This window comes from Peromyscus leucopus, chromosome 17, assembly GCF_004664715.2.
Source record: "Peromyscus leucopus breed LL Stock chromosome 17, UCI_PerLeu_2.1, whole genome shotgun sequence".
Taxonomy (NCBI): Eukaryota; Metazoa; Chordata; class Mammalia; order Rodentia; family Cricetidae; genus Peromyscus; species Peromyscus leucopus.
This window is the reverse complement of record NC_051077.1, coordinates 40,811,199-40,883,287: the sequence shown is the minus strand read 5'-3', so window position 1 is coordinate 40,883,287 and position 72,089 is coordinate 40,811,199. Positions and strand designations below refer to the sequence as shown.

The window sequence follows — 72,089 nt, the reverse complement described above, 5'->3', positions numbered from 1 at the left end:
GTTCACGCTAAACCTGTGTTTTACCAATGAGCTGCATCTTTAGTCCTAAACCTTTCCTTCATTTTTTTTTTTTAAAACTATCTCAAAAGACTGGATTCTAAGGAACTCTTGGCCAGTACTTTTCAAATGGTAGAAATACAGGCTCTCTGGAAATATTTGTTGAATGAAGGGATTTCTGGCTTATCACAGTTTTTGCCAAGTTTCTAAAAACCTGACACTCAGGAGCCAGTGGATTTCCTTAGGATTGCTTACAGGATCATGAGTGCGGGTTTGTGTGCTGGCACATGAATGTTTTACCAGCGGCTACGTCACTGAAGAAGAAAGCTCTCTTCTCCCCAGCAATCATGTACTGAGAGTAGAACCTCGAGAAGCAGTGGGTCTATGAGCCTCTCCCTGGTTCAAGACAGGCTGTGAATGGGTCTGACCTCTTGCAGGTACTCAGATTGACTGAGGACCCTCCACTAAGTTTGGTAGGCCCATCCTCAGAAGGAAATGATGAGTAGCACTTCACTTATAAATTAGGCGAAATCTGCATTTTTTCTAAATTAACTAGCCTTAGATGAGTTTCAGGCTTTTCCCACCCCACCCCCGACCCAGTTCCACATTGCCCGATGTGAACACAATGTGCAATGTGATCAGCAACCTCATGTAGGTCTTTATGTTGTTGCCTGTATTTTTGCACTGGCGTCTACTCATCTCTTCCTCTGTTTGGTGCAGGTGGTGTCTGTGTCTGAAGGTACCTATCTTGTTCTAATTGATAGTCTTGGTTCACTAGGAGTTCTTGGTCAAATCGGTGCTGTTGGGCTCTGTTTCTCCAGGAGCAGCTTAGTCCAATCAGTGTTAGTGGGTTCTGTCTCAGGGAGCAGTTGTTCCCAATTGGTGCAGGGTGTGCTTATGGCTCCAGTGGTTGTTGGGTTCATAGGGTTGTTTTTTGTTTGTTTGTTTGTTTGTTTTTGTTGGAGAGCAGGGAAAAGTAGCTGTCTGGTCCCTGGGGCTCCGATGGGTGGGGCCTAGGAGCTAGAGACCTGATCTGCCGGTCTGGAGATGGGGGCTTACCAATTCCAGTTGGTGTGGGGAAGGCTTATGATTCTGATGATCTGGTTCGGTGGCTGGGTGGCGCCTTCTTTTGTCTTCTCAGGTCACATTTTGCTCATTCGTCAACTCCTCAGCTGATCTTGTTTCCTCAGACTGCCGACTGTAGGATTCTGAATCCTCTCCCGAATGGATCTCAAACTGAGCAGGTTGTTCAGTAGGGCAATCTCACCAAGACCTCCAAGTTGTTGGGTTTCGCAAGATTGGCAGGCAGAGTGTTCGGATTCGTTCTGGTCATGTCCCACGGAGGTGGCTCCTTCCCCGAGTGCTGGGATTAAAGGCATTCCTGTTCCAAGCTCTTAATCTCCACCTTTTCACCAACTCCTCAGCAGATAAAAGCTCAGTTTCTGGTTTTTATTACTACCACGCCTCTGCCGCCGCTCTGCCTCTGCCCGTGATCAGCAACCTCTGTGGCTGCATACACTTTTATAAATCAATGGAATAGATTTCTATTAGTCAATCAATCCATACAAATTTTACCTAGTTTACTTCTATTATCTAACTAAACTATGTATCATGGATCTGTTTATACTGCAATCTGTCTTGTAAAAGCAAAATGCTCATTAAGTCACCCTAATATTTTCTAAATCACTACTGAAGTTTTAGAATGTCTTGGTGTGATCTTATGTCTGATAAGTGTCCATTAGCTTGGAAACTGAAGAGCAGACTTTTGCTCCTGGGGGCTGACAGGAATGCTGTCCATATGGCTGAGCATCAGAAGCAGCCTTTGAACGGGGCTAGAGCAAGAAAACTAAAAAAGCTCACCAATGAGCATGGTCTGCACCCAGGGTTGAGACTCTAGTTCAGGAGTTTTCTTTTGGGTCCTAACCTAATGAAGCACTCAGTCTCCATCTTTCTGTGACACTGTCCAATCTGTACAAAGGCCCAAAGGGCTTCAGTCTCAGGAAACTGACACGCAGCTTAAATGTTGGCTCTGGGACCCCTGACACTTTGTACTCCTACAGACATGCATACACAATTAATTTCCTTGAGGGTGACTCCACACTTTGCGTCTCAGAAAAGAAGGCCTGACATCACAAGGCAACCACTTTTAGTTGCTCCATTTCCTGAGCCTACAGCTGGCAGAATGCCTAGGACAAGATGTATTCAATTCCAGTCTAGAGCAACCCTGTTCAGAGAAGCAGATGGCCCACCTAAGGTGGGAAAATTACTTGCTTGTGGGGAGAGGCGGGGTGTTTGTTCACTTCTTCTCTTGGAAGGTGGGAAACTGGGAAGCCAAATAAATAAAACACATCACTAATGCATCCCACAGATGAACAGAATAACCGTTGCTGAACAAGGCCATGGGAGGCATCCTCCTGCCTCCAGGCGTGCTGGAGGCGTTTGTCACATACATTTTACAGTGCTCCAAGACTGTGAAGACCATGCCATCAGAACAGCTAGCAAGAACTGACAGGTAACTAAAGAGACCAACCCTCGGTGATTCTCGCCGAATGGAAACAGAGCGGTGAGAAGCCTGTGGTGGTTGACGTGAGTGTAAAGTTTCAGGAAAAGGACCTATCTGGTGGTGAAGCAAGAGGTTACTCCAGCTGCCGAGGTGGCCCTAGCAGGGGTGGAGGAGCAGGAGTTAGCCATCTGCTCCTACTCAGGAGAGGGGAAACTAGGCAGCAGCGATTTGATTTGGGGTCTTTTTCCCCGTGCCCCACTCATATGGTGCTATCTGTTGACCCCAGGGCTTCATGAACAATGGGCAAGCACCCTACTCACTTACTTGCACCTCCAGCCTGGCAGCAAGGGGTTTCTTGCTGATTTTCTAATACTTTCCAGATTCGGAGGAAACTCTTAGCGTTACTTGTGTCTAGGTCACCCAGGAAGCACATTTCATCAGAAAGCTGTTCAGCCATGGATGGGACGCACCCCAAAACTATCTAATTCTTTTGCTCTGAATCTTCATTCATGAGCTATCCTTATTTATGAATTTATGAATTGCATGTACCTTGCTGGTGGGTGGGATACATCTTTGCTTAAGGAAAGAAGTTCAGAGGTCACTAGCAAAGTTTATTGTATATATGCTACAGACAAATGAACCTAAATTTTTCAATGTTTTGATTAATTAACACATTTATTATTATTTATTATTTGCACGTGTGCCTCAGTTCAAGTATGGATATCTGAGGGACGACTCGTGGTACTCAATTCTCTCTTCCTATCATATGGGTCCTGGAGAGTGAACTCAGGTCATCAGGCTTGGCAGCAAGCATTCCTACCCACTGAACCATCTTACCAGCTTAAATAAATCAGTTTACATCTTATTTAATACACCAGTTTCTTTAGAGTTGGCTAGTGCAGGTTAGACCTGCGGCCTAATCACCTAGCAGTGCAGATAATACCTTCTCCAACACTGATCATTTTTTTTTCATCTTGCTATCACATGAATATCCATCCCAGAATCCCAGACCTTCTTCCCTGGCCCTTGTTTCTCTCTTTAGACACAACCCAAATCATCCCAGAAAGTGATCCTCCTACTGGCTTCTTTAAAACCAGCAGAAAACCATCCTGAATTATCTTTGTGACTCATTGTGGTGTCTCATCTCCCTGGACCTTCAGAAACAGTTACATTTTGTAGACTCTGATCATGTACAGTTTCACCACATAGCATCCCCACAGCTCTTGGCAGTGGTCACTACTGTCCTCTCGACCTTGAGAGGGCAAGGTGTGGGCAGCCTACCTAAGTATGCATAAGGCATCCATAAACGAAGAATAGGATGGGAAGGGTCATGCTCCTGGCTACAGCGCCTACCCAGAATCCCTCATCGCCTTGCTCATGCAACTCAGAAAGGGAATCGCTAGGATTATATGAAGGGTGGAGCGCTCACATCCCCCAGAGCAGAACTACAGCCGCATCTATTCTGCCGCCGGCTGTGTTTGCTGCGGTTGTGGGTGGGTGTTCCGGTGTGCTTGTCTTTCCATCGTCAGAGAGAACGTCCTCGGGTGCCTTGCCCTGGTGTTTCATCCCTGAGCCTTCCAAAGCCAGAGCAGCCACACTTTAGGTCCTCTCCCTTGGTTGTTATGCTCCTTGGGAGTAAATGGGGACGTTACACTACTCTGTAGGTATTGCACACTTGTTCATTATAATCATCTCCCCACTGGCTTTTTGGTGACTGTACTGGCTAGTTTTTTTTTTTTTTTTTTTTTTTTTTTGTCAACTTGACAAGCTCAGGCCATCTGGAAAGAACGACTATTAACTGAGAGAAAGCTTCCATAAGGTTGGCCAATAGGCAAGCCTGTTGGGCATGTTGTCGATGGATGATTTTTGATATGGGTGGACCCAGCCCGTTTTGGGTGGTGCCAGTGCTACCCCTAGGCAGGCGGTCCTGGGTTGCATAAGAAATCAAACTGAGCACGCCATGGAAAGCGAGCCGGAAGCAGCATTCCTCCATGGTCTCTGTTTCAGTTCCAGCTTCCTGTCCTGACTTCCCACAATGATGGTCTGTGACATGCAAGCATGGAAACAAACCAATAAAGCAAATCAACCCTTTCCTTCCCAGGTTGCTTTTGGCCATGGGGTTTAGCACAGCAATATGAAAGCAAACTAGGACAGTGACCAATAATACATTTTGACTGTTTAAAGAAACAGACGGAAGTAATAGGGACCCAAGTATAGCCTTACATCCCGGACATTGTCCTGTATCCCTTGAAAGGAGCAGATGATCTCCATTTGCATGCAAAATAAAAACATCAGAATCACAAGTTAACATCCCCTTCTCCGAGTTTGGAGACTTGACAGAAGTACTAATGGTGACTGTAAATATCTTCTCAAAATCCTTCATAAACAAACTAAAATTGTTCTCTACAGCCGAGATTTATGAAAAGTGAGGTGGGCAAGATGAGGTTTGCAATTCAGGATGTTTATCGCTCTTGGGGCTGTGGCTAACCCTTGTGAAGCAAGGTTTCGGTTGGGTAGAGATGGGGCAACCGGAACAGAGACACATTGTGTAATTGTTCTTCTCCTTTCTTCCTGCCTTCCTGTCTCAAGCTGTACACCGGCTTAACAGATTTAATTTTGAGCGTCTCATACCATGAGGGTTCACCATTTCTTACAAAGCGTGGTCACAGATCACCAAAGGCATTGTACTTGAAATGCATACGATAAAGACATCTTACTAGCCTTTTCTTTAAAGACAAAGATGTGGAATTTTTTTCTTTTTGATGAACTGTGATCATTGTGTGTGTGTGTGTGTGTGTGTGTGCATGTTTCTGTGTGCGAGTGCGGGCATGCATGTACCACAGCGCATCTATGGAGGTCAGAAGACAGCCTCGGGTGTCATTTCTCACCTTCTACCTTGCTTGAGAACATAATTTCATGTTGTTCACCATGTACATGGGGCTAGCTGGCCCCAGGTTATTCTCCTGACTCTACCTCCTGTCACATCATCGGACTGCTGAGATTACAAGTGTCTGCTTGTCTTCACCCCTATTCTGTTTCTCTGAAGAGACACCCTGACCAAGGGGATTCTTATGAAAGAAAGTATTTAAATGGGAACTTGCTTATTGCATTATCAGAGGCTTGCTCCGTTATCATTGTGACGGGGAGCATGGTGGGACACGGGCAGACATGGAGAAATAGCTGAGAATTCTACATCCTGATCTGCAGGCAACAGGGAGGGAGGAAACGCGCCTGGCACAGGCTTTTGAAACCTCAAAGCCCACCCTCAGCCAGCGACACACTTCCTTCAACAAGGCCACACCTCCTAATCCGTCTAATCAACGGTTCTCAGCCTGTGGGTCATGACCCCTTTGGGGGTGGCATATCAGATATTCTGCATATCGGATGTTTACATTGTGATTCATAACAGTAGCAAAATTACAGTTATAAAGTAGCAATGAACTCATTTATGGTTGGGGGGTCACCCCAACATGAGGAACTGTATTAAAGATCACAGCATTAGGAAGGCTGAGAACACTGATCTAATCCTTTCAAACAGTTCCACTGCCTGGTGAGAAATATTTAAATACACGAGCCTATAGGGGTCATTCTTTTTTTTTTCTTAAAATTAATTAATTAATTTTTTTATGTGCATTGGTATGAGGGTGCCAGATTTCCTGGAACTGAGTTACAGACAGATGTGAGCTGCCTTGTGAGTGCTGGGAATTGAACCCGGGTCCTCTGGAAGGGCAGCCAGTGCTGGTAACCACGGAGCCATCTCTTACTCAAAACACCACAGCTGCCGTGTCTGGCTTTACGTGGATTCCGTGGATCTGAACGCAGATCGTTGCCCTTGTCGGCAAGCATCCACTGAGCCATTTCCCATTTCCCCAGCCAGTCCCTTCGGATGGCATTTATTGGTGATGCAGCCCCTCCACCTTCGTGTCTCATCGCAAGTTTGGGATAGTTGTTATTTCTCCTAGGTTGTGGGTAGGATGGAGGAGGTTCCGGGAAATCAAGTTACTTGTTGGAGGTGAAAGTGAACACGAAACGTTTAAAGCAAAGGGATTCTCTAGTCTGGTCAGTTTCAGAGAGAAACACAGCGACCACACTGAAAAGCTAAATCTTAATGTGTCTCCCCAGCTGAGGGTCCTTCCTTTGTGCCATACCGCGGCACCAACACACTACAGGAGGGCCGAGAGCTGCCACGGGACTTCAAAAATATCACCAACAAGACGGTACAGGAGACACATTTTCTTGAGAAAATTCAGCTTAGCTGAGCCCACGAGTCCCAGCTGACCTACATTCAACAAGCGCATTCATGGAAGATGAGTAAGAATAACGTTTGTCTCTTCCGCCAGGGAGCCAAGGCTGACGACGGCAGTTAGTCATGGTTAGTCATTTGGATCGCCCCTAGGTTCTCCACAGCAGCCTACGAGACTTTTTTTTAGGTTCGTGTCTGAGCATCAGAGGGCGGTCTCCGTGCCAAACAGGCAGGCGGCGCGCGCTTGGTGTCTTCTCAGCGCAAAGGAGACGCGCAGGAGCAACAGCAGACGCACCGCCACCCGACCGGCGTCTCTGCGTTCTGTTTATTTATCTTTATTTAGAAGTGTGCCAAATCATCGCTTCAACTGCTCGCCACCGTCATCCCTACGCCCAGGGTGTGAGAGTTCGGAGCCAGCCACCCTTGCTCCCATGTCATAGCAGGTGGATGTGCCACCCAACCCCGCGGCTCTTACTGCTTCACGCCCCTGTCTCCAAAAGAAAGCGATTTCCGAGTTTCAAAGACAAACTTTAGAAATCCCCGTCAGTAAAAGGCGAAAGATTTATACGATCTGAAGAGAAACCAGAGTATGGCTACCAAGTGAGCTCCAGGAAAGGCGCAAAGCTACGCAGAGAAACCCTGTCTCGAAAAAACAAAAAAACAAAAAAACAAAAAAAAAAAAAAAAAAAGAAAGAAAAGAAATCCCCGTCAGTGTGGGCTGGAGAGATGGCTCAGCGGTTCAGAGCACCTGGCTGCTCTTCCAGAGGTCCTGAGTTTAATTCCCGGTAACCACATGGTGGCTCACAACCATCTGTAACGAGATCTGGTGCCCTCTTCTGGCCTGCAGGCATACATGCAGACAGAACACTATATGCATAATAAACTAAATCTTTCTTTTCTTTTCTTTTTTTTTTTTTTTTTTAAATTTTTTTATTTGTTTTCTAATATCTGAATGCTTGAATCAAGAGATCTGCTCAGAGTCTAGAAAAAAATGAAAAAAAAAAAAAGAAAGAAAGAAAGAAGAAAAGAAAGAAATTCCCATCAGTCACCAGGCTTCTTGGGCTTCTTGGACCCTCTCTTCTGGTGCAAGGCCATAGACTCATAGACTCAAGGTTGCTTCTCAGCCTTCCTGTGATCTTTAATACAGTAGTCCCTCATGTTGTGGTGGCCCCCGACCATAAATGAGTTCATTGCTCCTTCGTAACTATAATTTTGCTACTGTTATGAATCACAATGTAAGCATCCGATATGCAGAATATCTGATATGCCACCCCCCCAAAGGGGTCATGACCCACAGGCTGAGAACCGCTGGATTAGAAGGATTAGGAGGTGTGGCCTTGTTGAAGGAAGTGTGTCGCTGGCTGAGGGTAGGCTTTGAGGTTTCAAAAGCCTGTGCCAGGCCCGGTTCCTCCCTCCCTGTTGCCTGCAGATCAGGATGTAGAATTCTCAGCATACTCCGGCACCACGTCTGCCTGGGTCCCACCGTGCTCCCTGTTCCCGCTTGTTTATTATTTCATTTTATTTTTTGTTATGTTTACTGAAAGTGGATTCTTAGGAACTGTCACACATAGTAGTCCTGCTTTGTATACATACAGGAAGAAAGTGAAAACAGCCTTAGCACTCCAGACTTTGGTGAGTAAATAGCCCCGGTCTTTTACGTTGTTGTCGAGCGCCACCTGCTGTTTATATTGAACAGCGGCTCTGGGGGGAAAGTGCCTGTAATAAATTAATCCACTGTTTCACCTCGGGCCATTGTTCAGACATCTGTCTGATTTTATACGGGACTTAGAACAGTACCTGAGCCTATATTACTTAATTCCCAGGTTCCTCCATCTTCCAACATGTCCTCACTGTCTCTTAAGCCTACAAAGGAATTGAGTCAAAGTGATGGCATCCCTGAAGAATACCTTTGTCCTTAAGACTGCTTTACAGCTGGACTAGTAACTCATCGTGGGCCTCCAACTGTTTTTTGTCTGTGTCTACACAAGATCTGTTCACTCTGTGTGTCTCTTGACCAGTGTGAGCTGCCATATAAACAATTTGCTGGTGACAATTGACACAGGTAATGAAAATTACAAGGCAGTGAGCAGCTAATTCAATTTGTATTGAATTATTTGTTCTAAATTATTCATTCCCCTCTTGCCTTTGCTTCACTTGCCTGTGTATGCAAAAGGCAGAGTATGCCTCTTGGCCCGCGATGGCTTTGTAATCGGCCAGCTGGGCTTTCTTTGCTCAACAGAGTGTGTCTGAAATGAATATGTGCATGTGTGTGCTTGATTAGGCCTGGTTTACCCTTGACCGTCTCCCCAAGAACAATACACCTCAGAGGGTGACTACTCCTTCAGTCCTGGTTCCTGGAAGATGATGTGGGTCACTGAGCTAAATAAACCCTAACAGCTGAGTTGAGCCCATCAGTCACAGCAGACCTAGAGTCAACAAGCGACCTCATGAAATGAATAAATGTTTTTGTGGTTGTTACATTTTTCATTTGAGTTTTTTTTTTTTTTTAATTTTATGTGTATGGGTGTTTTGCCTACATGTGTGTCTGGGCATCACCTGCATGTAGTACCTGAGGAGGCCAAAAGAGGAGTCAGATCCCCTGGAAGTGGAGTTACAGATGGTTGTTGGTTGCTGAAGCGGGTGGGGGAGCCACTTGGGAACTGAACCCAGATTCTCTGTAAGAGTAGCCCGTGAGCCACCTCTCCAGTCCCTGAGTGTTTTTAAGATTTCCCAGCTACTTCTAGTTCTCTAATATTTAGAAGACTTTAAGCGAGGTAGAAATATACACATAAAATCCATGGTCTATTCTTCTGTCTTATATCAATCGTTAGGTCTATCATTTAAGTGTACAGCTCAGAGCGCACTTATCTTGTGCAACCGTCACTGTCCACTCCCTTATCACTTCGCCTGGTGAAACTGAAATTCTGTATGCCTTAAACAGTAACTCCGTTTCTCCTCACCTCTCGCACCTGCAAGGTTCCGTCTTTATGACCACCTCTATCAATGCAGCTGTTCCCACACTCTGTACAATGTTTTGCAGCATTTCTCTTCTTGTGGTTGATTTAGTTACTACAATGTCCCCTAGGTGCATCCATGTTGCAGTATATTTGGTGAGGATGTTCTGTTCTAGGTATAGACTGAATTCCATTTATGCCTTCGTCCACGGATGGATATGGAGGCTGTCTCTTCCTCTCAGCAACTATGAGTAATATTGCCGTGACCGTAACTGCGCAGAACTCACTTCAAGTTCCCAAATTCAGTTCTTTGGCACAGTCATCCAGTGATGGAGTTGACAGGTCATATGGTGAGTCCATTCTTAATGTTTGGAGGAACAGTCTGTGCTTTCTATGACTCTACCCTTTTCCATTCCCACAGATAATGCTTTGCCGCATCCCCGCCAACCTGTTATCTGTTTCTCTTATGAGTCATCCTGACGTGCGTGAGGTGTTACCTCATGGTGGTTTTGTACAAATATTTGCTTTTTAAAAAAATCTTAAGATTTGTGGACTTTATTAATTATTAAGAAATTTTTATTATTAAGAAATTTTCTATTCATTTTACATACCAACCACAGATCCCCCTCTCCTCTCTCCTCCTGCCCCCAGCTTTCCCCCTCAACACCCCCACCCCGTTCCCACCTCCTCCAAGGCAAGGTCTCCCATGAGGAGTCAGCAGAGCCTGGTACATTCAGTTGAGGCAGGTCCAAGCCCCTCCCCCTGCACCAAGCCTGCGCAAGGTGTCCCACCTTAGGCACTGGGCTCCAAAAAGCCCAGTCATGCACCAGGGATGGATCCCAATCCCACTGCCTGCCCCCCCCACTTGCTTTTTAAAACTGCCGAGGACCTTTTTATTTTATTTTATTATTTTTCCGCTGTGACAAAGGCTGACAGAGTTTGAACACAAGTCTGGCTGATTCCAAAACCTGTAGAAAAAGAATGCAGCCCCCAGGATGGTGTACTGTTTAATTGACTTGAGAATGAACCCTGGATGAGAGCTTATGTTATTAAGATTCTCACCTCATCTTTCCCTTTACGCAGACCTCCTTTTTCTCATTGTAAAAATACTTACTAAGTCAGATGTAGGGGTGCATGCCTGCAATCCCAGCCCTTGGGAGGGCCAGGTGGGAGAATCAGATGTTCAGGGCCAGCCTGGGTAACATGAAATCCTGTCTCAACGAAACCAAGACTAAAATTTATAAACCACTTACTACCCTCTAATATGCTAGGCAATGGGCTTATTTCTAATGTTCACAGTATAAATGTCTCTCCTAAAAATTGAAGACAGAAAACATCTTGTCTACTATAATTCCTATTTATTATGATAAATAATGCTTGGGAGATAAAAAAGCATTTGAGTGAATGCATGAGGGGACATTATCTGGGGGAAAATAAGGAAACCAGAGAGGGAAAAGGAATGTGGAGGCGGGGGAATAACTGAGAACAAAGTACAATGAAATGTATGTTTTAAAATATCACAATGGGCCGATAACTCTGTACGCTAACCTAAAATGAATAGGTACTAAACATTTTCAAATTAAAAATGAATGAAATATTAAGAGCATTTCTGGAGGCTTGCTGCTGTATTTTAGCAGCGTGGCCAGTAGAGGTCAGAGATGAGTTTTTAAATATCGTGGATGGCAAATAATTTCATATCTGTGTTTACATAAGAATCTGTTCATTCTAGTTGTCTCTTGATCTGTATGGATCCGGCAGTCACATTTGGTGTGGATCACGAAAAGCATTTACATGTGAACCAATGCCTCAGATTGACTTCCACTTTGTATGTGACCTGGTCTTGGAACTGAAGCAGGGAAAAAGGAAAGAAGGAAGGAAGGAAGGAAGAAAAGAAGAAAGGATGAATTTTATTTCTTTAGATTGGACCAGAAAGTTGACTTTAAGGCTATCCACAGTTGTATAAATTATTGCTCAACAATGAAAGTTACATTCACTAATAAAACCAGAGAAGGCAATAAATAATTGCAAAGCTAAGAACCTACATTAACAACATCTCTCCAAGTTTGTGTGTGGGTCTCTCTCTGTGTGCAGATATAGCAGACTGGGTGGTTAATATTGATAGCTAACTTGCCCAGATCTGGCGCTATCTAGGAGACACACCTTTGAACATAGCTGTGAGTGTGTTACAGAGGGGTTTAACTGAGATAGGATGATCCACTCACAATGTGGGGACCCCAGTCCGTAGACTGACGTCTAGGGACTGAATAGAAATGACGAAGTGAGCAGAGCTTTGCTTCCCACTATGACGCGATGTGACCAGCTGTTTCAGGCTCCTGCCGCCATGCCTACCTGCCATGCCTACCTCCCATGATGGACTATAGCCTTGAGCCATAGGAAACCAGTCCTTCCCCATGTGGTTTTTTTTGGTCAGGTGTTGTTCTGGCAATGGCCAAAGTAGTAAACACACCTGTTAATACTCAGATACTTTAGTAACTTACAATTTCCCCTGCCTTTTTATAGCAATAAAACAAACGGTGAGCTGAGGGGCCACAGCCATGTTCTGCTTCTTCCTTCTGGCTTGGCAGCGTGTGCCCGGATGTCCCCAGACATCACCACATACAGGGAGGGCCTTAGGGAATAACGGCCACGGATCAGAAATAGGGTCATTTTCCTTCGATTGCATGTTGGTTTCGGTCCATCGACTAGTTCAAGGGTAAATATTTGAGAAGCAAGAGGACATTTATTTGTCTTCGTGGCTTCCCGTGTGTGAGGCGTCGTGAAATGCGCTTTTACACGCAGTCTCCCTCCTCGAAGCGGAACGATGTCAAGACAGCAACTAGGAGCTCATGGAATCTGACTATTGAATGCATGCCTGAGCAAGTCAGGAGTTGTTGGAAGAGGGTTTGGTTTTGGTTCTGTTTTGAAGAGGCTGATGCATTGTGGGGTTTTTGTTGTTGTTTTGTTTGTGACAGGGTTTTTCTGTGTAGCTTTGGAGACTTTCCTGGAACTCACTATGTAGACCAGGCTGGCCTCGAACTCACTGAGATATGCCTGGCTCTGCCTCCCAAGTGCTGGGATTAAAGGCGTGCCGCGGCCCCCCCCCCCCCAGCCACATTGTGTTTTCTTGACAGAACTAAACGCAGTTTAACTTCAGGATTTGGGTAAGTTTACATTCAGCAATTTTTTGGTTTTTACGCATCAGGTGTCCTTTTGCAGAGACACTGAAATGTCTTCCCTATTGAGGAATGCTGAAATGGGAGATGGAGAACCAAATCAAGGAGGGGGTTAATTCTGTACCTCTGGGAAGTAGCTTTTCCCTTTGGCTCGACACAACAACAGTCAGAGAATTCCTCCGTTTCCCAATTCACATGTCAGGAAGTTAACATAGGAGTCTATTTTTGAGTTAATTGGGGAAGAACTGTCTATGGTGTCCATTGTGGAGGGAGTGTGGGGGAGGGATGCTCCACTGAGTATCATGACTTCCGGTGACTGGCTTTGTCCGAAAGAGTGAGTAAACAAAGCGGACCGACAATCTCAATATAGTGCACGCTTACTGCTGTTCTACCGCAGCGGATGAAGTGGGCCTCTGGATTGGAGAACTCTGTTCTGCTGGAACATGGGAGATGTTGGCTTGAGCTTAGTGTTGCTCAAGAGCCAGAGAGCGTAGATTTCGCTCAAGCAATGAGGCAGTTGCCAGGAAAATATAAGGGTAGATTCCCTTGTGAGATGGTGGGGGAGAAAAATGCAAATTGCCCGTCCATGTTTTCAGTGTGGGGTTGACAGTGGAACAGGATGGGAACATCACCAGTGTTCACGGAGTAAATCACCACTGTACCAACTCCCTGGAAGTGCTCACGGAGCAAATCACCACTGTACCAGCTCCCTGGGAGTGCTCACGGAGCAAATCACCACTGTACCAGCTCCCTGGAAGTGCTCATGGAGCAAATCACCACTGTACCAGCTCCCTGGAAGTGCTCACAGAGCAAATCACCACTGTACCAGCTCCCTGGAAGTGCTCATGGAGCAAATCACCACTGTACCAGCTCCCTGGAAGTGCTCATGGAGCAAATCACCACTGTACCAGCTCCCTGGAAGTGCTCATGGAGCAAATCACCACTGTACCAGCTCCCTGGAAGTGCTCACGGAGCAAATCACCACTGTACCAGCTCCCTGGAAGTGCTCACGGAGTAAATCACCACTGTACCAGCTCCCTGGGAGTGCTCACGGAGAGTCAGTCCTCAGAAGCAGCAGAACAGGATTGCTTCCTCTCTCTCTTCGACTCCTGCTCAGCGCTTTAATCTGCTGTCCGACACATAATATCTAAATTGCAGTCATCACCCAGAATGAAAAGATGCCAAGCATTCACGAGCACATTAGAGGTTCTTAGTCAAATCCAACAAATATATACTCGATAATGGCTTTGGCTAAAATCTATTTTTTATATGTATTTTTAAATATGTTCACATTTGCCTGTGGTTAGTGAGGATTAAGCTTGCCAAACTTTAATGTGGTACAAATGCCATGTTCAAGGCGAAGTAAGTTGACTATTAGAGGGTCTGGCAAATCAAAAGCAGTATCAACAGCTGTGGCTTTCAAACACTTCTGAGACTAAAATAATACCACCATGCAGGGTTGATGTGGGCACTGATTCTCCCATTTATTATTTTTTTTAAATAGAAGGTGATCATTGGTAATTTCACCTGGTGTTATAATCGGGATTTGATTAGATACGATAGAGGCCAGAAGGCAAAAGTGGATTGAGAACCCAATTAATTATTAATTAACTAAGGATTTATTGAGGAACTACTGTGCTCAAAGTCATATGCTTAATGAACACTACAGACAATCCCTTCATGTACCTCCCCACAGTGAAAGGGTTAATTTGCATATTCTGTCCCCCGTGTCACTACTAGTAGACATATTTTTTTAAAGAGGAATGGTCAAAATAAAGGCGAACTTACAGAAATAATGAAGAATGACAGTGACTCCATATTGTTAAATAACTGGCCTCTGAACGGTGGAATTCAACATTACGGTTCTGACCACTTGACATCAAAACACATTTGAAAAAACGACAGAAGATCCACAGTTTATCTGATAACTTGAAGTAATACAGTTTTATCATCACTATGACCATGTGTGGTATCCACTGTATTTTTAATATCTGAGCTTTCTATTCTGTGCGTGTAGTGTATGTGTGTACGGGTGGGCACGGGTGCCTGTGTGTGTACACGAAGAGGCCAGAAGTTGACATCAGACATCTGTCTCTATTGTCCTTCACTGGGGCTTTCACTGAACCTGGAGCTCACCATTTTGGTTACACTTGCTGGGTGGCAAGCCCCTGGATCTGCTGTCTTGGAGGCAAATGCTGCGCCCAGCTTCTACGCAGGTGAATACTTTACCCACTGATCCATATCCCCAGCCGTCCTGGATTTCCATTTTACATCTTAAAGGTCAAAAGCATGTACCATAGTTACCATCCTAAATGATTTAAAATTGCCTCCTCAATACATTTCAGAATAAGGAGAGGGGTGGGGAGATGCTTACGCACAGTTTTCTAAAGTCCGGTGTTTTGTGTAGGTAAGAATTGATTCAGTTTTGGCTGGATGTGAGGGCGCACGCCTTTAATCCCAGTACGTGGGAAGCAGAGGCAGGTAGATGATCTCTGTGAGTTCCAGACCAGGACAACCAGAGGTGTGTGTAGACAGCTTGTCTCAAAAAAAAAAAAAAGTGTTTTTATTTATTTATTTATTTATTTATTTATTTATTTATTTATTTATTACTAATTTGTATAAAAAAATCTGAGTCTGACATTTTATGTTGGTGTTGGTTCCCATTGCTCTCAAGGATGCAGAGATTCACGTTTCACTGACTTTCACTGGAGAGAAATACTGGAGAGAACCTGCATTGATCCCCACACACTGAATTAGTTGAAAAGATAAAAACCTAAATTATGATTGTAGTAATTATAATTAAAAACTGAAAACATTCATATATTCATACAAGTAACATTTTATAGATTGAGCAGGTTGTACTTACATACATAGTTATATATATATATGTATGTATATATGTTCATATATACATATGAGTTCATTTAATAGAACTGAAATGATGTTCCGAAGAAGAGGTACTTAACCTTTTGAGTATTTTAACAAGTCTTCATATATAAGTTTAATGTGTAAATTTGTTTATTTTTAAAACAGGGTCTTGCTCTTAACCCAGGCAGGCCTGTAACTTACTTCATTACAGGCCAGGCCAGCTGGAACTCACAGTGTGTGTGTGTGTGTGTGTGTGTGTGTGTGTGTGTGTGTGTGTGTGTGTGCATATATGCAACAATAGATAATAAAAAGAGAGGCCATGAATTTGAAAAAGAGCAAAAAGGTATATGGAAAGTATTAGAGAAAGAAAGGAGAAGGGAGAAATGATACAATTATATTATAATCTCAAAGAAATAAAAAAAATTAAAAAATGACTTCATTAGTTTCAAATATTTTCACAAAGTACATGATAAAGTTGGCTCCTTACCAACACTCTTGTCTAGTAAAAATCCTTTACTGATGTTTCTTAAGGCAGAGATGAGATTCAATGCAAGATTTAAGTTTCTACTAGATTCGAAAATTACTTTTCTCCTAAAAGCTAATCATGTAATTGACCCCATGGATGCTTTGTGCCCAATCCACGTGCTCATTTATTGATTATATTGTTTGCTGTTCGGTGCTTATGTTTTAATTTTTATGTAGTCTAGATGTTATAATTTCTAGACATTAATCTCCTGACAGATGACTGACTGGGAAAGATTTTGTCCTGTTTTCTAGGCTGTCTCTTCACTCTGACAATCAGTTCCTTTGCTGTGAGTCTTTTGGATTTGATTCAACCCCATTTATCAATTCCCCACTATTATTTCCTCAGCCATTAGAGTCCTGTCCAGGAAGTTATTACCTAAACTCGCATCTTGAAGTGTTTCCCTTACATTTTCCTCCAGTAGTTTCAAAGCTTCAGGTTTAACATAAAGGTCTTTCATCCATTTTGAACTAGTTTTTATGTGGGATGAGAGATAAAAATCTAGTTTCTTTCGTTCATTTACATGTTTCCCCAGCACCAACTGCTAAAGAAGCTGTCTGTTCTTGACATCTTTGTAGGGCATCCTATGGGTTTACCTCTGTCTGGGTCTGCTGCTCCAAACAATGGGGTTGTGTGCCTGTTGCTGTTGTTGTTACTATGGCTCGGTGATGTTACTTGGAATCAGGCACTCTGATACCTCCAGCATTTCTCTCTCTCTCTCTCTCTCTCTCTCTCTCTCTCTCTCTCTCTCTCTCTCTCTCTCTCTCTCTCTCTCTCTCTCTCTTGGTTTTTCGAGACAGGGGTTCTCTGTAGCTTTGGAGCTTGTCCTGGACCTTGCTCTGCGGACCAGGCTAGCCTTGAACTCAGAGATCTGCCTGTCTCTGCCTCCCTAATGTTGAGATTAAAGGTGTGTGCCCACCTTCTTTTTGCTCAGGGTGGCTTTGGCTATTTTGAGTCTTTAATGCTTCCATATAAACTTTAGGGTTTTTTCCTCCCCTTCAATTTATGTAAAAAAAAAAAAGTCATGATTTTTAACAGAAATGAAACCACTTTCCAAAGAAGATATACTTAACTTCCTGAGTACTTTAACTAGTACTCAGATATGAAGATATGTGAGTTTAGCATGTAAATTTGTTTGTTTTAAAATAGGATCTCATTCTTAACTCAGGTCAGGCCTGTAATTCAATATGTAAGCAAGGCCAGCCTAGAACTTACAGCAATCCTCCTGCCTTGGTCTGCTTCTCTTGCCTCAGTTTACCAAGTGCTGAGATAACAGGTAAGTGTTACCTACCCTCAACCCTGACCTCGCTCTCTCATGCTAATTTGTATGGTGGATAAAAAAAAAAAGTTTGCAAATAATGTGACATGCTAGGTAATCTTGGAAAATTAGCCTAAATTTGAAACAATTTAAATACTACTAATAGGAAAATGTTCTACTTACATACTTACTGTTGATGAAATAATTTCATACGTTTGTTATGTGAGGTGGGATGGTCTGTATGTCAAAACTGTTGCTGTGATTGGTCAATAAATAAAACACTGATTGGCCAGTGGCCAGGCAGGAGGAAGTATAGGCAGGACAAGGAGGAGAAGAATTCTGGGAAGTGGAAGGCTGGGCAGAGAAACTGCCAGCTGCCACCATGACAAGCCGCATGTGAAGACACCGGTAAGCCACAAGCCATGTGGCAAGGTATAGATTTATGGAAATGGATTAATTTAAGCTGTAAGAACAGTTAGCAAGGAGCCTGCCACGGCCATACAGTTTGAAGCAATATAAGTCTCTGTGTTTACTTGGTTGGGTCTGAGCGGCTGTGGGACTGGTGGGTGACAGAGATTTGTCATGACTGTGGGCAAGGCAGGAAAACTCTAGCTACAGTTATTCCTGTGTCATGAGCCCCGCCAGGAGTCCCAGTTCGTACGCAAAAGCAAAGAGCCTTTATTGCAAGCTTAAGCTTGGGCTTCCCATCCATTCCAACACAGCGGCTGGATCAGGGAGAGCATTGAGCTCCGCTCCGTTATGGCAGAGTTTTTAAGAAGTAAAGGATGGGGGTGCAGGGGAATTCCAGATTCAGATGGGGTTGAACTCCTGATTGGGCAGGAGAAGTCTTGTCCAACAGGGATTGGTTCTGGCGTTGCTGGAAGGAAATTGGCAGTCTATATATAAATCATGTAAGCCATCCTTTGTGTTCTAGAGCATCTAGTACTTGTTTGTCTCAATTCCGATTGGTCCCCCGCAGGGGGCAGTTTGTGGCTTTTCCCGATTATTGTAATGTCAAGGCCTGGTCCTCAACAATATTGTCAGTCTGCAGCCTGTGTCATGGCTGCACTCACGTTAAGTTAGGCCTCGCCATGTTTAATCTGGTTTTGATTTGGGTTCTATTCTCCTTACAGTGTTTGGCCGTGACGCTGATGGAGCCAATATCAACAGTGAGTTTGTATTGGAACTCCGAAGGGAAAAGCTTGAGCAGCTACTGAAACCAGTTATCTAAGCACAAAATACATTGTTTTACTTACTTGATTGATATCCCATACTGTTCACATTTAGCTGTCTGGTTTAGTCTCAATTTTAGCAGAATTAAAAAATATGCTACTTTCTCAAAAGAAAAAAAATAGTGGTATAAGAATGTACAGAGTAACAACTTGTTTTTACTACAAAGAGATTCCTCATTTCCTATCAAGGTGTCACTACAAAATTAAAACTATATACATATAGTTTTATACACACACACACACACACACACACACACACACACACACACAACTCTATTTCCTACCAATCTATGTAGCCTCATTAACAGCAAATGAAGCTGGACATGGTGTTATAATCTAATAGTCTCAGCAGTTGAGAGTTGATACAGAATTGCGAGTTCAAGGCCTCTCATAGCTTGCAATTGCTGCATAGAGAATTACTGTATCTTTGGTATGACCAACTTCTGGCTGGTTTTCTTATGAAGAAACCAGTTAACGTGTGTACATAAACCTCAGAAACAGTATTCCAGCCTCTTTTTTTTTTTTTTCTATTTCGAAACACTCATTAGCTTAAGAGTTCTTCAGACATTGCAGGTAAGTGTGGTAAGGAATACCTGTAAACCTACCAGTTGGGAGGTGGACAGCCATAGAGAGATCCTGTCTCAAAACAAAGAAAACAAAATATCCCAGCCTCAACCAATTATTCAGACACTTGTAAAAGAGGGATTAAATTCAATAGGATTTCTGATCAATATTTTCAACCATAGATGGATTTCTCAAACAAAATAACATTTTAGTTAAATAGGACATTATTAAATATTAACATTGGGCAAAAGGTGATTAGTATAACTTCTGTAAATTATGTTCATTCTGGGGAAGGTGTACTATCCTAATGGTGAAAATGTCTAAAGCAATTTTCATCATGTCCTTACATTTTTAAATTCTGGCCTAGTGATTAAAGCCTGTAAACTTTCATTTTGTGGTGCAATTTCATTGTTTGGAACAGCTGACAATTCATGGCTTTTACTCGTTAAAATATTAATAGAAGAGCAGCAAAATTAATCTTTCAATCTATATAAATAGATAATAAGGAAATCACTGAAGATTTCAAGATTCACCTGAAATAGTAAAATGTTGGTGAATACAAATTGAATCCCTTGAGAGTTCTATCTATTTAATAACACTGAAAATGTGCTTGTCCTAATTTAGGAAGAGGAGCACAAGGAAGGGGACGGGAGAAGAGAGGAGGGGGGAGGAGAGGGGACTGAGGTACAGAAGGATAAAACCTCAAGAAGCGAGGATGTACTTCCGTGACTGAATGATTGCCTAGCAGGAGAGAGAGACTCAGCAGGCGATGCTAACTTTGGCTCCATCTAGTCAGCATGCCTCTGACTGTTGCCAAGTACTGCTGTAAGGAGCAACTAAATCAGGGCTAACCTCCCGAACCACCAGTATTGGCAGCCATTTTCTATATATATTGAATCTAAGAAATCTGGGAAGCCCACCACATTGAATCATCGTGCTCTGGGAATTTGTCAAATATTTCTGACATTTGTCCAAGTTCCTCTGCTAATTACCGTGGGGGAAAAGTGCACATACACTTAGGAATCCTTAAACCCATGAGTCTTGCTTCATGGTTGCATAACATCACTTCAAAATTTCAAGACTGAGCAATCCAGAAATAAAAATAGATTTTTTTAAGGAAAAAAAATCACAAGACAGAATACCAGTAAGTTGTCAATTTTATGATCACCATTTTGATGTTTTAATTTGACCTTTTGTAGTTCTTTTCATTTTCAAACAGAGTTCTTATAAATTGGGCGGATTTCACTGTCAACTCGGAAGGCAAAACTCTTCAAAAGGATACTTTATGAGTTTAACTTCTTGAGTTTAACTCAATGGCAAGGAATTTGTTTCTTTTTCTTTTCTTTTCTTTTCTTTTCTTTTCTTTTCTTTTCTTTCTTTCTTTCTTTCTTTTTTTTCCGAGACAGGGTTTCTCTTGTGTAGCTTTGCGCCTTTCCTGGAACTCACTTGGTAGCCCAGGCTGGCCCTGAACTCACAGAGATCCACCTGCCTCTGCCTCCTGAGTGCTGAAATTAAAGGTGTGCGCCACAACCGCCCGGCGGAATTTGTTTCTTTTAAAAAAAAAGAAAATTGCAAACTGGCTTTCCAACGGTTTTTGATGCAGTGATACTATTTTAAGTTAAAAAACATCCAGGCTGGGGAGGTGGCGCAGTGGGGGAGAATGCAGTCCCCAGCTCTGCATAAACCAGATGTGGTGACTCCTGCCCATAATCCCCACACTGGGAGGCAGCAACAGAGGATGAGGATTTCCAAGTCCTCTTCAGCTGGATTGGGAGATCGAAGCTAGCCTGAGGTGCTCGAGACACATACAAATGAACAACAAAATGGCAACAACAAACCCCCACTTGCCTCCGAGTCTCTTACACATCTACCACATCTTGCCCTGTTTCCCCTAAGGATAAAATACAGAGGGCTACTGCGCCTCTGGGCCTAGAAAGTCTTGTGCTGTTAGCCCTCCACATTATTAGATTCCATTGTTCCAGGGAAGAATTTTGACTCTCTGTGCATAAACAAGGCCAGTCACTTCTGCAAGCTTGCCCGGGCTGATCGACAGAAACATCACTCACTCTTGGCCTCGTTCCTCTCCTCTTACCTGCCGCAATTCCACCTGTCCCTCGGCCCCAGAATCTTCTCCAGGACGTAGAAGAGTATTTCACTAAAGGCCATAGTTATCCAAATCGGTAATGTCCACTGGGAACTTGCTGTGGGCTCAGTGGTCCAGGAACTTCGAATGGGAAGCATGCGCCCATTCTAGAGTCAAGCTTTCCACATTCCTGCCGCCTTATCTACGCCATCAGCCCCACACTGTGAGACTGAGACCCCAGGAGAGAAGGTCTTTTCAGATAAGTTTGCTAGATTTAGCAAAGAAATATGCCAGAAGCCTGGTTAAATGTAAATTTCTAATAAAAATGAGAAAAAAAAAAACCACCCACTTAGTATATGTCTATTCAAGAAGTCTAGGGTGGCCGGGCGGTGGTGGTACACACCTTTAACCCCAGCACTTGGGAGGCAGAGCCAGGCGGATCTCTGTCTATAGAGTGAGATCCAGGACAGGAACCAAAACTACACAGAGAAACCCTGTTTTGAAAAACAAAAACAAACAAACAAACAAAACAACAACAAAAACAAGAAGGAGGAGGAGGAGAAGAAGAAGGAGTCTAGTGTGTACTCATGTAAAAAAGTGTTCATTGTTGATCTGAAATTCAAATCATCCAGACTTGCTGGAGATTATTGGGCAGTGCTATCTGGGAGACTGTGTTCCACCTGTGGAAATGATGTGCAAAATTTCCATTTTTCCCCTCTGCCTTTGCTTTTGGGTCACCATGAGGTGAAGCACAGAGCTCCCTTGGCTAGGTAACCCTATCAAGACAAGCTACCTTACCTTACCCAAGATCTATGAGGCTAGCCAACCATGGTCTAAAACAATAGAAACCGAGAGTCACAATCCACCTTTCCTAAGTCCGTTGTTTCAGATAGTGTCTGCTGTCATAATGGAAAGCGGCCGTAGTACAACAATCATCAGGCTCTGTCCTTTCCCACATCCCGAGAGCCTAGCACAAATGTTCTCTCTACTCCAGAGATGATGACTTCTTCCACTGGGCCTGTGTACGCTGGGAGACAGCTCTGTGTGAAGAGGTCCCCATTGCTAATCAGGCACACAGCTGGGCAGGAAAGACGTGGGCTGAAATTCAGCTCGCCTTGCCACCTTGCCAGGCTCTTTCATGGACTGAGCAGATTGTGGTCATTCTTGGTAGACTTGGCACCTGGACCTGACTCTTGTCTAAAAGCAGCTGTTCAAAATGGAAGAACGTTTCTTTCCCAGTCCTTGCCTGGTTTTAGTCACCTGGTCTCTGGGTGTCTTAGTGCCTTCTCCTAGCTTGAACTGACTTCCCATCCGGGAGATCCTCGTCTATGACAAACGATTCCGCTTCATTTCTTTTCATTTCCCTCCTCAATAAGGTAGGCAAATCCAAATCCTGCTTGAGTCTGGTTATACCTTCCTGATTCCCTCAGATTTCCTGGGTAAGGTAGATGATACCCAAGGGCCAGGGAAGACATTGCCTTCCTCAGAGGAGGTCAGTGATTCTACCTGCTTTTGAGACTTATATTGTAACCCAATCCTCAAGGTGAAAAGGAAAGTCACAAGGATCTTCTCAGAATCCACAATACAAAATACCTGATGGAGCCAGGCACAATGGCACCCCCTCATAATCCTAGCACTTGGGAGGCTGACGCAAGAGGATCCACAAGTTCCAGGTCAGCTTTGTGTGTTCAAGGCCAGCCTGGGCTACATGGCGAGGCCCTGACTCACAAAACAAAACGAAACAAAGAATTCTTGACTGTGCAATTCTAAGTGTGCTCTCTAAACTCATGTGCTGGGCTGTGTGTAAAGAGAATCGACAACCCGAGACAATATAAGACGAGTTCAGAATCAGTATTTAGTGGAAATAATATGAGCTTTAGGACAAACCAGATTGAGGTTAAACTATAGTCCTATTCCTTGTTGCCTGTGTGACATGGAGGAAAGTCCTTAATTCTCTTTTCTCTCTTTAGAAGAAGACTTAAATTGTACAGATTTACATTTTTTTTTTTTTTTTTTTAGAATTGCCATAGCTAAAAGAAGACATCTATTGTCTCATGGATCTGGAAGCTGAAAGTGTGAAAGCAAGGTGCCAGTAGGCTGGTTTCCCTCTGATGACCATACGTGATGGCCTTCCGGTTTGCACTTACGTGCTTCTACGTCCCAATTTCTGCTTTTTCTGAGGATACTAGTCATATCGGATTAGGGCCCATCCTATAATCTCATTTTAATATAGCTATTTCTGTAATGACCCTACTCCCAAATAAGGTCACACTCTCCTACCTATTTTCAGGGGTCACAATGTAACTAAGAACACGCCGGTGCAAGAGTTAAATTAGATGACTCTTGGCATAGAAATGCTTAAAGTGAGGTAACTGGGTTCAGAGAGACAATTACTGCATCTACCCTCTTCCTGTGTAGACTGTAGTCTCTAAGTGTCAGAACTTGGTGAGAGTATGCATAGTAAAGGCCAGGGCACTAGAAAGGGGCCCTGAGACTCGGGGAAGGGAGACTAGAAGGGAGGGGATGGAGGAAACAATAGACCACTAGAAGGGAGAATATCGGGAATGAAAGAATATGGGGGAGGGGTTGGGAGGTAGGTAGGACAATCTCTTTTCATAACTACAAAGTTCATACAAAAATGCCACATGAAGACTTACTACTTTATAAATCAATTTAAAGATGCAAGCAAACACATCTTAGTTTAATGATACATTTATTATTTATTTTGTGTGGGGAGGGGTGCTGTACACATGTGGAAGTCAGACGAAAACTTAGGAGAGTTGGTTCTCGTTCTCTCCTTCTGCCAGGTGGGCTCCAGGGATTGAACTCAAGTCCTCAGCCTTGGTAGCAAGTGCTTTGGCCCACTGAGACATCTTGCTGACCCTAACCACGAACTAAAAAGAATTGCTTAGTAATTAGTACTGTTATCAGCGGGGGAGGGGGTGGGTGGGGTGGGGTGTGGGGTGTGGGGTGTGGGTGAGGTGTGGGGTGTGGGTGAGGTGTGGGGTGTGGGTGGGGTGGGGTGGTGGTGGTGGTGACACATGTCTTTAATCCCAGCACTCAGGAGGCAGAGGCAGGTGTTCAAGTCCAGCCTGGTTTACAGATCGAGTTCCAGGACAGTCAGGCTACACAGAGAAACCTGTCTTGAAAAGCCCCCCCCTCCCCAACCGGCCAAAAAGAAGATTCTTTGGAATGGTCATATGAATACTGAACTACTCTCTGGAATTAAGGACATATGATGAGAAAGCACATTTGGAAGAAATAAAGTTGAGAAATACAAATATTAGAAGCTATCACAGCAATGTACTACAACTGATAAACACAACAATGTCCTAGAACTGATGAACATTTTTGCTATGATATATATGTTTGCATAAAGTGGGTTGAGAGAGCAAAGTTTTAGAACAGGTGATGAACAGAGAAGACAGAATTTAAAGATACAGGGTGACCAATTTTCAGTGAGCATTCCATTTTACTTCACTTTGGAAACAGAGTCTGAGAGGACGGTGAAGTCAGAGTTTACCCTTGAACAATATAATTTATGCCAGAAACAGAATTAGTTTTTGGAGTTAAAGGGCCATTGAAGAATCAACCATTTAATTTTGATGACAGAAAAGCTCAAGCTGTAATTATACCACAAATAGCAAAACTTGGAAAAGGCTTGTTGGAGCAACCTTTTTGAACCTCTGTGGGATTTCAAAAGTGATACATTTTCCATGGCACCTTTGACTTTAGTGTGTTATGTGAAGAGAAACTCTCACCGTTCATAAAACTAGAAAGGGGAAAATTATATTTGTTAGTTCGAGAACAGAGACACCGCTTTTGATCTTGAACTTTTCCCTTCAGGATATCCTCCATGGCAGCCAGTAACTAAGACAGAGCAATGGAATGCAGGTCTTCGAGGAGATGAAGGGATGTTCCTAAGAATCTGGTCTCCATTAAGGATGGAGAAAGAGGAAACGCGTTTGAGTTGCCGAAGGGAGACTCTAAACTACATCCAAATACTCTCTGGGTGTGTTGGTAATCAGTAAAATACATGTCCAAGAGAGAGAAAATAATGCCATTCCTAAGATCTATAACATTATGGCAGAGTATAAAGCTAGAGGTTTCCAGAGAGCACAAGACCTTCTAAATATTCACCTTAGCACATGAAATTTACATGCTTCTCCTTGCTTTTTCCAGTAGCAAGCACCCTTATGTTTTTCTAAATGATCTGTGATTTCTGAAGTATTGGAGTACTATTACTCAATCTAATAAAATAACTTTTTTAAATGGGTTGTTGAATTAGAGTAAATTGGTCAATTGGAACATTAACTTTGTACTCATTGTAACCATCATACTATAAAAGCATAACATTATAATATTCTCACTTAAAGATTTCTATTAGTCAAGGCAAAGAAAAATAGAAAATGTAAACGTTTCCAGTAATAGACTGAAGGCCGAAGTCCTGACTCCGAAGGAAAGCCTAGATTTCTTTGAGAACGAAACGCTTGCCCATCCCACCCTGTGGATGGTTCAAGGAGGTGTCATTTTCTTTTCTGTGTGGCAGCCAGAGGAGTCTTGGGAACCCTTTGAATGATAGCCAAAGAAGCAGCGGTAGGCTACATGTTGGGTGCTTCAGCTAGTCCAGGGTAGCAGAGGCATGGCTCTGCTCTTCATTCCCTTTGTCTAAGAAGACAGTTTCAATGAAATATCTAGGAGATCCCAAGCTGGCTCTCAGATAAGTCTTCTTTTTTTCTTCTTTTCTTAGGAGACAGGGTCTTGCTATGTTGCCCAGGTAATCCTCCAAGAATCACCTTGCCTTAGTTTCCTAAGTAGCTTGGATCATAAGCAACTCGTTTTGCAAAGTGCCTTCTTATCTAAACCTGATCAGATTCTCTCAGAACAAGAATGGAAATGTTTAAGGTAAAGACTGCACACACAAACACACACACAACCACCACCACCACCACCACCACCAACAACAACAACAACAACAACAACAACAACAACAACATGAGACAAATATTGCTGGCTAAACAATCTCTCTTACTCTAAACCACTTAGACATGTTAAATACAAATACATGGAACCTGCTTTAGAGTGTGAGTGAAGGTAGGCAATGCCCTGGAAGCTGCTGCTTAAACCAGTACTGCTTACTGGATTTAATTCTTAGTTAAGTTTGGTTAACAATAACTTCTGGCCTTAGTGACCATGCAAGTATGATTGACAAGTCTTTGGGCCAAAGAGGGGCCTAAAACCCTCAAATAAGGAACCCTTGAATGACTACAGTCTTCGAGAGATGAATGAAAGAGCTCATCTTCTCCCAAAGGAGACCTATTGGAAACATTTCAGCTTTGACCTGATCTGCTGGAAGAGGGAGGAAAAAAAAGGAAAACACTGAGAACCTGAAAAAAAAAGAGTTCAGGGAGCTCTTTCCTAGATTCTCCAAGAAAATAACATCAAAAGCCTCCTGATCTCAACATTCCTTAGTGGTCTGTAGCTCTGTTCTGAAGGTTGGGTCCCTGTGAAATTTCCCCCCTTCATGCTAAAGTGTCTGTTGGCATTGTCCTTGTTCAGGTCTTGTTTAGGCAGCCATGTTGTTGAGACTTCATGGGTGTAGTTTCTCTGACATCTCTAGGAGACACAATTTCACAGATGACTTCCCGTTCTTCCGGCTCTGACGTCTCTCAGTCCTCACGCCGGAGATGTTCCTGGAGCTGTGGGTGTGGGAGTTGAGCTGTGGATGGATCTGTTGGGGCTGGGTACCACATGACCACTTGTTCGCTGCATTTTGATCAGTTGTGGTTTTCTGTAATGGCCTCCATCTGTTGCAGAGAAGTGTCTTTGTTGAGGGGTGAGGACCACACTTATCTGTGGGTAGTAAGCATGCATACTTAGAATTGTAGTTAGGAGTTACGCTGGTTTAGGAAAGTGGCAGATGGAGGTTTTTCTCCAAGATCTATGACCTCACTAGACTCAGGTAGTTGGGAAGGTAGTCCCCAAATTGTTTAAACAATATCAAACCATATATACATATGAGTAATATAATACAGACTGAGCAGGCTGCATGTATGCATATATATGTACAAAATTTGTATTTATATATTTAGGCTTCTCTGTGTGTGTGTGTGTGTGTGTGTGTGTGTGAGAGAGAGAGAGAGAGAGAGAGAGAGAGAGAGAGAGAGAGAGAGAGAGAGAGAGAGAGAGAGAAATTAAAGAAAGAAGCCAAAAACCATGAATTCAAGAGAGAGCATGTGGTGATATTGTGTTCCCCAAAATATTGTGCACCCTAATAAATTTATCTGGGGTCAGAGAACAGAACAGCCACTAGACAGATATAGAGGCCAGAAAATGGTGGCACTCACACCTTTAATCCTAGCCTTCTGGATGGATCTCTGTGAGTTCAAAGCCACACTGGAAACAGCCAGGCATGGTGATTCATGCCTTTAATCCCAGGAAGTAATGGCAGAAAGCAGAAAGGTATATAAGGCGTGAAGACCAGGAACTAGAGCCTGCTTAAGCTTTTAGGATTTCAACAAGCAGTTCAGCTGAGATTCATTCTGGATGAGGACTCAGAGTCTTCCAGTCTGAGGAAACAGGATCAGCTGAGGAATTGGCAAGGTGAGGTGGCTGTGGTCTGTTCTGTCTCTCTGATCTTCCAGTGTTCACCCCAATACCTGGCTCCTGGTTTGTTTTTATTGATAAGATCTTCTAACAATTCGAGTTACAAGAGCAAGATGGGAGTGTACATGGGAGGGATCAGAGGGAAGAAGAGGATGGGAAAAAAGATTAATTATATTTTAATTTCAAAACTTTTCTTTTTTATTGATTTGTTTGTTTGTTTGTTTGTTTGTTTGTTTTGTTTTGTTTCCTGATACAGGGTTTTTCTGTATAGGCTTGTCTATCCAGGAACTCTGGCTGACTTTGAACTCAAAGACTGCTGGGTTTAAAGGTATGCGCCATCACCTCCCAATTCAAAACAGTTTTTAAAAGTAGTCTCAAGCTGATAACATGCTGTTCCTAGGTAGAACAATTCAAAGCCTTCTCCAGAAAGATCCATTCCCAACCCAGGCTGTATAGGATCTCTATAGACAAAATCCCACCTCATATATGCTCACAATTCTAAATTGCAAAATATCTGAACAGTCCAGAATCATCCTAAATAGCAATAAAATTAAATCCTAGTTCATAAATGTCTGTAACATAAGCATGTTTGGAATTATTAAAGACAAAAGGCAAACAGAGCCAACGGATTTAGCAAGAGAAAATTTTAAGGATTTCAAAAGTGTGTATTCCTTAGGTGGTTTAACTTGCCGAAATAAACCAGGGCCAGAATTGTGCTTGTAGGCCAGAAGGCCCCCCCCATGTTACTTGTAGAGAATTCCTTTTTATATTGGCTGAGCTTCAAAGGAGAGAATGGGGTTGTGCGTGTATCTGGCCTTCAACTATAGGCTACTGAGCAAAGAAAGTTTAAATCTGCACTCCAAATGAAGCTGAGCCAGGGAAGCAAAACGATCAATTTCAAAAGAGCAGAGAGAGAGGCAGAATCAAGCAAAACAGAAGCAAGACTAAGCCAACAAACACAGAAGGCGGGTGCTGTGGTGCTCCTCCAGTCAAAACAACCCCAATCCAAACCACTGCTTACACCTCCTCTTCCCTAGACAGGTTTGTGGTTGGGAGCTGGCTGGGACGATATTCAGGAACACTGTTCTGCTTGTGAAGAGATCCAGTGACAGAAATCTAACCTCTGAAAGAAAAACTTGAATTCTGAGTTGGGATGGGTGTGAATAGCGGCTCTTAAACCTGGCACCACAAGATGTTTCACTGCGCTTGGCTACCCCAGGAACTTCTGTTCTTTGTGATGTGGGTGTTGCGGACAATGTTCACAGTCTTTCTCCACTGATTATCGTCTAAAAGAGTGGAACACAAAGGTTCTGGCCGCACAGTTAGCCCTCACTGCTTTCTTTTGCACACGTTTAGCGTCCTGTCAGGACTGTGGGTAGTGCTACCATAGATAGCACTACAGATAGTCGCTGTGCTAAGAGGAGCGCTGGGATCACGTGACGCCCGCCTTCACCTATATTCAACGGCTTAAAACTTTCTAATTCTTGCTTTCAGGGTAGGGAATGTAACTGCCAAATGAACATATTAAACCCAGAGTGCTTTAGCTTTAGAAAATTCCTGCTCAGCCTGGTGACGCATGCCAGCATTCAGCAGGGCGGGGCAGTAAGCTCAGAGGCACAACCTCGTCCACAGCTACATGGTGAGTTGCAACTCAGCCCAGGCTACATGGAACCCTTGCTACAAAACCCACCCACAGCCAGTGAGATGGCTCAGTGGGTAAAATACCCCCCATGCGAGCCTGATGATGAGTTCAATCCCTCGGAAAGACGACATTGAAAGCTAAGACGAACTTCTAGTGGCCGCTCTTTTGACCACTACGTACACCCTCGTGGCACAATTGTGCCTTTCACACTCTCACATGCACACCACAAACAATAAAAATTTAATGCACACAAATAAGTAGAAATAACAAATTCCAGATAGGAATCAGTTGTTTGCATGACTCAAACCTCACTCATACCTCCAAGGTGAGCCTTGATGGGGACACTTAGGTTGGGGGGCATTTGTGGTGTTATAAAAATAAAAAATTCTAGAACAAGCCTTCCTGAGATATGAAAGCCATGTATCCAACTCTCCCTTTTTTCCTCTGGCTTTCCCACCTCCCGATCATTTCTTGTCTCTAGGAACTGGTCTTGGCAAATTACTTCTTCTATCCACTCAGCTGCTCCCGCCCCATGCTGGCTCCCAGACACAGACAGCCTTGCCTTTCAGCTCCCTGAAGTTCATGATGCCTCTTCTGAGTTTCAATTCTATCAGTGTTAGGTATAACACGGCTTTCTTTATAGCCAGAGACAGCTGTGGAAGGGATAGAAATAACCAGCCACCTCACAGAGAAGCAAGGACCCTTCTCTTTTTATCTTGTGAATAAAAACGGAACCGCTCTTGAGCATAGACTACTTTCCAAGCTCCTTGCTCTGTGCAGCGAAGCTGGGAACCTCAGGGCACTGGCGTGAGGATCCAAACTCTCCTGATGTTGAGGGCTGGTCTCTGTGGGCACTGATGGACAGAGCTAAGCAAGGAGCTCTTTCCCCAACAGTATTGTAGAGTAGGTGAGGATTTCCCTTTTACGGATGCTAGGAATCACGAAAGAAAGAATATTTTGCATTTAGATTTCTAGTTTTTTCCTAATTATTCGATTTAACCCAGACATAATTTTTTCTTTTGGTTTGCCTTTTTTTTTTTTTTTTTTTTTTTTTTTTTTTTTTTTTTTTTTTTAAAGATGTGGTTTCTCTGTGTCCAGGAACTTGCTCTGTAGACCATCCTGGCTTTGAACTCAGAGATCCCCCTGCCTCTACCTCCCTAGTTTTGGGAATAAAGGTGTGTGCCACTACTGCCTGGTGGATTTTTTTTTTTTGATGGTTTCATACTTGTACATAACGTGTTGTTCACAATTGCCTCCATTACTGTCTCTTGCTCCCCTTCCTCCTAACTGCTCCTCCTTCTACTTTCTCTTGTGTGTGAACCGTGAGTTTAGCTAGGGCTGCTTCTGTAGGCATAGGTTATTAACCGGAGTATGGGCACCTTACCGGTTGCCGCTGAAGAAATGTATTCAGACGCCTAGTTCTCAATCTCTCTCTTCCTTTTTTCTTTCTGCTACCTTTAGGGGCTATCCTTTTCCTAACAGAGAAGAGCAAGTGATTCAGACCTATATAGTACTTTTTTAAGGATAGCGTAAACAGATGTAAACAGAACATTTACAGCGACGTTCAAATCCTGAGGAATGCATTTGGAAAAAGAAAACACTAAATGAACTTCATGAATAGTTAAGGTAAATACAGCAGGTTCCTTGACAGCAGGGCTTCTGAGATCCTTTAATTGTGACATGCCCAGATTAAAGTATATTTCTAGATTTCTTTAACCAGCAAAGGCACAGTGATGGGATTGAAAGTTCGGCCTTCTTCCTGCTCACGGAACCTCCAGTGCCATCCTGCTCCAGGAATTATCTGACTCTGTACCTGATGAAGCTACTGTCTCCCAGCCGGCTGTGGTGGCCCACGCCTAAACTCCCAACACACAGGAGGCAGAGGTGGGAAGACTGTGCCTTGTAAGTCAACCTACATCACCTCATGAGACTCCATCTCACAGAGAAATCCGAGGGGCCATCAAGATGCTTGGAGAGTAAAGATGCTTTCAAGCGTGGCTGACTCGGTTTGATCTACCATCTTCCCACATGGTAGAAGGAGAGAGCCAACTGCTAAAAGTTGGCCTCTGACCTCTTTCTGCACGCTGTAGTAGTTCAAGCGTAGCAACACAAGTACACACTTGAGTGCAAATGTGTGTGCGTGCATGCACAAGCACCCACAAAAAATAATATGAATAATATATTAACATAAATATAATAAATAAATCGATTTGTTTTAAAGAGAAAGAAGACAACAAGTAGGCACTGTCTCTCTTACCTGCAAACCCTTACCATGCATGTGCACTCTGCTTTGTGATACAGGAGCCAAGGCTCGGAAGCTGCATTTTGTGTTGGGCAGCTGCCTTCCTCTTAGAATATCCTAGAAGACTCTGCAGCGGGCCAAGACATCAGGGTTACCCTTCTTCCTGTTTTTTTTTTTTCCAGCTAATGTCATCATTTTATTTTTCTTCATTAGTGAAAAGTCCATTGTGTATCTGTAGAGTGTTTTTTTTTCAATTTTATTTTATAATTTGATTTAATTTTACATATCAGCCATGGATTTCCCTGTCCTCCCTCCTCCCCCCCCCCCCCCCCCAGCCACCCCCCATTCCCATCTCCTCCAGGGCAAGGACTTCCCTGGGAATTCCTCTTCCACTCCAGCAGTCACCTTCTGCCTGGAGTTGCTTTGCTGGCTCCCAGGACCTCACTGGAAGTGTTCTGAGGTAGTATTGGCAGTTGGGGAGTGCCCTGTCAGAGGTCAGAGGCCCAGAGCCAAGCAGTGGCTTTGTAGTACCCTAACCCTGACACCTGGGTCCCTGATCTAGGAGGCCTTAATCCAACTTTAACTTCTGATGACTTCGACCTCACCCCCGAGAGTAGTTAGTACCTGCCTCCTGCTTACCTGGGTTCTCATAGCATCTGCCTTTGCTTTCCTCACCCTCCAACATCCAGAACACACTTCCCAAGCCAAGCTCTCTGCTAGGATACCTAGTGCGGCATCAGTTTTTCTGACTGGGTCTTAAGGTCCATGCATGAGGAGTTCTGTGCTCCAGGTGTGACTCAGACGTGCAGCAGAGTGTGAAGAGTGGGAAAAGGGAGGCTGAGGAGGGAAAGTCTTGGAGTCTTTCCTTGCGCCTAAAGCAGTGTCTTCCCAACTTGAGCCACTGAGGCAACCCCAGAGAAATTTGATTTCAAAAATTTCACAACATCCCTAGATCATAGGTGGCAACCTTGAATATTCTACAGTAGAATTATAAATTCCTTTCTAATTCGAGGACCCATCAATTCTCCACTGGGAGACGTTCCCAAGAAAGGTTGGGGGGGGGGGACTCAGCACTGAAAACTGCTTCTGCAGAGCTCTCTTTGCTACACATGTAAGCCAAGGATGTGGAAAGGAGGCAGTGTAACCTGGTAAAGGATTGAAACCGGGAACAAACACAAAGGGCATGTTCTAAACGGAATCGCCAAAGATACCTCTAAAAATATTTGGTTTTTAAAAAAAAAAAATAACCTGGTCTCTTGCTCTCAAATATGGCTGCTCATTGCAATCATCTGGAGCACTTAAAATTACAGACTGAAAAGTTTGACCCAGGCGAGAATACTCAGCCTCTGAGCTTGGGTTCATGAAATTGATTTTTTTTTTTCCTCTCTCTTTAAACCTCCTCATGGGATCAAGGGGTTCTGATGATCAACAGGTTTCGGATCCATTGTTAGACAGAATGAAGTTCAGCTTTTCATTTTTTCGCCATTAGAAGTATGCACTTGGAGCAGCTCCGTGATGACAGTCCCTACCTTGGCAGGGGGCAGGGAGAAAAACCCTGGGCGGGGGAAAGACAAAAGACGAGCCATCTTCCCCAGGAGGCTGGTTTCTGAAGGGCTTTTGATCATCCTCCAGCCAACGTCAGGGCCAATCACGTATCCTCAGCCCGGCAAACTGGCTCTGAATGCTGCTGCGCATCTCTGGGTGCAGGGGCTCCCAGGCGTGTCCTGGTGTCGGGATGCCGGAACATGACAGTCAACAGTCACAAAGCTATTGTTTAGGTTTGTGACTTTTATAGGATTCTAAGATAGAAGGACCAGGCACCTTACTTCATGAAACAGCCAGGGCTGTCCACACAGAGCCACAGAGCTGCAAGAGCGTGTGCAGACATGGGAGAAAGAACTTAATGAAAGAACCCAGACAAAGGGCGCAGGGAGACAGGCTCCCTTGACGTTGCCCACGGTCAGATTTCTTGCTGTGTGACTTTGAAGTGAAATGCAGAGCAAAGGGTGGCCTTAGAGTCCTTCAGAAACTCGTGTGAAGACAGTAAGGAAGGGTCACCCTCGGGCCATGCCTACCAGAGGACCTGTCACCAAACCTCCCCAAACTGAGGAAACCGATGGCTTCCTGGTGATTAAAAATTTGCTGTAACAAAAAGCTTTATGCTGTGTCATCATCACAGACAAAGGGAGGTCACAGAAAGCAGTGTCCCTGCCCCAAGCATGGCAGTGGAGGAACTGAAATGAACCAGAAACACTTGACTTAGCTGTATTTATAATGATGATGATGATGATGATGATGATGATGATGAAACAAAATAAATTCAAGCAAACTGAATTAATTGCCTCATTGTTTTACAAAGGACAAAACAGCAACTTGCTTTCTAATTGACCCAGTTGGCCAGAGACCCTGCAGAATCTAGCTTGGGTAATACCACTGGGTTCCTCAGCGTTGACTTTGTGTCCTGGATTTGATCAGGAAATTCACCAGGCGTGTGGCTTTTCAATGGCGGAATCTGTTGACACGAAAAATCTTCAGCACTTTGGGTGATTCAAGTGCACTTTCATTATTGTTGCTCCTTTGTTATTCCCACACTGCCCAGGAATCCGTCACTTGTGCCTGAATTATGTGCTGTTCAGGATGGATGCTTCTACCACCCACTCAGCAAGGGCAACCCCAGCTTCTTGAACTCACAGAACCTATTGTTCTGTTCCTTTCTTACCCAGGGCGTCCCTGCCTGTCCCTCCAGCTGGGAGGGCAGGAAAATGACTCCCCAAGGAGCCATTGATCATAGTAATAAACGCTCTGAGTTGTACTCAGTTCCATCAAAGTTCACCTACCCACCAAAGCCAAACAATTGTTCTCTGTACACCTTTTTTCCCCCTTCTGTTTGCATAAACACAAATACAGCCCATAAAACTTCAGAGACCACTGGTGTTTGTGTGATGGATAAACTTGATAAAAATTGTGTGTTTGCATACTAAGATGTGTCTTCAGGAGGGCAGGCGTCCCCTTGACGCCTGGCTGAGCCCCCAATTTTTAATATTTTGCACAATACAACTGCCCGTACATTTGGATTTTCATGCTCTTCAGCTTTCAGCTGGGACTCTTCGGTGTGGTGGCTTTAATTGCTGTTTGCTCACGTAAGCATCTCCCAAGACTATAAGATATTAGTTAACAATCTAAGCCTTGTCTGGCTTTGCCCCGTTCTCAGCCCCCTTCGGTACCCACACATCCAAATTAATTAGAAATACTCACTGCTCAGTAATGAGGATGGAGTTCCTTTCTACTGCCCCATAAAGATACAAAAGGAGCACATCCTTACATTAACATCAACTCCTGCTTTCACTGACTGCATCCTAGTCTAAGCCTTCTGGTGACTTCTATTTTAGAAAATAAGGGATGTGACCCCAGCTTCTCAGAGCACAGAGTGGAATTTAATTCAGCCATCTTAGCATAGTTTACTATGGAAGGCTCTAAAACACCACACACGCACACGCACATGCACACGCACACGCACACGCACGCATGCACGCACGCATGCACGCAGAGGGAGGGACATTCAGGACAAAACAAAGCAATTCAGGCATCCTCATCCTTTCCTCGTTTTAAACCCTTATTTACTCAATGGCATATTGAATAAAGCATGCAGTATTTATTGTAATGCAATAAGTTATGGACAAAAGAAGGCGCAAACATTTAGCCACAGATGTCATCAAATAAGAGAAATTTTGTAATAATGGCTAATAATTTAGCATCTGGAGTTTAAACGATGCCTTGTTAAGAAAAACAAAAGAACTTATTAATTCACATACTCATCTTAATAGCTCTGTTTTTTTAACTGACCAAGCAAACATCCAATTAGAATGACAATCTGTTAGGGTCATACATTTGCTGAAGAGAGAAGGGAAAAGTTACCATGGAAGCTAGGAATCACCAAAGGCTTTACTTTGTTGAGTTAGTGTATGATGTCCTACAGACAAGCTGTTAATTATCTACCCCTTTCCATATTAAAGACAAAGAGCTTGGTAGCTAGAGAGATGGCTCAGTGGTAAAGAGCACTGGCTGTTCTTCCAGAGGACCCGGGTTCAGCTTACAGCCATCTGTAACTCCAGTCACCAGAGGGTGGGGCATCCTCTTCTGGCTTCCATGGGCACTGCACACACATAGTGCACAGGTAGTCATGCGAGCCAGATTCCCATATACATAATAAATAAATAAATAAATAAATAAATAAATAAATAAATAAATAAATGTTTAAAAACCAAAAAGACAAAGAGCTTAGGTAAGGCCTTTGCCTACCTATATTCTTTTTTTGTTTTTTGTTTTTGTTTTTTTGTTTTTTTCAAGACGGGGTTTCTCTGTGTAGCTTTGCGCCTTTCCTGGGACTCACTCTGTAGCCCAGGCTGGCCTCACAGAGATCCGCCACAGAGGTGCGCCACCACCACCGCCCCACCCTCCCTATATTCTTTTCTTGAGAGTGTGTGCGGGGAGGTGGACTTGATGCTGGGTCTTTGTTTATTTGATTGAGAGAATCTCACCGTATGGACTTGGTTGGCCTTTAGCTCCCTCTGTAGACCAAGCTGGCTTCAAACTCACAAAAGTTTGCCTGCCTCCACCTCCTGAGAGCTGGGACAAAAGGCATGTGCCACCCACCATGTTTGGCATTGAGGCTGGGTCTCAGGTAAGAAAGGCTGACCAGTCTATTGTGTTCCAATCCTTCTGCGCTCTGAAGTGCTGAGATCATTTGGAGCCGTGCACTGCCCCAGTGTATGACAGTCATCTTAACTGAAGAAGAAGAAAAAAACAAAAACGACGTAAAGACACAGAACCCTACACCACAACAAAACAGAGATGATACCAGCCTGCCTCAGAAAATGTTCCAAGCACTGTGTTGAACTTCATTTTGCCTCAGTTGAAAACCTGCTGTTAGCGTTTGGATCTGAAATGCCCTTCAACGCTTCCTGAGTTGAAGGTTTGGCTCCCAGCTGGTGGTGCCTGGAGGGGTTGGGAAATTTGAGGGAGCAGGGCTAATTGGAGTGAGTCGATCATTGGAGGTATGTCTCTGAAGGATGTCTGAGATCCCAGACCCCTTCCTCCTCCTCCTCCTCCTCCTCCTCCTTCTTCTTCTTCTTCTTCTTCTTCTTTTTTGCTTCCTAACCACACGAGGTGAGTGGTCCCTTCCACCATGTGCTGTACCACCATGTACCACCTCATTATAGACCCAGAGGCAACGGGGAAAAACAACTGTGGACTGAAAGCGCCAAAACCCTGACCCTAAATAAGCCTTTCCTCCTTCCGAGGTGATTACGTTAAGTCTTTTGCCACAGTGACAGAGAGATAACTGGCCTGCTGTCCTGTATCATTTCAAGGAACATGAAAACTGTATCAAAATGACCTGGTTTGATCAAAATCTGTGGCTGTGCAGACCCAGTTCTCAAGGAAAGAAAGCTAACAAAGGGTTACAAAAAGGACCCCCCCCCTTTTTTTTTGGTGAGAGTATCTGAAGTTTATAACCAAATCTTACAGGAAAATAACTGTTATTTTGGCCGGGGAGATGGTGCTGTAGATAAGCACATTTTCGGTCAGTCTGGAGGACTTGGGTTTGGATTCCTCACACTCCCGTGAGTCCAGCTGTGGCCGTGCAGTGCATGCCTGCACTCTCGGTGCTTGGGGTAGTGGAGTGTTGAGACAGGAAATTCACTAGGGTTTGCTGACTGGCGAGGCAGCACAGCAGAAAAATAGAAAGCTCTAGGCTTGGTGAGGGACCCTGCCTCAAGGGGGATAAGGTGGAAAGTGATGGAGCAGGACATCTGATGTCGTCTTCTGGCCTCAGCGTGTGCCAGACTGTGTGCACCCTCAAATGTCTGCACATTCATATGTACACACACAGAAGAAAAAAATAGTTGTTGTTACATTTATATTCCTTGAAATTCTAAAATTTGGTTAAAGATAAAGAGGAGAGTGTTTAAAATAACAGAACCTGAGGAATATGTTGGTCAGTCAGTGTCTGATACATTATTTGTAGGCTTCTTAATAACAAAATATTCAAAGGAAATATTAGAAAAACACCTTCGCCAGCCGGTGGTGGCGCATCCCTTTAATCCCAGCACTCGGGAGCAAAGCGATCTTGTGAGTCAACCAGGGCTACAAGTAGTTCCAGAAAGCGCAAGCTTACAGAAAACTGTCTTGAAAAACCAAAAAGAAAAAAGAAAAAAAAAGAAAAGAAAAACACCTTCTGCCAGTTGTACTTTAAATGTTCGCAGAAGCTGGTTTTGTCAGAGTTCGCTTTTCCAATATTTTCCAATGTTTTTTGAGAGAGAGAATCTCATTATGTGGCCCAGACAGTCTAGGAACTCATGAACGTCTTGCCTCAGCCTCTGGAGTGCTAGGTCATGGGAGTGTACCACTGAACCTGGCTTCTTCTCAGCTTTAAATGTTTAGCTCCAACTGCTGCTGTTGGACTTCATCAGTCTTACCTAACTCTCATTAAAGCTACTTGGCTGTGTTTAAGACTCTTGGAAATGTTGGAGATACTTTAGCAGGTTGTAAAATAATCTTTATGTAGACCGTCACTGTTGCTTGTTTATTGAAATTCTTCCTCTTCCTCAGCTCCCAGGTGGCTCCCTAGACACTGTTGCAGTTAGTTGAAGCCACGAAGCTGAGCCCCAGTCAAGGCAAGGTAGATGTAGAGGTAGATCCCTTCTTGTTCTGTCCCTAGAATAACCCCCACAACTGATTCTCCATGTGCTTTGTTTCCTCTTCTGTCGGATTAATACAAATAAACTTAGGATCCCTGGAAACCATGTGTTCAGTTCCTATTTTCACCTCCTAGTAATTGGTAGACCTACACAAACAAATAAACAAATAAATAAATAAATAAATAAATAAAGGAGTGTTTTAATTTTCTTAGTGTTGCTGTGGCTAAGTTGCTTAAAACAACAGAAACTTATTCTCTCACAGTCCTGGAGACTAGCAGACGAGATCAGTGTTCTAGTAGAGTAGCGTTCCTTCTGGAGGCTACAGGGAAGCATCCATCCTCTTCCAGGTTCTGGGAGCTGCTGGCAATTCTGCCGTTCCTTGGTAGATACACTGCTCTTGTTTCTGTTTCTGTCTGCACATGGCCTTCTCTTCTGTGTACATGTCTGAATTTCCCTCTCCTTGCCAGGATACCAGTCATATTGAATTTAGTGGCCACTGTACTCTTCAACGGCCTCATCTTAATTTGATTCCATTTGAAATGACCCCTTTCAGAATAAGGTCACCTTCACAGGTCCCAGCTAGACATGAATTCGGAGGGAACACTTTTCAACTTACTGCAGGCTATCAGTCATCCCAGGGGAAGATGGCCAGGGGGTGTTTCCTAGAGATGATGACTGAGATGCGTCTTGATGGGTGAATGAAAATGAGGAAGCAATGAGACATCTCTTTATGTAAGCATGTGGGATACTGGAAAGCAGCCTGAGGGCATCTTTACACAAGAATTTTCACCGTGTTATTCATTTCACCAAAGCTCAAGTTCAACTTCAGACATTTCTTTTGTCTTTTCACTATAACAAGGTATCCTTCACTTACCCGACCCTGGAAATCCTACTTTGTTCTCAGCTGTGAGATCCTCAGAGCCATGTACTTCATATCCATCACATCCTGGTGCAAGACTCTTCCTGTAATCCCAGACCTGCCTCCCCCACCCCCCCACCCCCGCCCCCGGCCTGATTCCTACTGTGAACACAGAACACCTGGAGACCTCTCATTTTTCTTTCCTCTGATTTGAGGGCTAGAGACATTCTCACTCATGAAGAAGTAAGAAAGATGACTGCATTAGGCTCAGAATTGACTTTAATCAGCCAGTCAAACCCTTGAGTCACTCACCAAGCTTTTGGAGTATTAACAGTATGTAAAACTCCGTGCTAGCTTGGTGTGAGGAAGTTAAGCGGCTAGTTGCAATATTAGCCCTGGCTTTGAAAAATCTATAGTCTGGGAGGGAAAATGAATTCAAGGGACATACACAGCAGACTATAGAATTCACGGCAAAAGAAGTCATGTTCCAATACAGTTCAACTTCTGGCACCTGATAATTACTTCAGCAGTGGTTACAGAGTTAAGTGAAAAGGTTTAGACATCATGAAGAATTATGTCTGACCTTAAACTCTCTTAAAGCTGGACTCTGGATTTTGGATTTCTGGAGTTTGCCTGGGTCTTTAAAACTCCTCATGCCTTTGACTCACTGTCAACTTTGGAATCCAGGGCTTTGCCATATTATCTGTGTCACCTCCCCTTGCTCCCATGATTCTCATCTGTACATTAGGGTGAGAGTGACAATGTGTAATTTCCTGGGAGCAACCATGTCTCAGAAGGGCCCCTAGGAGCTTTCTTGGACCCCCCCACCCCCGAGTTTCTTGCTAATGGGTTTGAGGGTCTTTGGAGGGGCAGAGACATTGGAACAAGTGTTGCAAGATTTTTTTGTGTGTGTGTGTGTGTGTGTGTGTGTGTGTGTGTGTGTGTGTGTGTGTGTGTACAGACTGAACCCACGGCCTGATGCAGGCTGAATACACACTCTACCACTGAGTCTCAACCTCATCCTCTCGTGCAGGCTCTTTCTCTCTCTTTTAAACTACTACAACTGCTTTGCATGTAGTTCTCACCCCAGGAAACTCCTGAGGAATCTGATATCATCACCTCAACATCAAACTCAAGTGCTCTGAGGCGTCCTGGAGGGCAGATGGGATAGGAATGTAAAGGCTGTTTCTCCATGTTCTCCTAGCCATCACTGTTTCGACGTCAGCTCGGTGCTTTGGCAAAAAGTTGCACACCTGTAGTCCTGGGCTAGGAAAGTACCTAAAAGCAGTAGGTTTAAACTATCAAGTAGTCACAAATTCCTTTTGACTCAAGTCAAGGGTTTTATGATTGTTTTAAACATAAATTCTCCACTGCACTGAGTACCCATCAGAAGCCCCGTCAAAAGCACCTGTGGCCATCTTCATAGTGGTTGTTGAAAACAGAGCTGCTAAGTTTGATGTATCACTTGTTTAGATAATTCAGGTTTCTTATATAATCTAAAAAAAAAAAATCAGCTGAGAGGTTTGATCAGTTTTCATTGCCGTCATGTACGATTTTTGTTTTTCATTCTAGCCTTAAACCTCCAACATTCTAGAAACATCCCAGATCTAACGAACCAGCATGCTTGGGCACCCTCTATTATCGTGTTCCCATGTCATTTCTGTTCATCTCAGTCAGACCCGGCCTCTGTAGCGCTCCCTCCGAGACCGGGACCCACAGAAGCTGAACGGCAGCATTGGCTGTTGATCCCTTCTGCCCGGCTGTGGGAAAGACAAAAGAGAAGGCTAACTGCACAGGGACGTAGCTTGGCTGTGTGTTTCTCCGGAGAGCCTTAAGATTGTGACCTTCCCCACTTGTTTCTAAGAATGATTGCCTGTCAGGGTGAGTCATCACTTCTACTTAGCCCTGTTACTTTCACAGAGACAAAGCTACAAGCCTGAAACAACTCTCCTGGAAACACCATTTTATGCCAGGATTTGAAATGCCAAAAATACCGGGCCCCTCGACAAGAAATTCTAGTTTCAGTATTAACAAAACAAGGAGTCGGGTTTTTTTCTTTTTTAACTTATTTATTTGTGCATCCAGAGCAGAATGACAGTTCCATCCATGCCTTTACACACGTCTCAATTTGTAGATTTTTTTTGTACTTATTTCACTTCCTTAATTGGATGAAAGTATGCAGCTGATGATTTATGGATCTCCAGTTGTGCCAAGCATCATTTTAAATGTGCACAGCTGCTCGGCAGTAGTTTAACTTGGCAGATAGCATTAAACCATTGAATTGTGTCATTTATTTGTATATGCATACAATAGCCTCCTTGTGCAGGTTCCTCAAAAATTCTTGCAGGAATAAATCAGAGAGTGATTTATTCTCTTGGAAGACTGTCAGGATTTCCAGAAGGAAGAATGAGATAGGACTCTCTGGCATTGATAGCGTCCCCAGGGAGTCACGGAGACAGGCCAAAGTGGATCAAGGTTAACAGAGTGAGAGGTAGGGTCTTGTAGTTGGAAACTCCGGTTCCAAGGGTCCTGTAGAGAGTGTAGGACATGTTGCTGCTGACAACACTCTCACTTTCCTTATGACACATCTCAGGGAAGCAGCTGAAGGGGTGGGGGAGCGATCAAATACAAGTCGCTTAGGGCATAAATAACTCAAGAAGGTCTGTTGACAACAACAACAAAAACCCTCTGGCATTCACAGTAGTTAACAACGCTATCTTCAGATTCAAAGGGCCCTGAGATCTGTCACTGTTGTCCTTTGTAGTCAAGTATGACACTGTTGACACTGTGCTAATTCCTGTACAAAAGTGTGGCTGAAAATATCCGAACATGACAGATGGTACGGTCTTTTTGCAGAGAGCAGTGGAAAATCTTTTTTTGGTTTGTGTCCGTTGGGCCTCCCAGGGCACAGTTTACCTTGTCACAAAGTCATTGTGTATCTTGTCTATAGAAGGCCCGGATGTTCTGGTTATTGTCTCTTGCCTCCAGCATCTCATGAACATCTCCATTGCTTGAGTGCCTCTCCTTTGGGATCATGGGAAGATCTTACCTGGTCCACTTTTGGTCACCCATGCCTGTACTGAGGCTTGTGAGAGGATCACTTTATAGTGGATGTCTGTATTCCCCAGTGGTTTTGTTCATTGATGGTTTTTACTTTTCTGCTTGAATGACTGGAGAATTTTCAACTGGAATGATGAGAGGTAGGATGGAGTTCCATCACTTCCATTTTTCTTGTCCTTGAAAATAGAAAAGCAGAGGTAACACTGAAGGGTTCACAACATGTCCCCACGGTCGCATATACCGAGTGGATACTTCCGCCTAGCCAATTCCAGGTCAGGGCGTCTCTCGTAACCAGGATACCCGGCAGACCCGGACACCTCCACCTAGCAAGTTCCGGGTCAAGGCGTCTCGCGTGACCAGGATCCGTGACGTTACATGGCCACGTAAGCGCGCAACGTGACCATGTGATCTATGCACACACGTGGAGTAGTGACGTGACCTGGCCACACCCCGAGCCGGTTTTAAAGTGGAGCGCCGTGATTCCCAGTCCCTCTTCTTCTCCACGCACGTGTCTCTCCCACAGGCCTACGCACTCTGTCCCTTTAACTCTAATAAACTCTATAAGCGGATTCTGTCATGTTTTGTGACATTTCCTTGCAGGGTAAGAACACAACGCAGCTAAATAACTAACAAACACTTTGGGCTGAGGGATGCCTCTCTTGTAGGTGAGAAGGTCATTTTGAGGTTTGTTGCCTTAAAATCTGTTTCTAATCCTGGAGAAGAAGAAAAAGAAAGAAAAGTGTTTCCATAACAACACATGTTCAAAAACTACTTTAAGGCTTGAAATCCCTAGGGGTCATCTCTGAAGGCTGATAAGGGTGTCCCCAAGCCACTGCAAACATTTCAGAGAGCTTTTCTATGCTGGCTGTTCAGGTAGCTCATTTGAGATAACAGCTGGATAGCTGCCAGGTACAAAGATGTAAGTATCATGGAGAAAGCCAAGTGCTTTCTGGCAATTGGTCACTATCTTAGTTAGGGTTTCTATTGCTGTGATAAGACACCATGACCAAAAGCAGCTTGGAGAAGAAAGGGTTTATTTCAGTTTACAACTCTCCGGTCACACTCCATCGCTAAGGGACGTTAGGGCAGGAACTCAAGGCAGGAAGCTGGAACTGAAGCAGAGGCCATGGAGGAATGCTGCTGACTGGCTTGCTCACTCGTGGCTTGCAGCTGGGCTACATAAGTATAAGACATAAGTTCGACTGAAAACGAAAGTGAGTTTGACAGCGTCCATGCTGTTCTAGAAGAGACTTTCTTTACTCCCCGCCCTTCCCGGGAATCGAGCCTAGGGCCTGCTGTCTGTGAAACAAGTGTTCTACTTCTGAGCTATCACCATAGGAGTAGAGCGTCTTCTGTTTGGGCTGCCCGCCCCAGAGGATGCAGCATAAGGCATCATCTTGGAAGTCGTCACCAGATCTGTTGGAAGCTTGAACCTGGATTTCCCTAAATGATAAGTACATTTCTATAATTAAAACTCATTGATATTTCGTAACAATAGCACAAACAGTCTAAGACGTAGTGGCATTTAAAGCTACAAACCATTTTCAGAGTATTTATTAGAAGAAATTGAGGCTAATTTTTAATCTCACATTATTTTGAATGTGGAGCATATTGCAAACTACATCTCACATCTCCCAAGAGAGGAACCATCCCAAGTCTTTTTGGCATTTAAAAACATTAAAAAGTCAGAAATATGGATAATTCATCTATATGTGGTCATATGACCCCAAAGAGGAGTCAAAACAGTTGAATTAAAGTCTTTTTTTAAATGAAGAATTCAGTTAAACTTAAGTTGTTTGCTTGTAGTCGAAGATGACCTTGAGCTTCTGATTCTCCTGTCTCTACCCCGAGTTCTTGGGTTACAGGTATGAACGACCATGTCCAGGTTATGAGGCACTGGGGATTAGACCCATGGCTTCATGAATGGCAGGCAGACATTCTATCAACTGAGCTACACCCCTTGCCCAAATAGCTTTTAGCTTAAGACCAAAGTTGAAATTCTGTGATCTGTCACTGCTTATTTGCTATTCTCATGTAATAGGCTCCTTGGCTTTGTTGTAAGAAATGTGAAAGTTCGGCTGGGCGGTGGTGGCACACACCTTTAATCCCAGCACTTGGGAGGCAGAGCCAGGCGGATCTCTGTGAGTTCGGGGCCAGCCTGGTCCACAGAGCGAGATCCAGGACAGGCACCAAAACTGTACAGAAAAACCCTGTCTCGAAAAACCAGAAAACAAACAAACAAAAAACAACAAAAAAGAAATGTGAAAGTTTATACCTGTCGTAAGTCAAGTGGCACTATAAATATTTCCCGAGTTTTTACTATGCTCAAAGGACTCCCATGCTCTTGGGTGCTCAGCACTTCCATAGTGGGGCCACTGGAATATCAGAGGAAACTTTGGAAGACTGCCGAGCAAGCCGTTCCTAAATACTTGGAAGAGCCTAGGGCTGGCAGGAGTCTAACTATGCACTAAAGGAGCACTGAAAAGATAATCCCAACAATTTTTCATGCACATCTTCATAAACACATTATACTTGTTACAGAATGTAGACCTGTAGCTTGTGTTTCAGGGAGCAAAGGACACTTACTGAATGAGGGCTAGTGTGTTCCTTATATGTTGAGCACTGCATTTTTCCAGCAGGAACGGAGTCACAGCAATCTCAAGCGCTCTCTCTCTCTCTCTCTCCCTCTCTCTCCTTCTCTCTCTCTCTCCTTCTCTCTGTCCTCTCTGTCTCTCTCCTTCTCTCTCTCTCTCTCTCTCTCTCTCTCTCTCTCTCTCTCTCTCTCTCTCTCTCTCTCTTCTCTCTCTCTCTCTCTCTCTCTCCCTCTCTCTCTCATTCTGCATTGTTTTGTTCGACACAGGGTCTTGCTATGCAGTGTGTGGCCCATGCTGACTTTGAACTCACTATGTAGGGCAGTCTACCCTCAAACCTCACAGCAATCCTCCTGCCTCATTCTCGCAAGTGCTGGAGTTGCCTGGATGCGTGCCACTATGCCTGGCTCAACAACATTTTTTTTTGCTGAGAAGCTCCTTGTCCATTGACCGCCCTGTAGTAGGTGAGCTGTGGGCCAGCAACACTCAGACCACCATCAAAGTATTCCTGAAAGTCTGGTTGCTCCCAGTGATCAGTTCTTCGGGAAGAAGAATGAACGTGGGAGCTTGGAAAGACAATGTGTCATAAATGAAGACAGCAATGACAATCCCCCAACAGATTGCCATACGTGAGGTAATTTGTGTGTGGACGCTACAGCTAAAATATAAACCAAGAACTGAGGGTTTGGGGGTGGGTGGGCCAGTGGTAGAGAACTTGCCTAGCTGATGTAGGGCTCTGAAGTTTAATGCCCAACGTGGAAGGAAAGACAAAAGAACAAGAGAGAACAGATAGAGAGAGGGAGGAGGTTGGAAGGGAAGCAGGGAGGGAGGGAGGGAGAGAAGGAGGGAAGGAGAGCAGATGGGCCTCCAGAGGGGAGGGAGATATATTCAGATCAGGCTGGAAAGGGTTGACAACGTCTGCGATGGCTAGTTTATCCACTTGACACAAGCTAGACCCACCTGGGAAGAGAGTCTCAGTGAGGGATTGGCTACGTCAAGTTGACCTGTGAGCATGTGTATGGGAGATAGTTTGGATTGCCTTAGCAGATATGGAAGGACCCAGCCTGAAGGCAGGCAGCACCTTTCTCTGGTTTGGAGCCCTGGAGTCTTTAAGAGTAGAGAAAGCCAGCGGAGGACTACGCATTCCTTTCTCCCGGCTCTTAACTGGGTGTGATGCAACCCATGTCAAGCCCCTGCTGCTGTATCTTCCCCACGGTGACGGACTGTACCCTGGAAGTATGAGCCAAAGTCAACCTTTTCTCCCTAAGCTGCTTTTGTGGTAAGGGTATTTTATCACAGCAACAGAGTGAAACCTGGATGCATGCCATGTCTGGAACACTTGAGGTCACATCAAAGCAAGTGAAGCTCTTTTTAAAAAAACAAAAAACAAAACAAAACTTTTTACTGATTCTTCATGCATTTCACATCATGCATCCTGATCCCACTCATCTCCTCCTCCCCTTGCTTCTGCCCTCTGCCCTTGCAACCTCCCCCCATCCCTTGAAAAACAAAACATAAAAGTAAAACTGAAAAACAAAACAAACAGCAACAACAACAGCAAAAACAAAAACAAATAAAAAGATCTCAGCATGGAAGCCGCAGTGTGGCCAAGTGAGTCACACAGTGTACCCTTTTGTCCATATGTCTTTACTTGGAAGTGTTCATTGCAGTGAGTCACGGGTCTGGTCCGAGGCCTCTGACTTCTGTTACACCCTTGATACTAGGCCCTCACAGGGACTCCTCTTGGACATCCTGTTGTTGCCTGTGTCTTGGAGATCCTGTAGCTTTGGATTTGTAGATTCATCCCCTTCACAAGTTCCAACAGTTTATAGATGAGACGGATGTTGGGTTCCAACTCATAGGCCTAGTTCTGGGTCTGGGTGGTAGCTGGGTCGTCAGCCTGCCAGCTTTCCCTCATTATCACCACGCAGGCAAGCTCGCTAGCACTGCCCCATCTAGCTCACCCAATGTAGCTGACAGCAAGGAGTATGGCCAGTTCTCCTGCCCTCACGCCCTTGAGTCCAGCTCACCCACACTCACACTACCAGGGACAGCTCTACTGTTGAGCTCAGGCAAGGTGCAGGGCCCATTCTGTGAATCGCTGCACTTGGTGAGGGGCAGGGCCAGTTCTTCCAGGGAAGCTCATTTTCACACTAGCCACATCTCAAGTACTTAATAGCTACATAGAGCTGGTGGCTACTGTATTAGACAGCGAAGCTTTAGTTAAGGTCTTACCTGTCAGGTCCACGGCTTATATATTCATGATAATTGTTGCTGTCGGCTTAATAGCATGGTGCCTTGGAGTCGGTACGTGTTTTATTCATGACTGTTCCTTCCACAGCATCGTTTCAGATGCTTGGGACTCGGCATCCACAACCATCACAAAGCCTCTACTCCCCAGGAGTTTATATTCTAGGGTCTAACACTGACAATAAATTAATAAGAATATAGAATAACTGCTGCTGGTAAGGGATGGTGTGACGACAATAAAAGAGAAGACAGGATCAATAGTTTGGGGCCGGCTGAATGAAGTCTCGGCAAGACTAAGTTTGCCCTTGGCCTGCCCTCGGCCTTGATGTGTACGCTCTGCTCTAAGAAAGGCGCGTTTATCAGCTCTGGAGCACACAGATGGGGTTGAGGGCCCCTTCTGGATATGGACTTAACCACATGTTCGAATTCTCAGAACGCAATCTCTTCATGGCTCTGTCTGGTATCAGTCACCGGTAAGGGCTTTTGCCAATGAAGAGAGGCATATGGAGGAAAGGCATTGGGTCCAAGGATTGGTAGCCATAACTTCTCATTCCTAATCTGTTACTCATCAACTCCAAACAAGCCCTCTGACCTCTCTGGCCTTGGCTTTCCTCTGTGTCCCTTAAATGTTAGCATTTTTGTGGTTCTGTGTTCATATCAAAAACAAACAAACAAACAAACAAACAAACAAACAAAAAAACCCAATGGCTTCAGGCCCCGTGAGACCCCAGTTATACTGAATATTGGGAGCTTGGAAAGGACAGGGAAAAGAAATGAGTGGACTAGCCTCGTCCCACAGTACAGGGAGTACAAGGCTGGTACTCTGCCCCATAGGTCAATGACAGCACTAAAGAAGAAAGAAGTAAACTAACTGAGCTGGTGGTGTGAAACGCAGCTGAGTCAGAACTAAACAAGCAAAGGGGTGAATGCTGATTTCAGCAGCAGCCAAGGAACACACACACGTGACCAGATTTTAAAATTAGTGGAAGTGTGGGAAGGGGAGTAATGGGGGATGGGTCTTCCAAATGGTTTTGCAAGAATCTCAAGCTATTCCCTCACTTAGAATCATTCTGTTCAGATTTCCTCCAAACCCACAAAGCATCAAACTGAAGTTACACACAGAATCAAATCATCATCACCTCATCTGTCACTTGTTTTAAAATGTATTTTTTATTAACTCTTTGAGAATTTCTTGCAATGTGTTTTGTTTCTTTGTGTTTTTTTTTTGAGACAGGGCTTCTCTGGGTAGCTCTGGCTGTCCTGGGACTTGCTCTGTAGACCAGGCTCGCCTTGAACTCAGAGATCCACCTGGCTCAGCCTCCTGAGTGCTGGGATTAAAGTGTGAGCCATCATACCCATTTCAGGTAATGCGTTTTGAAGATATTCACCTTATATTCATCCCGCTAACTCTAGCCATATCCACCCCCACCTCCACACTTTCCCCAACTTATGTCCTCTTTAAAAACAAAACACACAAAAAGGGCCAAGTGTAGCTGTAACACGAATTGCTAAACGGTCTTATTAGTAAAAAAAACCCCGGAGTCAGATATTGGGGTGAGAGCTGAGAGATCAAAGGAACAGAACAAGCCAGACACAAGTTCTTACTGCTAGGAAATCCTCAGCCCAAGAGAAAGCTACTTCCTGTATACTCATGTCTATATCCTGTCTGTGCCCTGCCATCTTACTTCCTCTCTCTGCCCAGCTACATCACTTCCTCTTTCCAATAAGCTCTGTCATTTCCTGTCCGTCTGTACAGACCTCCATGGTTAACTAGTGCAGGGATTAAACGCATGTGCCACCGTGCCTGGCTCTGTTCTGAGTGTGGCCTTGAACTCACAGAGATCCAGATGAATGTCTGCCTCCTGAATGCTAGGATTAAAGGCATGTGCTACCATTGCTTGACCTCTCTATTTACTATAGTGGCTGGCTTTATCCTCTGATCCCCAGGCAAGCTTAATTTGTTAGAGTACAGATAAAATATCACCACATGTAGTAGCACAGGCCTGTGATCCCAGGGGTTGGATTTATCTTATTTTTATGTGAATGAGTGTTTTACTTGCATGTAAATAAGTGCACCATATACATGCCTGGTGCCCATAGGGGTCAGCAGAGGGTGTCAAATTCCCTGGAAATGGAGTTATGGATGGTTGTGAGCCATCATGTGGATGCTGGAAATCAAAACCAGGTCCTCTATAAGATTAACAAGCACTGTAAACCACTGAGCCTTCTCTCTAGCCCCCTCTTTTTTAAAAAAATACTCCCACAAAGCCCAATTTGTGTTGCCCACATACTTCTGAGTGTGGGGCATCCCCTGGAATGTGGTCGACCTGCCAGAATCCATACCTGTAAGGAAGACAAATTTTCTCTGCCAGCAGCTATCAGTTGTCAGCTCTTCAGCTAGAGGTGGGACTTCTTGACCTCCTTCCCGCTCCAGGCTGAAATTTTTTGTCAAGGCTTGTTCTTGGTCAGGTCTTGTGTATGCTATGACAACCACTGTGAGTTCCTACTTGTAAATACCCGGTTGTGTCCAGGAAACTCTTCCCATGTGGTCCTCTACAGCCTCTGGATGTAGCATGAATCTTAAGAATTCTTATTGATAAAAAATAAACCTGAAGCCAGGTATTGGGGTGAATGCTGGAAGATTAGAGAGACAGAACAAGCCACAGCTTCCTCCCCCCACCAATTCGTCTGCTGATTCTGTTTCCTCAGACTGGAAGCCTCTGAGTCCTCATCCAAATGGATCTCAGCTGAACTGCTTCTTGAAAGCCTGAAAGCTTAAGCAGGCTCTAGTTCCTGGTCTTCACACCTTAAATACCTTTCTGTTTCCTGCCATCACTTCCTGAGATTAAGGGCGTGAGTCACCATGCCTGGCTGTTTCCAGTGTGGCTTTGAACTCACAGAGATCCGGATGGATCTCTGCCTCCAGAATGCTAGGATTAAAGGCATTAGTGTCACCATTTTCTGGCCTCTATATCTAGTGGCTCTTCTGTTCTCTAACTCCAGATAAGTTTATTAGGGTGCACAATACTTTGGGGAATACAATATCACCACATCAGGATTTTACAGTCTTTCTACCCCTGCTTCCATGATGCTCCCTGAACCTTGAAGGGAGCCAGAGAGTATGATATAGATGTCCCATTTAGGGCTGAGAACTCTAAAGTCTCGTATCCTCCCTGTGTTGCCCAGTTGAGGGGCTCTGTGTTAATCGGCATCCACTGCAAAATCTTCTCTGAGGGTTGAGAAATGCACTAATCTATGGGTAAAGTGATGTCACCCCAGAATGGGGGTGTGGGAGAAACCGTGGCAAACCCATTTGATTTGTAATACTACATGCCGGTCACAAGGAATAAAATCAACAGAGCCACCGGATATGGTTGCCCTACACTATAGGAAATAAGGTGTTAGCTGCTTTCAGAAAGCTTGGTTAATAGATTCACTTGGGTGCTCTACTAACTGCAGTGTCTCAATGAACAAATTACCACCAGGTTAACCACAAACTATGGTAGTTAAGAAACAGTGCCAGAATGGTTCTTTCTTCTGTCAAAGTACTGTTTTCCAAAAGTTAAAAAAAAATGTGGGTGGTAGGTTAAGGGTGTGGCTCAACAGTAGAGTACATACGTCGCCTGTATGCGAGACCCTAGGCTTGATCCCCTAAAGGGAAAAAGTGAGTATGTACCATTTGGAATGGTCCTTATTTTTTAATGAATGAGTTGATTGGTTAATTAACTGATTGATTTAAGACCAGATCTCCTCATTCTGGAGTCAGTTTGGCCTCTTAACTCACAAAACTTGTGAGGATGGTCTTATTTATTTATGTAGAGACAGGGCTTATCTGGGTAGCCTTGGCTGTCCTCAAACTCAGAGATCTGCCTGCCTCTGCCTTCCAAGAGCTGGGACTAAATGTGCTGCTCTCTATGCTCAGCTCAGCTGTGATTAAAGGTATGGCTCACTATGCATAGCTCTTAAATTTTTGTTTTTTTTTTTTTTTTTGAGACAAGGTTTCTCTGTGTAGCTATAATTGTACTGGAACTTAAGCAGTAGACTAGGCAGACCTTGAACTCACAAAGATCTGGTGGCCTCTGCCTCCTGAGTGCTGAGATTAAAGATGTGCACCAACACTGACTGGCAATAAATCAGTTTTTAAAAAGCAGAAAACATAAAAAAAAAAAACAAAAAACAACCAAGAACTTAAAAATCAAAAACCAAGTGTTGGAGAAAATGCAGAGAAAGTAGAAACATTTAGAATTGCCCAGCGGCAAATGAAATCATGTAACTACTGTGGAAAACAATTTTGAATTCTCTTAAAATTTTAAACTGGTAGCTGGTTAACTCTTCTGGTAGCTGTGGCAAAAGAATTACCACAAATTCAGGGCTAGATTGTCCCACACAACAATTCTATCCCATCAGGGCTGAAAAGTGAGACTCTTAAAAATAAAATGAAAAACAGTTTAATAAAATTACGGTATGAATCAACAGTTCTATTTATAATACTACATAGCAGAAATCATTGAATTTAGGGGTCATCACCATGGCTCATCAGGTAAGATGATTACCAAGCAAGCCTGATGATCGAAGTTCAGATCCTGGAACTCACATAAAGAACACAGAGGAGAACAGACTCCACAAAGTCCTCCTCTGACCTCCACCTGTGTGTGCCCAAAACACATATCATAGGCATGAAAACACATTAATAATAAAAGAGAAAATTTGAAACTAAAAGGTCGAAGATGGATGCCCCAATGTTGCAGGAGGAATGTGGGTGACTGTCCAGGCAGTCAGCTGCTCCTGTCATTTGTCACATTTTTTGGAAGTCAGTTGTTCGCACTTCTTGCTTACTCAGTTAATATTATTTCCTTCTCAGGTCTCTGATGGAGTTGAAGATTAGATAGTCTTAGTCCTAGTTTTCCTTGTTAACAAATTCAGAAAAAAAACTTACTGAAAGAGATGTAAAGTATATAAGACAGAAAGACATCCAAAGAAAGTTTTGGGTTGGTAAGACAAGTTAGGATAAAAAGTGAATTAGGTACAACTTTGCACTCACCAAAATCGGATAAATGATGGAGTATTTTCTCTCAATTTGTCAAATGTGTTTGGACTGGACATTGGAAATGTAATGATTGACTGTATATGTCGTATGTACTTATGTATATAGTTTTTCTTCTATTAGTTATCACCTCCTTGTATTATTTTAGACCAACAAAAAAAGGGGGGGGGGTTATGGGATGGTCTATTGTGTATCAAACGAAGCCTGCCTGAGGATAAGAGGGCAGTGCAAGCCACGAGATTAAACACAGAGGCCAGGCAGTGGTGGCACACAGGTGGCCTAGCCCTCGGGAGGCAGACATCTGTCTGGAGCTGTGAGTTCCAAGCCACCCTGGACCTCAGGAGATTGATTCAATCTAAGTGAGAACCAAGGCAGACATTGGTGGCCACATCTTTAATCCCAGGCCTTGAGAATCACATGCCTTAAATTCCAGCACCAGCAAGGAAGTGATCTGATTGGTTGGAGAAAGGTATATCAAGGCATGAGAACACAGAGGCTTTCACAGACGGGCTTAGCAGAGTCAGGGAGGCAAGACAGTGGCAGTGACTTGTTCTTTGGTCCCTCTGATCTTTACACTAATATCTGGCTGCTGGTTTTTTTTTTTTGTTTGTTTGTTTTTAAAAAGGGCCATTTAAGATTTTGTGTGACGCTTGGTGCCCGATGTGAGAAGCGAAAAGACAATGGCCCAGGGAGCAAGACCCAAGTTGGCCTCTCAGGTAGAAGTGTTGCAGCTGAGGTCATTGTCCCTAGGGTCAGGACTTAGGAGCAGAAGGACAGCTGGCTGCTCTCTTTGCAGCTTCTGGGGGCGAACCCGAAATGGGCGACAGTGCCATGGCAGAGCAGGATGTGGAAGAGCAGCTTTTGGATTATGATGAATTTGAAGAGCCCCAAGCAGCCCAGGAGATCACCCCAGCTCCCCCAAAGAAAGATGTCCAAGGATCTTAGTGTCAGTTCACAGTTCTAGTTTCAGGGACTTTCTGCTGAAGCCGGAGCTCCTGAGAGCCATAGTGGAGTGTGGCTTTGAGCACCTTCAGAGGTCCAGCATGAGTGTATTCCCCAGGCCATTCTGGGTATAGATGTCCTGTGCCAGGCCAAGTCTGGGATGGGCAAGATGGCGGTGTTTGTGCTGGCCACCCTGGAGCAGATGGAGCCTGTGGACGGCCCCGTGTCGGTATTGGTCATGTGCCACACCAGGGAGCTGGCCTTCCAGATCAGCAAGGAGTATGAGCGCTTCTCCAAGTACATGGCCAGCGTGAAGGTATCTGTGTTCTTTGGGGGCCTCTCCATCAAGAAGGATGAAGAGGTGTTGAAGAAGAAGCGTCCCCACGTGGTGGTGGGGACCGCAGGCTGGATCCTGGCACTGTTCCGCAGAGGGAGCCTCACCCTGAGGAACGTGAAGCACTTTGTGATAGACGAATGTGACAAGATGCTGGGACAGCTGGACATGCGACAGGACGTGCAGGACATCTTTCGAGTGACGCCCCACGAGAAGCAGTGCATGATGTTCAGCGCCACCCTGAGCAAGGAGATCCGGCCCGTGTACAGGAAGTTCATGCAGGATCCCATGCAGGTGTGTGTGTAGGACAAGAGCAAGCTCTGGCTGCACAGCCTCCAGCAGTACTATGTCAAGCTCCAGGAGAGCCAGAAGAACCGGAAGCTCTGCGACCTCCTCGACGTCCTCGAGTATAACCAGGTGGTGATCTTTGTCAAGTCTGTGCAGCATTGCATGGCCCTGGCCCAGTTCCTAGTAAAAGAGAACTTCCCAGCCACTGCTATTCACCGAGGCATGCACCAGGAGGAGTGCCTGTCCCTTTTCCAGCAGTTCAAGGACTTCCAGTGGCGCATCCTGGTGGCTACCAACCTGTTTGGCAGAGGTATGGACATCCAGCAAGTCGACGTCGTCTTCCACTATGACATGCCGGGGGATTCAGATACCTACCTTCACCGAGTGGCTCCTGCTGGTCGCTTCGGTACCAGAGGCCTGGGGCTCACTTTTGTATCTGAGGAGAGTGCTGGACACATCCTCAGTGATGTCCAGGGCCGGTTTGCAGTGAATGTGGCAGAGCTTCCGGAAGAAATAGAGATCTCCACACACATTGCTTAAAGAACTAACCGAAAGACCTTTGGACAAATAAACACCCAAAGAGGAGCGGAGAACTACCCCGAAAGAAAAAAAAAAAATCCCCGAGAAAAGGAATAATCAGACCTAATGGGATCTCTGAAGTCCTAAAAAGACATTGGGATCCCACAACAACAGTTCCACCATGACTTTGATGACACCCTTAAGATGATGGACACCATCTACTAAAGACATGCTTTGGACTACAAACTGCTCAGGACAATTTCCAGATGGGTACTGGAGATCCAGCCTCACAGACTACTCTAGCCAAGACTTGAGACAAGCCGTGCACTTCAGTGATGCAGAGACAGGGCAGCAATGGACACAGCTAATTCTCTCAAAGGACTTGACAAGGAACCCCCAAATGTTTCTTTTCTGCTTCCCCTAAAGATGCCTCCCCTCTCCCCCAGACAGCAGGAAGTAATTTGAAGGACAGGAGGACAATGACGCCCATATTCCCAAGAAGTGGGGTGGCTGTGGTGATATTTTATTTGTATCCCCCAGTAAAATTTGTGGTGATATTTTATTGTAACCCCAATGAAGTTTATCTGAGGGTCAGAGGAAAAAGTCAGCCTCCATAGTAAACATACAAGTCAGGCAATGGTAGCACATGCCTTTCATCCTATCTCTGGGGAGACAGGGATCTGTCTGGATCTCTGTGAGTTCAAGGCCACACTGGGAACAGAGCCAGTTGTGGTGGTGCACACCTCAAATACCAACACTAGTTAACCATAGAAGTCTGCAGGTCTGTACAGACAGACAGGAAGAGGAAGTGAGGTGCCGGGTGCAGGGGGGAAATGAGTTAGCACAACAGAACGGAATGTGGGCGTGGGTAGACAGGAAGTAGGAGTCTTTGGAAGCTGAGGGTTGGCAGGGTGAGTTTGGCTTTGGCTTGTAGTATTCCTCTGACCTTTCAGAATTTACACTTATATTTGGTGCCTGTTTTTTTTTTTTTTTTTTTTTAATAAGACCATTTAGCAATTTGTCTTATGAGTGGGTGGCTTTTGGTCACACCTGTCAGAATGGCTAAGATCAAAAACACTGAAGACAGCTAATGTTGGAAAGGATATGGAGCAAGGGAAACACTCCTACACTGTTTGTGGGAATGCAAACTTTTGTGGTCACTTTGGAAATCAGTTCGGCACTTTCCGAGAAAAAAAAATTTTTTAATGATTATGAGACAGCAGCTCCTGGCAGCATGAATCTACTTCAGAAAAGACGATGGACATTGTAAACACTCCACATAGAGTTTATTTTGTTTCTGGGAAAAGTGAGCCAGCAGGCAAGAGAGTTTCCTTGCCTCGACTGCTGACAGTATGCTGTAGAAAGGTCTCTGGATATCTCCAACATTGTGTTTGCTGTCATTTTGAATACATTCTTAATTTCTGACACTACAAGAAGCTTCAGATTCACCTACATTTTATATCTTGAGTCTATAATTAGGTATTTTTCTGAAGAGTGTAGACTAGAATCATGGGATAAGAACAATAAGAACCAAGGCCTTGGCAGTAGGTATGTTCATTGTATCAAATTATTCTCACACTTTCATCTTCTCAGCTCTTTGAAGAGTTGTCTTAAGTAGGGTTTCTATTGCTGTGAAAAGACACCATGATCCAGACAACTCTTATAAGGAAACCATTTAATTGGTGTAGCTTGTTTACAGTTTGAGAGGTGTGTAGTTGAAAGACCTCTGAAACAGTAGGAAGGCCTTTCAGAAGATCCTCTTTCACAGAAAAGTCTGTCAGATACACTAAGTTTATAGACTGAAGACAGAGGGACCAATGTTGCAGGGGAACCTTGGGTGACTGTTCAGGCAGTCAGCTGCTCCTGTCATTTGTCACATTTTTTGGAAGTCAGTTGCTTGCACTTCCTGCTTACTCAGTTAATATTATTTCCTTCTCTGGTCTCTGATGGAGTTGAAGATTAGATAGTCTTAGTTCTTGTTTTCCTTGTTAACAAATTCAGAAAAGAAACTTACTGAAAGAGGTGTAAAGTATATAAGACAGAGAGACATCAAAGAAAGTTTTGGGTTGGTAAGACAAGTTAGGATAGAAAGTGAATTAGGTACAACACTTTGCACTCACCAAAATCGGATAAATGATGGAGTTTTTTCTCTGAATTTGTCAAATGTGTTTGGACTGGACATTGGGAATGTAATGATTGACTGTTATATAACATATGTACTTATGTATATAGTTTTTCTTCTATTAGTTATCACCTTCTTGTATTATTTTAGACTGACAAAAAGGGTGGGTTATGGGATGGTATATTGTGTATCAAATGAAGCTTGCCTTAGGTTCAGAGGGCAGTGCAAGCCACAAGATTAAACACGGAGGCCAGGCAGTGGTAGCACACAGGCAGTGGTGGCCTAGCACTCGGGAGGCAGACATAGGAGCTCTGGAGCTGTGAGTTGCAAACCACTCTGGACTACAGGAGATTGATTTAATCTAGGAGAGAAACAGAGCCAGGCACTGGTGGCCTACACCTTTAATCCCCATACTTGGGAGTTACATGCCTTTAACCCCAGCACCAGGAAAGAAGTGATATTGCTGCGTGGAGATGGATATTTAAGGTGTGAAAAGACAGGAACTAAATCTCTTTTCAACTAGAGGCCTTAGGCTAGAGAGCTTTTTCAGCTGAGTTCTCTCTGAGCCTTTGAAACGTAGGATTTGAAGTGTTGGCGATGTGAGAGATGACTGTGGCTTGTTCATTTTTCTCTGTGATGTTTCAGCATTATTACCCTAGTATCTGGCTCTGGGTTTTTTATTAAAGGACCATTTAAGATTCATACAAGGAGTGGGCAGGGAGGAAGGGGCAGAGACCAGAGAAAACCTTAAAGAGAAGAGGAAAACTCTTGTGAAACTTCAGCATGCTTACACTCATGGTCAAATGAATCAAGTTTCTTTTTTTTATTTGGTACATAAACTTGTTGTAAGCAAAGCACTCAAAGGGAAAATTCCTAAGCAGCAGTGCTGGGTTTAGGAGTCATTTGTCAAATTAATCATGATATATTTTCTTGCCTTGAGTGCGTCAGCTGGGATGTATTACATTCCATCCTAGGAACAGAATCCAAGTCATAGGTTCCCAGCAAACAACTGCTCAGTCTACGGAAGAGCAGAGCGCTCCTGGTATTTCAGTAACATTCTCTTGAGTTTTCTACCATCTTCCAGCTGGGGCGATGCTAGCCGGGTAGGAACCCTCATACAGAGTTTCAAAGCCAACACAGTGCTGGCGTCCTGATTCTAGCACAAGGCAGTCGTGGGTCCAGTATGAGGGAGTCGCTTAGGGAGAATGGGGTGGAGGGAATCGGTTTTGATAAATATTTGAAATAGGCTTCAAGAAAGAGTCCAAGCGTTTAGCTCAATCTCTCTTCCTAGCACTATAGCTAAGTAAGTGGGATGCCTAACAATGAAATTATAACATTTGATCATGTACCATTTGACAAAATAATGTGCTTAAATATTACGTTAAGCCAAAAAAGTATACTGAATATAATCAATTTAAACATGTTGGCATTCTTAAAAATGTGAAAATTTATAATCTGAAATTCAGCATGTTTAGAGTAGCATGGCTGAAGATGAAGGCTAATTCTATAATTCTGAAATGCTATGTTTATTTTCTTAATTTGTAGTAAAACATGGCAATATTCTGTTTAATTAAATGAAGTTGATGTAGATACCTTGTGCACAAATGTCCATAGAAATAAAATGACTCAGGCTAAACTAATATCTCTGCTTCTGAATGTATATCATCATGCATTCTGATCTCTCTATTCCAAATTTGGACTTGACATTGGTGGGACAGGGACCCATTATACCTACAGTTGAAACTAAAAAGCTAAGAATTTTCTAGATCATTTGAGTATTTTAAATTCTCTTATGGTATATTTAACTAATCAAAACAACCTTTTTTAAAGACAAGTAGTTTTATCCATTTGTATGTTAATTTCCTCCATCCCATGGTTTAAAAGTAAGTAAGCCATCCCCATCCCCCACCAGCCAGGATCTTGCTATGTAACCAAGCATGGCCTTGATCTCATAATCCTCTTGCCCCAGCCTCCTGAATCTTGGGATGATCGGAATGTACCACACACTAAAGTTTTGTGAATAGTCATTTGAGAAAAGGTATTTTCTCTCTTTTTAAAGAAACATTTATTTATTCATAAGTATTTTATAAGGGATGTTTTGCCTGCATAGGTGTCTGTTTATCACACATCTGCATGGCACCCTTAGAGGCCAAAAGAGGATGTAACTCTCTTTAACTGGAATTACAAAAGGTTTGCAGCAGCTTTATGGGTGTTAGATATGAAAACCAGGTCCTCTGGAAGAGCAGACAGTGCTCTTGACTGCTGAGTTATCTCTCCACCCTATTACTATTATTATTATTGTTGTGGTTGTGCATGGCCTGGGGGGGGGTGGGGTGGGGGGGGGTGGGTGGTGGTGGTAGTGGTGGTGCAGTATCTCCATCCACCACATGTTCCTGAACTCATGTTATCATTAGTGGCGAGAGCCTTTATCCACCGAGCCATCTTTCCAGGTAGGAGAAACAATATTTTCTTACTGTCGTAAAAAAACACACTATCATCTATTTTCTTGACATTGTTCTAGAATCTAGACATTTTATTTCATGCCACTCAAATGAACAGAATTAAACTTAAATAGCTCCTCAACACATTAGATTCAAACTGAACTAATGTGCTTGGGAGCTCAGCAAACAAAGGGAGGGAAAGTTCATTTCTGGCACATTGACTATTGCCTTTTGGGTTATGGGAGCATTGGGGAGGGTACAAAAGCCTGAGCTTGTTGACAAAAATTGCTAGCCACCCCAGGCCAGATTTTTGTCTTGGCTTATTTTAGAACAATTTTCACAAACAAGTTAGGAAAGATGATAACTTGAACTCTTGCCTATATTTCTCTGAATTCCTCCCAGATGGAGCTAAATAGTAGCCTCAGAATAGGTATATTCAAATGGTCCTTTGAGATTTAGTACCTCTAGGGTGACTGACTCAGCCTCAGCCCCATGTTACCTGGATTCTAAAAGCTGCATGGCCTCTGGTTCTCCAGTTATTTTGAATTACGTACAGACGTGCTAGACTTAGGATTTGGTGGAAGAGAACATTTTGAAGTATCAGAAGAGAGAGGGGGCTTTTCATTTTTTTAACTAAATACTTTAAATTATAAGAGTCTGGGTGGAGAATGAGGAGAGTTTTCTGCAAGTAATTAGACCCAAATGGCTTTGCAGCGGTAGAACTATTGACGGATCTTGGTAGAGTGGTGTCTTGGTGTTAAGTCAGTTGCTCCTCAAATGTTTTAGCCCAATTTCAGCCCATAAAGTTCACTCTCTTGAATTCATTCACTGATGGATAATTACTGAAAATTCATTGTGTACCAAGCATGTGGCCGGGTACGAGCTAGCATTAATGTATTGGGGAAATGAAGAAAAAATGTCTTCCGGCCCTTCCTGGAATTACATTCTTAGAGACAGCCCAAGCCAAGATGGATAAACTCTCATACAACGTTGGTCTCCCTACCAAATACTATCACAGAGAGGAGACTGGGATTCAGAATACTTTTGGAGTCTTTCTTTGGTCTGTCCTTTGTTATTGACTAGTATGCGAGAGGAATCATGCCCCGTTGGAGGGTCCAGGCACACAAAAGACGCAATGCATGGCTCATACTACTTCCTCATTTGACAAGCTGTTGACAATGCTTTGAATCGAGAGACCGTAACATCACAATTCCATCATCTGTTTAGCAAAGAATTCAGGACCGAGTCCTGCCCACCTCGTGCTCAGGGAAGATGCTCAGACAATCTTTCAGCAGGAGTGGAAGGCGTGGGAGTGTGTGCAGAAGCTGCATAAGCAGAGGCTCAGAAGAGATGCTCAGTGCAGCAATCTGAATAATGCAATTTTGCCACTGTGTGTAAACACAGACTGCCTGAGGTATTTTCATGCTATTTAGCCACACAAGACAGACTGTAGGAGTAAGAAAGGAAATACTGTCTTGGATACTGGTGATGGGCCATGAAAAATAAATGAGGCCCTTTAAGAGTAATTACCAAAAAAACTCAGATTATCTGGAGAGTAAGGGCCAAGAAAACCTTTCCAATATGTTTTTCTGTAATTGGCTGTTTAAAATTCAAACAATATAAAAGACTTATAATTTGTCATAAAACTGCCAAAAGGTAATATAAAATAAATGTAGAGTGCTTCATTGTTGTGAGTGTGATTTTTTTTAAAGAAAATAGAAACTTCCAATTTATCCAACAACCTTCCAACTGTGTAAGGTATTAAAATTATATATGCTATTTAAAAATTATTAGGAATCCATCAAATTGGCAAGATATCAGGTTTCACGTATTCAAGATTTTACTTTTGTTAGGAAGCAACTTCTATAAACTCCCTATTGGAGTTAGGTAATTGGTGGATGTGAGCAGGGTTTTCGTGGAGGGGAAATATTGTCAAAGAAGAAGGAATTAGACACAGATGAGCATGCCTGTAACCTTAATCCTCAGGAGGCTGAGGCAGGAGGATTCTGAGTTCAAGATCAGACTGAGCTACACAGTGTGACTGTTTTCGCTCAAAAGAAAGAAGAACGAATGATAAATATTCTTTGTCTAAATCCTCCCTGAGCATAAGATGCCAGTCAACAAGACATCAAGAAGAGAGGAGAAATCGCCTTCCATCTCTAGAGCCCCTACACATGAAGACTTAGATAAACAGAAGGGAAGAACTGTTTTCTGGCTCTGATTGGTATTTGTTCTGCATCTGGGGAAGTCTGTTACTGCAGTGCCCTTAGACAAGGCCAGTGTTCCTATGGAGGCACAACCTGCTAGGAACCTCTGCTTTGCAGCAACATGGAACCCTACTGTGTGTGTACAGATGTTACCTCCCTCTCTGTTAGGCATGATAGTTTTTCTGTACTCTGCCCTTTGCAGGGAGGCAAATAGAAAAGTTGGACAGAGTGGGTTGGGGTAGGAGAGCAGCTCATGGTAGTTCTGTCCTTTCCTGTTTCTTGTCCCTCTTTGAGTTTTGATCTTTGTTTTCTGGCATTAGGGCAAAACATCTGTCTTAGGGTTTCTATTGCTGTGAGGAGACACCACGACCATGACCCTGGCAACTCTTATACAGGAAAAGTCTTAATTGGGGTTGCTCACTTACAATTCAGAGCTTTAGTCCATTGTTGTCATGGCGGGAGGCAAGTGAACTGTCACTGAGCAGTATCTTGAGCATATATGAGACTCAAAGCCTGCCCCCACGGTGACACACTTCCTTCAACAAGACCACACCTACTCCAACAATGCCACACCTCTTAATAGTGTCACTCCCTTTGGGAGCCATTTTCTTTCAAACTACAACAGCATCCCAGTATGTGTTTACCAGGTAGTATAAGTTGTTAAAAGAGAAAAAGGTATTTTAGTTACAGTGCTGGGACTAAGCGCGTCACAGAAAGAGCTTGAGGAAGGAGGGGTTTATTTTTGCTTGTCGTTGGAGGGGACAGTTCATCAGAGGGGAAAAGGAATGAAGGCAGGAGCTCCAGGCTGCGGTGGCCATGTTGTATCTGCAGTCAGGAAACCAAAAAAGCTGAATGTAGTCAGCTTTGGACTCCAGTCCTGGAAGGGTAGCACCTACATTTAAGGTGGATCTTTCCACCTTAATTAACCAAAAGTAGATTATCCCTCACACCTGTGTCACTAGAGATTTGTTTCCATGGTGATTATAAATCTTATCTAATTGATAAGATTGACTATCATGGGCAGTGAGGAGACTTTTAGCAGGTACAAAAATGTACAGTGGTCATCTGTGATAAGCAACAGATCTTAAGTCAGACAGGATGATGTATATTGTTAGGCTTTTTCCATGCTTCTTGGTGTTTTTCTGTAAATGGCTGAAATCAGCTCACAGGTACCTCATGTGTCAGGCAATTGTTTGCTCAAGTAGTCTTGTATTGGTGAGCATGTGATCACAATGCCTGTAAAGAGACAAATCATTCTCCCACCAAAGCAAATTAAATAACAAAGACCCAAATTAGATTTACCATTTTCTCTTTTAAATGTACTTTACAGGGACATTTATGTACTCACATGAGTTTTTGTTTTATATAACATTAATGAAGCCAAATGACTTTTCCCTTTATTTATTTAATGCAGTTACAGTTTAATGTGGTTAGATCAAAATGGAATTATCTGAGTTAAGGACAAAGATTTTTTATTTTCAGTTTTTAGCATTGCAAGAGCTTCAACAATCATCCCAATCTATTAGCAATAGAGTTTAGCTACATTTAGTAGTATTTAAATGTTAGATATATTTATATTTGAATATTGCAACATGACTAAAATTAATAAATCTCATGAAATATTGGTGGATTTTTTTAAAAGTCCTTTGTGAGCAATAGAAATTTAGGGGACATTTGTCCCCATGATCAAAAGTATGAATTAAAGTGAAATAGAAGAGCTCGGTTAGTTTTTAATCTTTAAAGTATTTAAGAAGAAAGGAAAAAAATCTAAAATGCCTTTTTTTTGTAACTCATAAAAACATGGCCACTCTGCCGGTGGAGCGATAGAATACTGCCTGTACACAAGGGGGTCATAAAATCCACTTTTCCTGGGTGCTGAGATTAGAAATTTTTCATAGACTAAGAAAAGTGGAATCACCCAATGATTTATGAGAATAATTTCCAAGTCCTTTGAAGAATTAAAACCAGTCTATATAATAGCAAGCACATGGCAGGCGAGTAATAAATATTGGGTGTAATTGGGAGTAAATAAGGCATTTTGGGACTGAGGGCTACAAAAACGTCTTCTGGTATTTTCTTGGCCTCTTCATTATCCTAAGCCTCCAGTGGGCCTCATTTGTGACTTGGATTCTAGGAGACATCACCTCATCCCTGAGCAGGTCTCCTCTTAAAGCTTTTATCTGCTTCCTCGATCACCTCACCTCCATTTTTCTATTCAAATGAGTGTCAAGTCTGATATTTTTTAAGTGAAAAATAACCATTTCAGGATAAGAAAAATGCAGACCGACTAGGTTGTGGCTATAACTGCCTGGTCCATAGGCAAGTCGTCACTCTGGTGGCCAGTGAGTAGAAGCCTGAGGAATGGAGGGTAGGGAGGGAGTGCTGAACACACACACGGAGGAGCATGTCAGCACCCACCTCCCTCCTCTTCTTCCTTGTTCCTCCCTCCATGGAAGCACAAACCTTTCTGCTGTTATTTAGTGATTTGGTTATTTAGTGGAGGAGTTTCTCTTTTAAAGAGGATAGCCAAGAAAAGTAACACATGTAATATCCAACACATGTCCAAGTTGTAAACTAATTATATTGTATAGTTTGTTTGCTGTATTTTGCCTTTATCATAAATGCTTGCCTTTTCTCAATTACGTATTTGCTCTAGAAGCTTTGCTTTTTCTTTTTTCTTTTTCCTTGAGGTAGTTTCTCATCACCGGCTACCTTCCAGTTCATCATGGAGCAGGCGATAACTTCAACTACTGGTCCTTGAGCCTCTACTTTCCAAGTGCTGAGATTACAGGTGTTTAGTTTTACAGGTGACATTACAGGTGTGGTAATGGGATGGGACCCAGGCACCCTAGGTAAACACTGTGTCTCCCAGGCCCTAGAAACATTACTTTTATGTAATTATTTCTAATACTTCAAGGCTGAATTTGATAAAACTGGAATTCCTTTTGTCAGGTACAGAAACACTATAGAAATTTCCTGCAGGGATTTTTGCCTATATTATGGTTCTGAATAGCTGAGAAGTCCCAAGATCCAGTCAGCAAGCTGGAGACCCTTCAGAGAAGATTGGTTCTACTTTGGAAGGTGACTCAAGACTTGGGAAGAGCTGGTGCTTGATTTCAGAGGCAAAAACACCTTGATATCCCATCTTGAAGGCAATCAGGCTGTAGGAATGACCACTTACAGAAGGGAAGGAAAGTCAGACCTCCAGCTGAGCTCCACCAATGTTAATCTCATCCAGAAACACTCTCGTCTACAAACCCAGGATAATGTTTGATCATGTCTTGGAGCACCTTATAGCCTACTCAAGTTGACCTATTAAAATGACCCATCAGAGGCTGGGAAGTCAGCTCCATCAGTAAGTGTCTACCATGAAAGAATGAGGAACTAAGTTCAGATTCCCAGCATCCTCAAAAATCTGGACATTAGATGCGGGGTCTGTAACCTTAGTGCTAGGGAGACCAATGGTCAGTGGGGCTTACTGGCCAGCCAGCCTAGATAAATTGATGAACTTCGAGTTCATTGAGAGACCCTATCTCATAAAACAATGTGGACAGCAATAGAGGAAGACACCAATGTTGACCTCTGGCCTCCATACACAAGCACATGTGTTCATGCACATGTATACACAATCACATGAACACATGCATGCACACACTACACACACACACACACACATACACACACACACACACAACACACACACACACACACACAGAGCCATCAACTCAGGTAGGATCCATTTCTGTGCTGAAACAATTTTTGATCCATTTATATGTGAAGGATGGCACTTTTGTCAGGAGTCCAGGTGTTTAGTTGTAGAACACGTGAAGATGTGATATGATTTGAATGTGTCCTTGCATGTTGTTAATCTCCAAAGTCATTCGTTGATGCTTTTGGAGGTCGGACCTTTAGGAGATAATTAGGGTTTGATGATGTCATTAGTGTGCAGTCCCATTGTGGGATTAGTGAATTTTTTTTTCTATTTTTCTTTTCTTTCTTTCCTTCCTTCCTTCCTTCCTTCCTTCTTTCCTTCCTTCCTTCCTTCTATCTTTTCTCCCTCCCTCCCACTCTGTTGTTCTTTTTGTTGTTGTTGTTGTTTGTTTGAAACAGGTTTTCTCTGTGTATCCCTGGCTGTACTCGCTCTGTCAACCAGACTGGCTTTGAACTCAGAGACCCACCTGCCTCTGTCTTCCAAGTGCTGGGATTAAAGGCATGAGCCACCATGCCTGGCAGATTAGTGGATTTCCAAAAAGACTTGATCCCTGGGTTTTTCCACCAGGCCATGTCTTCTTCCAGATTATGAGGCAGTCAAAGGCGGTTTCCTGATGCAGGACTTGTGACCTTGGTCTTTCCAGGTTCTAAAACTACAGATCTCTTTTCTTTATAACTAGTCAGTGATATTCTGTTTAACAACACAAAATAGACTAAGACAAGATTAGCCATTTTAAAGGAAAATAGCAGAACTATCTGTAAAAATTGTTTAAATAAGAAGCTATTAAAAATATTAGTCAGCATTTAATTATCTCATTAAAACATTTTTCTAACCTAGATGTATTTTGCAAACCTCAGTGAGTATCTACTAAATGCCAGGCATTGGGCCAGGCATGAAGCGAACAGACGATAACAAAAAATTTGCCAGTTGCCTGGCCAAGTAGGACAACCAAATAAATATAATAGAAAATAAAACATTAATACTGGATGAACATGCATTTATTATACCTTTTACATTTTTGCACTAATCTTCTAACTAATAGTTCTCTATTATTTGTAGAAATGTCATAATTTGGAAAATAGATTATGCTGCCACCAGATCATAAGCAATGTGAAAAAAAGTTTCTATAAGCTAGACTAGACAAAGTTAGAGTATAGTTTTTAGAGAGATGGCTCAGTGGTTAAGGGTACTGTCTGCTCTTCCAGAGGATCAGGGTTCCATTTCCAGTGCCCACATGGAAGCTCACAACTGTCTGTACCTCCAATGCCATCTGATACCTTTTTCTGGCCTCTGTGGGAAACACATACATGCAGTACACAGACATACATGGAAGCAACACACACACACACACACACACACACACACACACACACACACACAAAATGCATCTTTTCTGAAAAAAATGTAAGAGCAGAATATCTCTGGTGATATTGTATTTGTGCTGAAATGTGGTGATATTTTATTTATATGTTAATAAATAAAGCATGCTGGAGATCAAGGGGAAAAAGGCCAGCCATTTTTAAGTAAACATGGAAGTCAGGCAGTGGTAGTACACACCCTTAATCTGATCACATGGCAGGCAGAGTCTCTGTGTGTTCAAGGACACACCAGGGAACAGCCACATGTGGTGACACACACCTTTAATACCAGTACCAACCATAGAGACCTGGAGGTCTGTACAGACAGGCAGTGACAAGGAAGTGAGGTAGCTGGGCTAAGAGCCAATGAGAGGGCAGAAAAGCAAGACAATGAAGGTGCAGGTTAGACAGGAAGTAGTTGCATTTTGGAGACAGCTGAGCTGGTGAGGTAAGGTGGTTGGTGGCTCTCACTGTTTCCCTCATCTCTAAGACTTTCACCCCTATATTTGGCTCCGTGTTTTTTGTTTAATAAGACTGTTTAGAAATTCATCTACAAATATCTTTAGAGGGAAGAGGATGATTTACCTAGCAAGGCCCCAGTTCTGGGATTGACAGAGACAGTCCAAGTAAGGGCGCTACATATGGGATGAGAAAGAGAGACGAATGAGTGGGAGAAAGCGGCTGAGCACAAGCACAAAGAGACGGAGTGAGTTCAGGACAGGGGTAGATGAGTGGGCATGCCTGGGGCATGGTACCAAAGGGTCGGGAGAGGCAGTGAAGTGCCAGGCTTTTGAAGCCACAACATCTTGAACTTATCCCGCAGGTGACAGCGACATACAGCAGAGACACGGCAGACCGCAGCTGAGATCTCTACTTACAAACAAAACCTGTCTCTTAAGACTTCAGTGCCTGCTTATTTACTCCTTGGAGACAACTTTTGAAAACTTAGGAAATAGAATTATTGGCATCGGTATCTCCTGCCCCCCCCCACACTTTGGGACTTTTTATAGACTCTCTGATCACTGAGTGTAGCGAGTCTTTCTCTGTCCCTCCAGCCAGCTCCCCAATCAGGATACAGAGACTTATTATTAGTTATGAATGCTAGGCCAATAACATCTTCACAGTGTATAAAAAGATGATTCCACCACAACTGAGCTCTGGTTACTCCAGTGGCTGAGCAGGTTACACACATTGCTGTGTTTCCAGATTCTTAGGGGGGTTCTTATTCCAAAACATCGAAACAAGCACTCACAGATCTGTAAAGTAGGAAGGAAACTTTATTCAAAGCAAAGCAATACTAAAGATCAGAATATGTGGCAAGAAAGCAAGGAGCCACACTAGTTAGAAATACTCAACGCCCTGGCCTTTGTTTGGGGCTTCCTTTTACAGGATCCAAGAGAAGGCAGAGTTTGGTTGCTAAGGACTTTAGTGTGAGTCCGTCTCTATTTTGACTGACAGGCTTGGATTCAGTAGGCCTTTGCTCACTGCTCATGTTCGTTCCCATGATACACTTGATTTTAATGATGGCACAACAAATTATGCATAGGAATATTATAAACAGGAGATTCTCCCTTAAAAGTTCATTTGGGAACATAGGTTTGCCTTATTGCTCTTGTTCTCAAAACCAGTTAAGGCCAGATGTCTTTCTTACTTTCAAATATGATCACAAGTCGGTTACGATTGAATAGAATTTATCTTAGACTGATAGTTGTAGCACGAATCTTAAAAGGTCTTACTAATAAAAACAAACCTGGAGCCAGGTATTGGGGTAAACGGTGAATTATCAGAAAAACAGAACAAGCCACATCCAACCTCACCTTGCCAATTCCTCAGCTGATCTTGTTTCCTCAGACTGAAAGCCTCTGAATCCTCATCTGAATGGATCTCAGCTGAACTGCTGCTAAAAGCTAAACACTTAAAAAAGCTCTAGTTCCTGGTCCTCACGCCTTATATACCTTTCTGCTTCCTGCCATTACTTCCTGGGATTAAAGGCGAGTGTCACCATGCCTGGCTGTTTCCAGTGTGGCTTTGAACTCACAGAGATCCAGATGGATCTCTGCCTCCAGAATGCTAGGGTTAAAGGCGTGTGCTACCACTGCCTAAACCTATGTTTAATATAGCGGCTGTTCTGTTCTCTGACTCCTAGATAAGTTTATTGGGGTGCACAATATATCCACCACAGATAGTCCTTACATAGAAAAACCTACTCCATTGTTAAGAGTAGGGTGTGTGAGTAGCTTGATGAAGGTGGGGGTCTTTAGTTGCTTAATCTGCTAACATGCTGTTAGGCATATTGTTTAGAGAAGGGTGTGGGTACACAGGACATGCAGGTGAGACCCCTGGATGTCAAGTCCATTATTAGAAGGGGTGTGTGTGCACAGCCCATACCAAGTGGAGTTCCAGGTCACTGAGCTGCTACTCCTGTGCTTTCCTGCCTGGAGAAGTTCTAGTTAACATCATCTGTGATGCACAGGGTATTATGAGTGACTTGGAATTTTTTGTTTTATAACTTAAAAATGTTTAGCTGAATGGCAATGTATGTTCTCTTAAACTGTTGACTGTTTACATTTATACACTAATGAAATGGAAAGGGACATAAACATCATTATTCTGGCCAAATAGAATGAAGTTTTTCTTTTCTTGTAGGAAAACTGTTTTAAGTATTAATTTAATTTAACTGACAATTCTCTTTATTTTATTTTTTTGAGACAGGATTTCTTGTAACTTGGGCTGGCTTCAAGCTCACTATGTAGTGGAAACTAAGCTCAAACTCCCCTTGATGCTCCTGCCTTCGCCTCCCAAGTACTGGGATTATGTGCTGTGCTGCCCTGCCTACCTATTTAGTCACCACTTTTCAGGGTTGTGACAAATTCTGAGTCTTCCGATGAGGTCTTAGGTAAGCTGATTAGTAAGTAGCAGATTGCCGGGCGGCGGCGGCGGCGGCGGCGGTGGTGGTGGTGGTGGTGGTGGTGGTGGTGGTGCACGCCTTCAAAGCCAGCACTCAGGAGGCAGAGGCAGACTGAGCCAGGCAGATCTCTGAGTTTGAGGCCAGCCTGGTCTACAGATCAAGATCCAGGACAGTCACCAAAACTCTTCTAAAAACCAAAAATTAATAAATAAAAAATAAAGATAAAAGAAAGTAGCCAGATGTGTGCTCTAAAAACCATTTAAGGAAGTAGATTTCTTAATATTTTTATTTTATTTTATGTGCATTGGTGTTTTACCATGGTGTTAGGTCCCCTGGAACTAGAATTACAGACAGTTGTGAGCTGCCATGTGGGTGCTGGGAATTGAACCCTGGGTCCTCTGAGAGAGCAGCCAGTGCCCTTAACCACTGAGCCATCTCTCCAGCTCCAGAAGTAGATGATTTTGAAAATGATTTTTTAAAAATGCAAAAGGTATATAAGTCGTAAACACTGTAGGAAAAGGATATGCATACTTTTGTAAAGCTCCTTCACACAGCACATGAATTCTTGAGGTTAGTAATTCAGTTTCACTGTTTTTAAGAGACAATGGTGATAATTCAACTGAGTTTTCCTGCTTTTCCACTGGAGTTACCTGAAATCACATGATGTCACAGTCAGGGCCATGCAGATGGCTAGATCAGCGCCATGTTCCAGGCAGGACTTCCATACATCACCGTGTTCATTTCACTAATATATTTCATCCTGTTTTGGAAGGATTATTGCAAGCCTTAGACATTTTTTTTTTAGAAAAAAATAATTGCATTTGAGAAAAGAAAGATCACAAAAATGTCTACTCAAGAGAAGAAAGCAAATAGGAGAAATTCTGTGTAGGAAGTTAATATTTTGAAATATTTCTCCCTCCTTCTTCCACCCTGTCTTCCTCCTCTCCCCATTTAATTAAACCAGGGCATCTCCTGCCTACTGAATTGGGCTGTGATAAGACAGAGAAAGGAAGAACATCTTCTATGATGTTCAGTTGAGACAAAGCCTGGCATCAGGAAAAGATCTCTACACAGACTGAGGTTTCCCCAGGCACGTGTCTCTCTCTCTTGCAGCCATTCTTTTAAGGGACGTTTGGAAAGGTGGGGATAGGGGAAGGTGTGTGTTACCTACAACTACGAAGTATTATCCCGTTACTTAAAAATAGCCAGGAGTGGCAGTCCTGAGTTACAAGGAAGGCCAAACTGCAAGTGTGAGAATCACCCTTGTGTAAAAACTCTCAGGGGTGGGGTGGGAAGTTACGGAGGAAATCCAATTTTTTTTAACATTATTGGTGGGGATGTAAAATGCACAAGTGTTGTGAAAAAATAGCTAGCAATGAAACATAAATTACTACAGGCTGCGGCAGTTCTACTTCTTGTATAGCCCAGTTGAAAGCAGGGATTAGAACAGAACCTATCTAGGTTCAGAGTACCATTGTTCACAACAACCAGAAGTTATTAAACAACCCAAATGTCCATCGTGGAAAGAATAGCTTCACAAACCAGAGTATACTTATACTAATGAAATATTATGTAGCCCGAAATAGGACATATGCTTCAAAAATTAGTCTTTTAAAAAATATTTATTTATTTATTTATTTATTTATTTATTTATTTATTTATTTATACACATGTGCACAGTGTTCTGCCTGCATGCCAGAAGAGGGCACCAGATCTCATTATAGATGGCTGTGAGCCACCATGTGATTACTGGGAACTGAACTCAGGACCTCTGGAAGAGCGGCCTGTACTCTTAACCTCTGAGCCATCTCTCCAGCCCCTGAGTCTTGGTGATAATATATTAAGTGAAATAAGCCAGTGACAATAAGACAAATGCTGTGTAATTCTGCGTCTTGTCTATGAAGTACCTACAAGAGTCAAAGTCACCGAGGTAGACAGAACATTAGATGGCAGCTTGCCAGGGCCCAGCAGAGAGGGGGAGGGGGGTTTGTGTTTAATGGATGCTTAGCATCGGTTTGAGAAAAAGACAAGATTCTGAGGCTGAATGGTTGTGCAATGCTGTGAACACACTTAATATCTCTTGAACCGTACATTTAAGAATGATTGAAATGAGACTGGGGATGTTGGTAGAGAGCATGCCCAGCATGCACAAATCCCTGACCCTATCCCTAGCACCAGCACCAATAAACCTGACATGGCAGTACATGCCTGAAATCCCAGCACTCAGGAGGTAGAGGCAGGAGGATTCCAAGTTCAGGGCCAGACCCCAAATCATGACATGGCAACTTACTGTTAATTATGAATGCTCTGCCTTAACTTAGGCTTGTTTCTAGCTAGTTTTTTTTCTTAATCTAAATCAACCCATTTCTATTAATCTATGTGCTGCCCCGAGGCTCATTTACCTCATCAACATTTTGTCCATCTTGCTTTCCTTCTTCCTCGATGTCTATGTGGTTGGCCCCCCCTTTTCTCTCTGTCTGCTTGCCCTGCCTGTCCTTCCTCTGCCTAGCTATTGGCCATTCAGCTTTTTATTAGACCAATTAGGTGCCTTAGGCAGGCAAGGTGAAACAGCAACACATCTTTACATAATTAAACAAATGCAGCATAAACAAATGCAACACATCTTTACATAGTTAAACAATTATTCTATTTCACAACAGAAACCCTACTGCAGTCAGCTGCTGAGTGGTTAGTTGCTTAGGATACAAGTATGTTCTGAAATTCCAGCTTCTCCTGAAGGTGTGACTTAGAGCCTAGAAATGTGGGCCGGGGGAAGCTGGGGGAGGTGGTGCATGCCTTCAATCCCAGCACTTAGGAGGCAGAGACAGGTGAATCTCTGCAAATTTAAGGGCCAGCCTGATCTACATA

The 72,089-nt window shown here is 43.5% G+C and overlaps 1 pseudogene; it reads left to right on the top strand.

Annotated features, from left to right (window-relative positions):
- The first annotated feature begins 53,221 nt into the window (after positions 1 to 53,221).
- LOC114706772 lies at positions 53,222 to 54,494 on the top strand (annotated as a pseudogene).
- The last annotated feature ends 17,595 nt before the right edge of the window (positions 54,495 to 72,089 follow it).